This window comes from Phalacrocorax carbo, chromosome 1 (assembly GCF_963921805.1).
Source record: "Phalacrocorax carbo chromosome 1, bPhaCar2.1, whole genome shotgun sequence".
In the NCBI taxonomy this organism is placed as follows: Eukaryota; Metazoa; Chordata; class Aves; order Suliformes; family Phalacrocoracidae; genus Phalacrocorax; species Phalacrocorax carbo.
Genome location: NC_087513.1, coordinates 171,726,506 through 171,797,179, shown reverse-complemented (window position 1 = coordinate 171,797,179; position 70,674 = coordinate 171,726,506). Strand labels below are relative to the sequence as shown.

At 44.1% G+C, this 70,674-nt stretch overlaps 4 protein-coding genes across 4 annotated transcripts; 2 read left to right on the top strand and 2 right to left on the bottom strand.

The window, feature by feature from the left end:
- Positions 1-1,670: 1,670 nt before the first annotated feature.
- On the bottom strand, positions 1,671-6,427 carry KCTD12 (potassium channel tetramerization domain containing 12). The gene has a single exon (XM_064440720.1). It carries the CDS (start codon positions 6,105-6,107, stop codon positions 5,103-5,105), a length of 1,005 nt encoding a protein of 334 aa, XP_064296790.1. The 5' UTR covers positions 6,108-6,427; the 3' UTR covers positions 1,671-5,102.
- A 32,717-nt stretch (positions 6,428-39,144) lies between these two features.
- ACOD1 (aconitate decarboxylase 1) lies at positions 39,145-47,335 on the top strand. Its single transcript, XM_009508353.2, has 5 exons — positions 39,145-39,222; positions 40,622-40,783; positions 41,900-41,989; positions 43,977-44,182; positions 45,028-47,335. Exons 1-5 carry the CDS (start codon positions 39,211-39,213, stop codon positions 45,980-45,982), a joined length of 1,425 nt encoding a protein of 474 aa, XP_009506648.1. The 5' UTR covers positions 39,145-39,210; the 3' UTR covers positions 45,983-47,335.
- Positions 47,336-47,633: 298 nt separating this feature from the next.
- LOC104040143 (glutamine amidotransferase-like class 1 domain-containing protein 3, mitochondrial) lies at positions 47,634-53,056 on the bottom strand. Its single transcript, XM_064440718.1, has 4 exons — positions 52,881-53,056; positions 51,373-51,544; positions 49,251-49,455; positions 47,634-47,926 (listed from the first exon to the last, which is right to left on the bottom strand). The coding sequence occupies exons 1-4, from the start codon at positions 52,986-52,988 to the stop codon at positions 47,734-47,736; spliced, it is 678 nt and encodes a 225-aa protein (XP_064296788.1). The 5' UTR covers positions 52,989-53,056; the 3' UTR covers positions 47,634-47,733.
- A 4,157-nt stretch (positions 53,057-57,213) lies between these two features.
- CLN5 (CLN5 intracellular trafficking protein) lies at positions 57,214-65,054 on the top strand. The gene is made up of 4 exons (XM_064440717.1): positions 57,214-57,456; positions 59,092-59,257; positions 60,392-60,617; positions 63,867-65,054. The coding sequence occupies exons 1-4, from the start codon at positions 57,221-57,223 to the stop codon at positions 64,376-64,378; spliced, it is 1,140 nt and encodes a 379-aa protein (XP_064296787.1). The 5' UTR covers positions 57,214-57,220; the 3' UTR covers positions 64,379-65,054.
- The last annotated feature ends 5,620 nt before the right edge of the window (positions 65,055-70,674 follow it).

Here is a 70,674-nt window from a genome sequence, read left to right as displayed (position 1 = left end):
ACACATGCAGCTCTTGTTAATGAAAAACAAAATTAGCATTCCGTTTCATAAAACAAAATGCTAGTACTTTCTAAATAATGCATTTCCACTAATTTTTAATTAACAGCTATGCTGAAGATTTCCTATAATAATAAAAAAAGAGTCAAATCTAGCCTTCAGAAAATATTTTCCTACACAATTTGATCCATTTATTGAGCCAAAAGGACAGGAGTCCTAAAAGCTCCATATTCATAACAAAAAGTTTCTCCTGCAAAAGTACCAACAGATGGGTTTAAGACAGGCAGCCAAGAAGGGCTGTTGTAACAAGGCTCAAAGCTGTTCAGAAACACTGCAGAAATTTGGAGGCTGGAAATATTTTTAAGCCATTCCAGTCCACCCATTCGTTTGGCTGATTGGCCAGTGCCGCAAAAGTAAGCGTGTCCGCTTGCCTCCTCCCTCTATAGAGATTTATTACACTCAGACTACTCTGTCCTCCTTTGACAAAAGGTTTTATATAGACGGTGCCAGACATTAATTACAGTAATTTGTTGTTAGCCTTGTTTCCTAAGGAAATAAGGCTCACACACTTGCATTGCCCATTTGGGTGGACATCTGTCCCCCTTAACAACTCCTGAGTTGGTGGGTAATTTCAAACACAATCGAAAGAAAGAAAAAACTCGCAGATGTTACGTTCTTACAATTCCATGATTACTGCTGGTTGGGTAAAAGAAAGGGGAAAAAATCTGTAGTTTACTGAGGGAGAAAGGTAAAATTCAGTCATTACCGTCAGCATATCAGAAGCTGTCTCTGCCAAAGAACGTGCTGTCTTTTGCCTAGTAGAAGTGAAATAAAAGGGATGGGAGTGAGCAGAGTCATTGAAGCGGTAGCATAAAGGAAACGAGACCTAAGCCTGCAGAAAGACAGACTCAAAGTTTTGTTGCTCATGGAACAACCTCCTTCCTTATATTATTGCATGATAACAAAGCTCTCAAATACTATCAAGCTGTCAAATAAAATGGTTGATTAAACTTCCTTCAGCTGGTTCCTTTGTGTTATAACCATGCTATGCAAGAAAGATCTATTAAATAGGTGGGTGCCTCATCCAAGTGGATTATACTAGCAATTCATTACTAATTTTCAATGAAACTGACCACAGGTTTATTACAAACCATTAGATTTATAATAGTTCACTAGAGATCACAAGGTAGCTAACGAGATCACCCTGCTGTTCCTTAGCAGAATTTCTAAATGCATTTCTCTCAGATCATCTATTTCCTTAGGTATCAATGTTTCTTTCATTAACTGAGCACTATATCCAATGTTATTATTTTTTGGCTTCATAAAAAACATCGACTTTTTTTTTTCAACAATTATTATTCTGTGCTATTCAAATTAAGCTGTTTAATCACTACGGTTTCCTGAGGACTGATTTATATTGACCAGTATTACAAAAATTCTCCATGACACTTAAAAGGAAAGCATGCAGTCTGAGCATTATACATTTCTGTTTATCTTGCCACAGGTGTTACTAGAGATCCCTATACACATAATATTCTTTGCTTTATGTTTCTGCTTTACATACTAGTTTGGAGTCTTTGTGGAAGTTATGAATATGATACTGTGGAACACAGATCAAAGCTAATGACATCTTTACCAAGAGCAAAAAGGACAGCATAAATGACACAACTGAGTTAATATTTAAAGAAAAAGAATTTAATCTGGTATGCAATGTTTTCCTAGGAGGATCTTTATTTTCAATGCTATACATGTGAAAATAAGAATGAATAAATGGCTCATTATCTACATGTATAAAAATATAAACATCCTATCAAACATCTGCAAAGCCACCCCTCACGATACGCATCGCTGAAAAGACCTATGCCTTAACTTCTAATTAAAAAAGACTGTCCTTGTTGTTTTAATAGCACTTGTAAATGCTACTGCCTTCATCCGTAAGTACCTGAACTGTGAACAACAGCTACAAAATGTATACAGAACTCCAGTATCGTGCCTTTAGATTTTTGTCCTTCTGCACATCAACAGGTTAGCAGAGTCATCGTGTTGATCCATTCTTTGAGCTCTCAATAGAAGAGCCCAGCAAAACACAGTGACTTTGCCTCGGGCATTTTACCTTTTAAAATTTTTACTAAAATTACTGAGTAATGTTTAAAAAAAAATCTTCTGTGGCAAACAATCAAATGACTATTACATTTATAGCATCATCATTTTAAGCCTAAATGTAATGAGTTATCAGTAAATGAAGGGCCCCATTTCCTAATATTAATAACGCTCAGAGTTTTTAGCACAAACACAAAGATTAAAAAAATCATCAGTTTATGTTTTTATTACACCATTTTTACTTAAAATATTAGAATTTCTGGGTCATCTGCCAGCAAACGGATAGGCAATCATTGATCAAAATACAGACAATCTTTGTTTTAGGGATGCATTCAGCCACCTGGAAGTTTAGTTATGATTCACATTCAAGCAAATATGTAATCGATTTCAGTTCTACAAGCTGATATTCATATTCATTTTTTCCATAGAAACAGGTATAGGAAACCAGTAAAACATTACCATATTATGTACATAGCGTAATATGTAAATGCTCAGCTAGATATATTATGAAATTCCGTACCACTAAAATGATTAAAAAACTAAATGATTTGTGTAAAATGTTTATATACTCTCTATATATGTACACTAAATCACAAGTTCAATTTAAAACTGCCTCTATTCATGGCTCCTATGATGGATTTAGTAAGCTACCAGATTCTTAAAAAAAGAAAGCTATCTAGAGCAAATTTGAACACTTTACTGAAAACTGATTTGATACAAAATCTTAAAAAACATACTTCAGAATTACTTAACAGAAAGTAGAAAAAGACGGTCATTATTCTCGAGAACGGCACTGTGAAGACCTAGTAGCTGTGACCAATGTCCTTTCACTTGTGGTATAAATAAGCACAAAGAAATCATCTCAGAGTAAGGCATAGGACAAACAGGTTTCATTCTGTCTTCAGGTGTATTGGCCTCTCATTCTATCTTATTGCTCATCTAATTTGGCAGATATACATTTCTCTCCTTTTAAAAATAATCCAGTATACAATTATCTACAGCTGGACAATACCCAGCGCTTTCATATGCACATCTTCAATTTAATCACATCGATAAACAATCTTGCTAACATAAGAAAAAAGAACCATGGTGAAGCAAATTCTTTTCAGTTTTATGTGGTTGTGCATGCATTTAATGGAAGACTAAGTGGTGAACACAGAGACTAAGCACTGAAACTCAATACATATGTAGCTATAGCTCTTTTCAAAGGAACTAAGGTTTTAAAATAAAACCCTACTGTGAAATTCTTTGGTTAGAACACAAGTGCTAGCAGTATTTCTAAATTTGGAGTTAGAACAATTTATTATTTAACAGTTTTAAAAATGTCACTTCAAGCCTTTAATATGTACCACTAAATTCTTCAACGCTTCAGATACATTTAGGATATTTTTCTGTGAAGTTCTGAATGGACAATACAGGTTTTTTAATCAAGTTCAGGTGTTAAAGGAAAGTGCTTTTGTACCCCAATCTTCACAAATTTATTAGAAAGTGCTGCTCAATCTTTCCTATTGTACAACCTGCTGTTCAGACCGTCTGTTCCAAAGCAAGCTATGGCTGCCTTCTCCGAGAAAGAAACTGTTAGATAGCACGAACCAAATACAGCTTAGAAGGGGCAATTTCCCCTTGCAAAAGTTGGCATCATCCTTGTTTGTGTTAGGACTGGGCTTAATCCTTTCTAAGAAGTGCTAAGTTTGTCTAGGAAAAAGATACTTAACTCTCAGGAGTGTCATTGCCCTGGTAGTACTGCCATGGAAAGCAAGAAACTGGTTCTTTAAAAAGTGGTTTTGGCATCACTTCCGTTGGCTTCAAAGTTTTACGGCACTAACATGACAAAACTTAAAATAACAAGCAGGGTGCTCTTGATTTTACATTCATAATGTACATCTGCTTTAATTCAACGTGCATGATTTCAGCTTCCCAGAAAGCAGGCCCTACCTTCACTCTGGCAAGCCTGGCTTCATCTCAACCCCATCATTTCAAGGGTGTTTAAGTAAATATGCATTGAGATCTCTATGCATATTATAGACAGTAACTTCAAGAGAATTTTAAGGACTTCACCCATGAAAGTTACAATTCACAAGCACTTCAATTTTTCAAAGCGTCATTGTTTTACCTCTTGATGGAATAAACATGTCTCTGAGGACACTTTATAGTTCAAATGGTTGGTTATCCAGTGAACCTGTCCTTTAACATCAGCCTTGCACACCAGCTGTGCAGGCCCTGATCCAGTTTAACAGCTTGGAAAGGGGAGTTCAGAGAGAGAGGGTGCAGAAAGGGGAGGTGGATGCAACCGGTCATGAAGGGCCACACACATGCCTCCTGCAAAATTACTCATCTCTACAGATGAAGTATGAGCCAGAGTGCCAGCCCCTCACAGTCAGGCATCACTTCTGTGTCCTTCACAAGCAGGCATCACTTTGATGGGGTGGGGGGATAAAACAGACCATTATAGGTCCGCCCAACAAGATCAAATCCCGCTTAAGGGTATGGGGATGAGAAAAGACAGCCATTTGTGATGGCATCTTCAACAGAAGTTGCTCAAAAGCAACTGAAAAGTTCCTCAGCCCCAAAACAGGTGGTTTTTAAAACACTCCACCCTGACAGAGCTATCCCTCAGAGGGGCACACGCACACGCTTTCCTGGGACTGGGTATTTGTCTACCCCCACTACCTCTCTCCTTCCTCACTACCGACACAGCTACTGGGAGGCATGGGAGGGAGGATGATGGTGCAAGCCGGGATACAGTGGCTAAGTAGGGACATGGTGACCGAGGCACGACACGGTGACCTCCTGTCCCCAAGGCTATCAGGAGGTGAGTGCAGAAGGGGTGGGGGCTGCGCTGGGGGCTGACGTTGTGCGTGGAGGCAGGCACCAGGATGAGGAGAGCACAGGGGGATACAGCCCCCCTCCATGTCCTCCTTCCTCCGGGCCAGGAGGAGACCATGGGTGCAAGGGGGTTTGCAGGGGCCGCTGTCTTATCCCCACGCCATGGGCTGGGCAGACACTCAGTCCCGGCAGAAGACATACTCAGTGTAGCTGGTCCAGATCTTGTCATCGGCAGGGCCGCCCTGCTCGGGAGCAAAGGCGCAGGTGCCGGTGGAGGAGCAGGCAGCCATGCGGAAGCCAGCCTCGGAGAGCCGGTCAAAGGCTTGCTCAAGGAAGTTGAACTTGAGGTAGTAACGGGCGGTGTAGCGCTCAGGAGGGCGGTCGGGGTCACGGCTCTCGTTCAGCGTCTCCCCGAAGACCTCCTTGGCCAGCGCCGTCTTGCCGCAGACAGTGATACGGGCCACCCGTCGGAACTTGGCATCGGCCTGCGCCTCCCGCCCGATGGTGTAGGAGCCCCTGTAGCCGATGGTGATGTAGCCCGAGCGTCTCCCGCCCGCCCCGTCCAGCGATTGAGAGGGCGTGAGGAGCGGCCCGCCCGAGGGGCTGCGGCTGGCGGTGGGCGACGGGGCGGAGGCCGCCGCACCGCCGCCGCCGCCTCCTTCCAGCGGCTCGGCCTCCAGGTAGCCGAGGAGCGGCGGCGGCGGCGGCTCGTCGGCGCAGACCGAGCCGTCGCGGTGCAGGGCGGCGGGGCGGGGGGCGGCCCGAGTCTGCGCCAGGCGGCGAGCCAGGTCGGGCAGCTGGAAGTACTCGGCCTCCCGCTGGAGGCGGCTGCGCTCGGGGAAGTGCTCGGGCAGCACCAGCTGCAGGTCCCGCAGATAGTCCAGGATGTAGCGGAAGAGGAAGCCGTCGCGGTCGAGGAAGAAGCGGCCCTTGCTGTCCCGGGGCAGCTCGCTGGGCTGCTGCTGCGAGAACATGCGCCAGAGCAGCGAGTCCCGCACCGAGACCACAGTGCAGCGCCGCGTCACGTACACCTGCCCGCCCACGTTCAGCTCCACGATCTCCGGGAAGGACGACCAGCCTCCTCCCGCCGCCGCCGCCGCCCCGCTCCCCGCTGCCCCGCTCCCCGCCGCCGGCGAGACGCCGCCGCCGTTGGGCAGCCCGCGGGCGCTGTCCGCCAGGGCCATACCGGAGGGAGCCCGCCGCCGGCGGGGAGCCGCTGCCCTTCCTCCTCCTCCTCCTCCCCCGGCCGCCTGGGCTCCGGCGGGGCCGCCGCCGCCGCCCGCGGGGGAGCGCGTAGCCCTCCGCCGCTGCCCGCCGGAGCCTCCCGCCCCGTCTGTCCGCGGAGCCGCTCCCCGCTGCCGCGTCTCTCCCCGCCGCCCGCTGCCGGCCAGGCGCCTCCCGTCGGGCTGCGAGCGGAGAGCCCCGGCAGCGGCGGCGGGACCGTGTTTATGTAGCGCGGCCGCCCCTCGGGGGAGGCGGGGGAAGCTGGCGGGAGGCAGAGCCGAGCGCACGGGGAGGGGAAGGGGACGGCCCCGCTGCACTGACGCAGGGGCCCCCGGCGTCCTTCCCCCACCCCGGCCCTCCTTCCCCGGCTGCGGCGGGGACCTTCTCCCCGCCCGCCCCCCTCCCCTCGCCCGGGACGGCCAGGCACCGCCGGGTGCGGCCGGCGGGGGTAAAACCTCGGGGGGAGGGGGGGGCGGCTGTGGGGGAGCTCCGGCCGCCCCCACCCCAGCACCCCTCAGGGCTTCGGCTCGCTCCCCGGCGGCTTCTCGGAGAACCCCACTCCGCTCGCCCCCAGGTGCGGGGGCGGGGAAGCTAGTGCCCCGCCGAAGAAGCCGTGCTGTGCCCCTGCTAATCTTCCTGAGGCTTGTCCAAACCCTCGCCTAGTGAGACACTCCCCCGCGACGAGACAACCGCGTCCCCCCTCTCCGGTCGCCTTCACAAGGTGAAAACGCGAGCGTGCGGTGCTGCCCGCACTCTCCTCACCCGCGTCCCCTGCCGCCTCCTGGCCTCGCAAGACACTGTCACGACGCAGGTTTTTAACGCCCTTGCGGATCCCGTGAAAACCTCGCGCCCATCTGCACCCCTGCGGGGGTGTGGGGGGGGGACACGGGACACACAGCTCGCGCCTCCTTGTGTCTGCGTGGGTATGCGTGTAATTCGGTGCTCTTACAGCTCAGATTTCAGTCGGATTAATTAGGTACATCGGGATCCGCGTGAAACATAAACACCTATTTAACCTGTGTTGGCAGAGAGCATTAAATTACGTTTCAGGCCTTTGCTTGAATTGCCTCTACCTTTCTGTGTCTCTTCGCAAGCAACAGCAAAGTGGTGCTACCTCGACGTACTCAGTTGCTCTCCTCTGGGAGTTCAAGTGTGCTTTCTTCCTCGAGAGAACAGCTGAAAGGTCTGAGGAGTATAAAGGCAACCGTCACTGCCTTCCTTTCATAGGCGTGAAAGAAGCCCTCTCTGGGCTACCCTGCAGCAAATGCCCTAATGCAGTGAAGCAGAAATTAAAAGACGCAGAGGCAGGGGGTATGAAGTCCTTCAAAAACTGGGAAATGAGAGAGGAAGGAAAGGCAAGCTAGTTCTCAGGAAGCAAGCCAGGTTTGCCCAGGAGAAGAAGAGGAAGAAAAGGAAGAAAAGAGGGAGTTGAGAAATAGAAGGTTTGAAAAGGGAATAGATGACAAAGCAGAATGATGTGTCGAGGGAGAGCTGACAGGGAGATATTGTGGGCTAAGGAAGGAGATGGGGTGGGATTGGGGCACCAGACACTCAGACATTACAGGAGTTTAATGTGAACAAGAATAAGAGTAGGGTAGCAAAGATGCAGAACTTTATTTTTTCCATGTGGGAAAGCCAGCTGCCAGGACTTTGACCACCAAGTATTTTCATTTATAGGAGCAAAATGGCAAGTTAGGTTAACTGGTATTTTGCTGATATTTTGTAACAAGCAGCTTGTTTCTCTCTTTCTTTTTTTTTTTTTGAGGGGAGTAGGAAAGAGGTGAAAACAGTTCTGGAAGACCAGGGGAAAATAAAACAAGCCCGAATGAAGTTGATTTGCTACCCATTTAAACATCTGAGTTTGTTGCTATAGAAAAAGGGGAAAATAACGTGACTTATCTGCTAGCACACAGAGAATCTTTGTTTTCTTCCCTTATGCTATTTTAGGGTCAATTCACCAGACTAAAAGCACATGAAATTTTCACATTGTGGTTTGCTGGTGACAGCTTCATGGAGTTACTTTTACCTTTCAGTCTCTTCATGTGGCATCTCCCCCCACGATACCCTGCTCCTGGCCATACTTAGCAAGAAACCACCTCGAGATCCTCCCACAGATTTGTATTTTAAACTCTGCTTCCCTAGTGTGGGCTCTTGATTGAGAGCACTGTGATTAAACTGTGCACCCAGAAGATGAGATCATATAATGCTTGTGTGGGCACTTGCTCATAGCAGAATTTGCAGTGGAAGATTTTGTACCTACTGGCAGGTGAGCCTTACAAATGCTCCTATATAAAGTTTAATTTATCTGTTAATTAAAGTTAATTTCTCCCGCATTAGGGGAGTATTAATGTAGGTTAATAAAAATAGCACTAACATATTTATTAGACTTGAGCTTTTTTATTTTCCCTTGAGCTTTCTTAGATTTGAGACCAGACTTTGTAAGACCTTGGCTTAATAGATCTTACAGCCCATCCTTTCAGAAGCTTCACAGATGAGTAAGTTATGCTGCTCCTTCAGATATCAGCTCTCCAGCAGAGCTTTACCTCCACCTACCTATGATCTACTGGGAGGCCAAATGAGAAGGATTCACCACGTTCCTTGTGTTGCACCATATGATGACCAAAGCCACGCACTTTATAGGGCGTCGGGGGACACAGCTGTAACAAGCACCTTACCTGGGCCACTGACTGAGGTTTTTCTTTAGGGCCATAAAATGATCTCTCCCGCTGCAGTGTCCGATGCCCCAAAGTGCAAGCTGACCCCTGACTCCCCTTCAGAAAGGAAGTGGGGAGCCTTCTGATGGGAAGATACTGTTCATACAGCCCATTCAACAGTCCTGGGCAAAGACCCAGCTTGCAATGTTTGTCTCTGAGATGGCTGTCGTTTTCTGGGCTTAAAAACATGCCCCACACTGAAATATCTGGTTTGAAGCAACCTCTCTTCAGGATAATTGTCGTCTTTGGTCATCTCACTGCTGCTTTATGTAAGTGAGGATGCTTTGCCTGGCTGCAAGATTATGGTTCTTTTGTTAACAGATTTTTTTTCCTCTTTTCACAAAATATTCAACTAGTTTCTTCTCCATTTCCTATCTCTTTTCATTTGGCTATGTTTGTCCCCAGTGAGGAGAATCGGACTTCATTTTTTACTTATGTGTCAGTCACTGGGTTGCATAACACAGTCATAATCTCAGTGTCTTATTCTTATTTTGTGTGGGAGATAGTGAAATATTAGTACATGTAACATTTAAGGCTGCCACAGAATGCCTCGTAAGGCATGCAACCCCTGTAAAGGGCATTAAATATTAAATATGGTCCAATGGACAGGCTAGACTTTATGACAATAAATGTGTAGTTGAATTTCTTTGACTATGCAGTACCATGACATTTCTGAGCAATACCTACCTCAGATAAACAGTCTCATTTCAGTGTTTGCTACTAGCTGCCTACCAGAACTAGCTACGTGCCGGGTGCATACTGTCTTAATCTGACAGGATCCAATAGCTTTTCTTCTTTTAATATTTTGAGAAGTTTATACTGGGTTTTGGGTGCTTGTTTTTTTTGTTTTGGTTTGGGGTTTTTTTTTGGGGGGGCGCGGATTTTGTGGTGTCAGTGGTTAGAAATGTTTCCATCACAATCTGGTGAAGAATAAGCCCCTATTTTGCATTTTGGGTAGCGCACCCACGGGTGGTCCAGGTTTATTCAAGGAGGACGATTTTCTTCACAAACCATAGAGGAAGGGTAACACCTAGTGGAAGCGAACCCACATTACAATTAAGAAATGCCACATTGCAATTAAGAAATACTCCAAGTATTGCCAGCACGACCCAAGATACATAATAAAGAGAAAACTATACCTTTCAGTCACAAAAAAGTAGATATAAAATATTATAGTCGTATATTCAACTTCTTTGTGAGAAACTTCACAAAGCAAGACCGCATTTTATCCCTGTTCTGAACTAAAAGTGGTGGTAAGCGTTTATTATTTCTTCTTTCAGCCTGTATTGTGTGAAATGGTATAATATTGCTTAGGAAATGCCTAACTGTTTGAATTTTTAATACTGAATTCAGTTAAATATTTAATATTTAGCCTCCTGCATAAAAACAACAAAAGAAGTTAATGTTCTAAACTGAATCAGGGATTCAAATATTCTCATTTAAGCTTCACGACCTTGCTTAGCAGATGCAGGAAAAAGAGTATGGTTAGTCCCACAGCAGAGTTCATTGCCTGAGAGTTGGGAACTCTTCACATTTTTGGGGCTTATATGCTCTCTAAAATGTGTGCAGCTCCATAGATTTGACTTTAACAGACAAAGGATGGCTATTATATGAAACCTTTCCCATTTCTGAATCATTGCTCAGAGTGAAATTATCAGGCTCAGCGTTATATTCAAGTGATATCAAGTAATGCTGCCAAAAACTTGAACTGTGTGTTATTCCACCCAAAGCCAGAAGAATGCAACTCCTTCTAAAGAGAGTGCTCTCTCTCTGCGAACTCGGTCTCACATACATGTATAGCTGGACAACACAAATTCATAGATTTCCATATTTCATGTGAATTGTAATGAATGTTACCTGTGAAGTTATACCTGACGATATCTGTTCACAGAGGTTGTTTCGCCTATGTGTTTGCATATACAGTTGAATATGTCTAGCTGGAACTGCATGTTCTAGGAATTCCAGCTGCTATAATACATGCGTTCAGGCATGAAAGATATTGAAGAATCATAGAATAATTCAGATTGGAAGGGACCTAAAGAGGTCATCAAGTGCTCAGGCACGTTCCTCCTGCCAGTGTGATACAGACATTGCTCTGAATAATTTTGTGAGGGCAGAGCCTGGGGGAGAGGGAGGGAGGGAGGGGGAAAGGGAGGGACAGCCATTAGCTGTGTATTCCATGTCCTTGGCCAATACAGACCTACAGAGTGTGGCTGAGAAACATAATCAAGCGAGCAATTAGTGAAGTTCAAAGCTGTGTTAATTTCCTTCAAGCACCTTTGCAAAAATTGGAAGACAAAAGGTACCCTCTCAATGTCATGGTGATATGCAGGTTGTTTCTGCCTCAGTAAAGAAAAGCATTGAAGGGGACACCTGCCACACACATCTTGAGCGTCACTGAATTTGGAGGACACAAGAAAAGAGGCTATGGGTCTTATGCCAAATGTGAAAGTACTCCCAGCTGCTTCTTTTCAGGTGATATCTAGGAAAATGTGATGCTTGATTTCCTGTTTTCCTGCTTTGGTTAATTATCAGGAAGTACAGCTCTGCCTGATACCAAAAAAGCAGAGGACAGCTATGTCATTTTATAATGTGTAGTGGTGTGGTATTTTACATGCACAACATGTGAGTTTTTCTTCTGCACTAAATTACTCATATACCCTGTGGAGCAGCTTTAAATCATGGTTCTTCTTGTGAGCCTTGGCCCTCTGAAATTAATCTTCCCTATCTCTGTGAAATGTTTTATTCACATCTTCAAACCTTCCCTTGGCGATTTTCCTATCTGTGAATTAATAGCATTCTGTCCCAGCTTCTACCACAGCAACAACAGAAAGACAACCAGACACTTGCAAACGTGAGTGGAAACTACATCGATCTTCTAGATTAACCGTCAACGTGGATCACCAGCCTTATGCCATCTCCTAGAATTTGACAGTATGAAGATTCAGCAAAAGAGCTTCTCCTAATAGGGAGAATGCAACTCATTATCTAGCTAATTAGGATATCAGAAACAACCTCTACTCCCACTTCTTATCAGCCTGTCTTCCTGTAGTGTTGGTCAGGCTTCGGAATAGGTTGTAGTGGGGGAAAAGCACATTTTCTGGAGGGGGCTGCAATCAAAAGATAAGACCATTGGTTTGCAGAGGAGCAAGGTAAGAATTGTCCCTAAGTCTGTTCCTCTGAGATGCTAATCACAGGGGTGGCAGCATTCCTGGGCAGGAACTCGATCCAAGAGAAAATGCTTTTTAATGAAATTTTCAAAATTTACAGGTCTTGCTTATATCCTTTTCTTATAAAAATGTGGTTTAACAAAGGAATTAATAATGTATTGGTACAGCTATTCTTTTCAACAGAGTGATTCCTCAAAGGTAAAATAGCTAATAATAATTACATTGGTGACTGTGTGTTTCAAATTTATGTATTTGCTTTAGCTGTGATTATTGGAGATATACTATTCACTAGTCTAGCACTTTTCAAAATCATACCTGTGGTCTGTGAACATTAATGAAAGCATTTGCTTTTGCTTTCTGCCACTATGTACTAATGCAAGCTGTGCTTTAATTCAGATTAAAATAAACAAATGAAATGCAGTCATTTATTTTGACAGACTCAGAAACTGAATGTTCTACTTTGTTCTCTTTGCATCTTTTTCTGTTGAAATCAATTTAAAATTCCTGTTACATTTAATAGTAGAAATATCCTCGATGGCAGAACTGACCATATTGGTGTCAAACCCTGCTTGTTTCACAGCCCATGTAAACTAACAAGCAATATTAAACTGTCAAGGAATGAATGGCTTCATAACGCTTGTGGAGTATTTCACAGTCCCCTGCTTGCTCATGTCCCCCCAGGGTATCAGTCTTGAAGGATGCTTTGAATACTGTAGAGGTGGTTCCAGCTTTCTACTGGGCTCCACAGTTAAGTATCTGTCCACCAGACTTCATCATCCCTTGACACAGACTGAAATGAAATTAATGAAGTTTCATTAGAGGCTCAGTGTTCACCTTTCCACCTGGAAGATGAAAAACAATTTATATACATGTAAAGAGAGAGACCCTTTATTGTTAGGATACTCAAACTTGTTTCTCCTCCTTTGGTCTCAGAGTGCAGACCCTCCTACGCGGAGGGTGCAGTTCCACAAGTTCTTAGCTGCTCCAGGCATCCTGGAAAATATCCATTCTGACAGGACCTTGCCAAAATACATGTCACTGATGGCTATAATGAGGGTTCATGCCAGTGGGGACATCTGTGAGTGAAGGCTGTAATTAGATACTCTTAGCTCCTGCAGGCAGCGTGTCTCAGCTGTGCAACCCATGCCAGAATGAAATGCTGGGCCTTCTATTCACTGATACCCTCCCTGACCTGCCACATAAACCAGCGTGTCATGGAGAATACATTTCTTTTCACTTACTTGGCAGGGGCAATGATTTGCTGCCTTACTGCCAAAAATCTCTGCCCAGGGGGTGAAATAGCAGAAGGCAGCCTCTGCTAGGGCCAAAGTTGAGCTTGCCAGAACATTTCCTTCAGGCCTCATCCTCAGCAGCGTTTCCAGAACTTCTCCTACCCATTATCTACTGCATAACCCAACTTGATTTTCTGCTTGGACTGAGCCAAGCTTGAAGAAACTTGAAATCAACTTTATCAGGTATAGCTGATGGTTCCCCAGGTTCCTGACCTGCCATGCTAATGAGATGTTACTGCCCAAAGTAATGAAAAGCAGCTGTTTCTTACCTGTAAAGAAAAACCTGAGAGTTGCTGCAGTTCATTTGGGGGTGAGTTTGATAAGACTGTCTTCCTTCTTAGAAAAGTTCACTGCATGTATTTTTCTCTTTAGTTGGAGAGGCCCAAATAGGATTAAATAAATGTGTCTAGAAAATTCTGAATGTGCTTTCCTGTTTCAAGTGTTTACATAGAGGGATTACTGCTTGGCTCTGTAGGGATTTCCTGTAAGATATCATCTGTCTGCAATATCTGTGGGTTTCGGTCATGTATGTGAGTGTAAATAATACATTATTGTTAAAAATTAACATATCAACAGAATAAATGTTTGAGAGACACTTGTGACTTTTAAGAAATACATGGAATGAAGAGAGTGTTTAGATTTAATGAAGTTTTAATGAAGCAAATGTCTGAATTCACAGATAAATCACAGCCACTTAATTCCAGCAGCATACAGACTCTCTAACGCTCAAGACTATAGGAATTAGATAGCTAAGAGGTTCTTCTCTCTTTGTATATCTGCAAGCTGTTGACAAAATAAAGTTTATTTATTACTTACTTAGGAACTAAGCAGAGAAATTATCTTTCCTGTATTTGCAACGAGACAGTGGCAGAAGTATATGCCATAAAGTTTTACTAGCCTGGAAAGAGTTACGCCCATGCAAAAAAAAAATTGGTTTTTTGTTTTCACCATTTAATTTTTCATGTGTGTTGTGTATGTACAGTTTTTGCCAAACTACCTTTCTCAGAAAATGGAAAACTTTCTTCATTATTTTTTGTATTTTTTAACTGCATGCCATGAGTCTAGATTATATCAGAACTGAGCTCCCCTAAATAAAATCCTTTCAAATAAAACAAGCAAAAAAATCTATTCATCTCAAGGAGGCTAAATCACATAGAAATGGGTTGAGATTATAGGATGGATCTTAGTGAAGGGGAGCTTATCTGAGAGGCAGGAGATAAGTGTAAAGCCTGCAGTCATACTGACAAGAAAGGCTTCTGGAACAAGAAACGAGCTCTTTGTAAGTCAAGACGCAGCCTGTGACTGACAGTCCGAAAAAGGAAAAAATTGAAATTGCCAAGCATAAGGCTTGCTAAGAGGGAAGAGGAGAAGAGAAGAAATGAAATATATAGCTAAGAGAAAGCACAATAAGTACAGAACAATTATTTCTGTATTTTATGAACCCTGAAGCCCATATTTTCAGTATTTTAGAGGAGTACAATAGCTACGTAGCCAGGTCTTTAATACTGTATATAGATAATAAAGGTGGTTATTCAGGCATGTTTGACAGTGGAGTGACCTTAAACAGTAAAATACTCATCAGTAACCTACCTAGGTGGCCTCTGTTCTTAACGTGTCAGGCCCTGTCCTCAGGGCAAGGCTGATGTGGCTGTCACCTTGATTTCTAGTGGAAAAAGATGATGTTTGGGTCACTGCCATTTGGTAACAGGAGATGTATTAGTAAGGCATGTTCTGATTACTTTCTCCAAGAAAACTCTACCTTCTTCCTCCTACTGTGCGGGTGCTTTTTTCCATCATCCAGAGTGAATATATTCAATGCACCTGTTTAGGTGTTTTTCTCTTTGTGTTAGAAAAAAAAAAAGTTGGGAAACCAGAGGAGGTGCTTACCTACAACCCTAAGAGCTGGAATGTCTGCAGGTACAAGAGGCCAGATTATTAACAGTGCCAAATTAACTACACATCACACATCCAGAGCAGGGATTGAGAGTAAGACGGACTGGAGGAGCAGATGAATGGAACGGGGAAGGTGTTCTTGTAGCTATACAAACAAAAAATGTTTATGGCTGTGTTTAGTATTAGTAACTGTATTACCCACAGGAGTTCTTCAGAAGTGAGCTGGGTACATTCCAGCAATATATATTTGATATACAGGTTGGGAAACATCAAGATAATCTCATCTGTACGTATTACATTGACAGACACTCTGTTAAACTGATTGTGCAGCCACTGCCCAGCTAGGTTTTCTCTGCTTCATGTAATTTATTCTTCTGCATAAAACCGTTTTTTCCCATCCACTGAACAAAAATTGTTTTGCTGAATCTGTGCTTTCTCTGTGAAGAATAAAATTTGGTTTACTAACCTCAGCTGGGTATTGTCAGTAAGTTTACTGAGCATTTAAACTTCACAGATCACACTAGCTGGAGCTAACACACGGTTTGTTCTATTTACTGGCCCTGCATCTTATTTGGACTGTTCCTGTAGGATGTAAACAAGTCCTCTTCTATCTAATATTCAGCTTACCTGGAGCACAGATACTAGGGTCTATAAGAAAATTTATGGCACTGTAAAGATACTTGGTTGAAGACACAAAGCTAATCAGCGGTCTTAGCCACACAATTTCCACTTACATTGATTGGAACTGTTTGACTAAATCTTGTACTAGATGATCATTATAGGTCCCTTCCAGCTGAAATATTCTATTTTCCTCAGCTTTGAGTATCTCAACCCTTGTTATTATGCAAATCAAATCCACCCATACTTCTGGCAAATTGCAGCACAGAAAAGCATGGCTAATTTAATTCATTAATCCCCACCCTTAAAGCACAAAAACCTGTCACCTGAGCTAGTTAGTAGCTAGTTTTGTGTTCTTTCAAGCTGCTGTATCAGAGTGAGAGACAATATACTAATAAATGCACACGAAGTCTGGATATGTTTTGTCTGCTAACACTGCATGAAGAAGTAAATATGACCTAATTTACCCCATATAATTTTTTCTTAACTTCTACTTTTCATCCTTGTTAAGTTTGAACTTTACAGTAGCTTACTACCTCAAGTAATTTTCAGATTATTTATTGATTTTTATTTTTTCAAAATTTCATGTTTTAACTAGTGTGTGAGAATTGCATTCAATGTCATAACTTGTGTTATGATACATAGTAATTTTCTTTAGAAAGGACTCTGAGTATGTCCACAGTGCTTTGGCTGGGCAAACATCCCAGCCTAATGCACGGGAGATGGGAAATGTCAGGCTAATGCTATTAGTCCCTTTCTTACAGCTGAGAATCCTGTCTGGCTGTGGAAGTATTCCTTTGCTCCACTCTGGTTCAAGCCACAAGTGCTAGAAGCTAACCCGTTTGAATTTGCACTGAAGGAGAAAAGAAATACATTGCCATGCATTTGTCTCGGCTTTTCTCTGGCATCCTGAAGAGTTTCCAGCCATAAATAAAAATTACTAAAGGCAGTAGCAGAGCAGGGCTCAGGTTCAGGAGTTTGAATGATTTATGAGCGAGGACTCTAATAGGGACAAAAAAATGGGCTTACAAAGCAGCTTTAATATACCTCAGGTAGGGAAACAGTAGGCAGCTTGACAAGCAAGGATGATCCTGATTCAAAGCATCGGAAGATAAAGTATGAGCAAGTTGTAATGCCACATTTTGTGCCAAGTGCTTGTTTTAATGTGAAAAGTAATTTTCTTTACAATCTAGCATGAAGAAGCGATGTTCCAAAACCCAGAAAGTAAATCTTTCTTGGTGGAGTCCACATGCAAATATAAACATAGAAGTTGAAATTCTGACTTCTCTCAACTGGTGGCAGAGTTCTTTGTGGTTTGAGCCAGGATTTCACCCAGCGTGTGTGTCTGAATGCATTGTATGCATGCCTTCCTATATACACTTCTTTATTTCATCTAAACATTTCCTAGGAGGACATCTGAAATCTAATTTCCCAAACAGGGCAGTGACTTTTCTTCAGAATTTACATATGTGCTGCTGTAAGACATAACCACCACCCCTTTGACAATTTCTGGCAACCTTTGGAACTCGGTAGTTAAATCACAAATTCTAATCAAATTCTTTAATAAAGCGTCACTAAAAGCTCCAGGGTGACAGGCCTAGCTCTTAAAACCCCAGTGTAGTTTCTTTAGCACTGACTTTATAGTGACCTTAGAACTACCCCTCACTAGTCAGGTCTCTTGTGACTGAATTAATATGGATGGACTGTGTCTCTTGCTAGCCATAAACATCAGTGCTCCATTTCCACAGTGCTTTAGAGTATAAGTAGTAGCTATTAGCTTCTGCCAATAATATACCATTTTAGCACTACAAATGTTGTGATAGTTTCTATTATGACCTTAAAATAACAACCCTTTAGGTGCATTTCTGGTAGTGTTTATCAAGGACAAGACTTCTAACACTCAGGCTAATCATTTCAGCCGTATAGGACAGGTGATGGATCTAAAAATGTAAATACATGCACTAGCACTTTTAGGTCATGCATTTTAATATGCTTTTGATCCTGTATTTCTATTACTATCTGTGATTGTTTTTATCTGTATTTCTATTATTACTCTTTCTGGCTATTGTCCATCATACCATTCTTTAAGAACAGCATTGTTAATATAAAGCCTTAGCCTGATGGGAGGATGATTGCCTACACTTTCAGTAAATTCCTAACAAAACTCTTTACACTGAACTAGCCAAAGATAACAGCATCAAAGCCTGTGACTAAGCTGCAAAACAGGTGGCAAGATGGCTTGTTTTCTTCTTGAAACTGTGACAGGAGACTGATGAAGGCTAATTTTATTTCCTGATGCCTTGTGAAGGATAAAGTTGGTATTTAATATTTAATGCTAAATATTAACTATTAGTTTTTAAAATTTTTAAAATTTACTTTTACAGTAAATGTACTTTTACAGTAAATACCGACTTTTACCACCCAAGCTGTGGTTCCTGTGGTGAAAGCAAGAGCCATGGCCCTGGGAGCAGTAGGTGGCAGTGCTGTCTCTGCTCTCTGTTTTTAAGGCACTGCAGAAACACATCTTGAAAAAGCCATTTCATGAAGAATGTTTGATAGCTTAAGTTCCGTCAAACAGAGGCACTTCTGGTTAGGGGCTGTGTCAACTAGCCTCATTAGCGTGGTGTGAACTTACCCTCCAGACTCTGAACAGTATCATTCTCTATGTGAAATTCCTCCAAGTCACGCATATAACATTTGCTTCAATGTACTTAGCCAGGAGTATAGGTATATAGCAAGGAGTACAAATGACTCTTCATTAATTTTATTTTTAATCCAAGATTTATTTGACTAAAAGTGAACGATCTGTATATCTTTACTGATGCCATTGGCAGCCTTCACTGGCAGGCACAGTTGCCATCTATTCCTAGAGGGTAAAAGAAGTGGTACCACTGTTGTGCAAGTAAAAAAATTGTTCCAGAATCATGTTATTAATTAGTGATCACTTTTATTTCAGCTCTTTTCTCAGCAGGAAATATAATAGCAGTGTCATTGAAAGGAGCAAGCACTGATAATGCAATAAGGCTAGTGCTTCAGCACATAATTAGAAGTCTGTCAGGAAAGCAGTAGACAGGATGGCTCACCATGCCTTCATCTTCTCCAGGCCTGAAAACTACTTTTGCAGTCCATGGCTCTGAGGTCAAGTGAGCCTGGTTGGCTCCTGTCCACTTGGTTAATGGCTTGGGAACAAGTTGTCTTGCAGACAGAACTAGCTGAAGTGGTCCGAGTAAGAGCCAAGACAAAAGATGAAATATTAAGCAAAGTAGGTAGTTACAGAATCATAGAATCATAAAGGTTGGAAAAGACCTCTAGGATCATCAAGTCCAACCGTCAACCCCACAGTACCATGCCTCCCAAACCATGTCCCAAAGTGTCACATCTGCACTTCTTTTAAATACCTACAGGGGTGGCGACTCTACCACCTCTCTGGCCAGCCTATTCCAAAGCCTGACCACCCTTCTAGTGAAGACATTTTTCCTAATATCCAATCTAAACCTCTCCTGACGCAGCTTGAAGCTGTTTCCTCTTGTTCTATCACTAGTAACTTAGGAGAAGAGACCAACACCCACCTCACTGCAACCTCCTTTCAGGTAGTTGTAGAGAGCAATAAGGTCTCCCCTAGCTTTGTCTCCTCCAGGCTAAACAACCTCAGTTCCCTCAACCTTTCCTCAGAAGACCTGCTCTCCAGACCCTTCACCAGCTTCATTGCCTTTCTCTGATCAGGAAGAACTGGAGTTCTGCTCCAGTAACTTGATGTCCCTCTTATCATGAGTTCCCCAAAATGGAAAGCAATATTCGAGGTGTGGGCTCACCAGTGCCAAGTACAGGGGTACGATCACTTCCCTGCTCCTGCTGGCCACGCTATTCCTGATACAGGCCAGGATGGTGTTGGCCTTCCTGGTCACCTGGGCACACCGCTGGCTCTCGTTCAGCTGGCTGTCGATCAACACCTCCAGGTCCTTCTCCACCGGGCAGCTCTCCAGCCACTCTGCCCCAAGCCTGTAGCATTGCATGGGGTTGTTGTGAGCCAAGTGCAGGACCCAGCACTTGGCCTTGTAAAACCTCATACAATTGACCTTGGCTCATCGATCCAGCCTGTCCAGGACCCTCTGCAGAGCCTTCCTCAAGCAGATCAACACTCCCACCCAACTTGGTGTCATCTGCAAACTTACTCAGGACACGTTCAACCTTCTCATCCAGATCATTGATGAAGACATTAAACAAGACTGGCCCCAGCACTGAGCCCTGGAGTACCCCACTCGTGACCGGTCACCAACTGGATTTAGCTCCATTCACCACAACGCTCCGGGCTTGGCCGTCCAGCCATTTTTTTACTCAGTAAAGAGTATACCAATCCAAGCCATGCACAGCCAGTTTCTCCAGGAGAATGCAGTGGGAGGCAGTGTGAAAGGTTTTGCTAAAGTCCAGGTAGCCAACATCCACAGCCTTTCCCTCATCCACTAAGTGGGTCACCTCGTCATAGAGGAGATCAGGTTGGTCAGGCAGGACCTGCCTTTCATGAAGCCATGCTGTCTGGCCCTGATCCCCTGGCTGTGCTGCACATGCCTGCTGAGGTCACTCAAGATTTATCACTCCACAACCTTCTCCAGTACTGAGGTCAGGCTGACAGGCCTGTAGTTCCCCAGATCCTCCTTCCAGCCCTTCTTGTCAATAGATGTCACACTGGCAAGCCTCCAGTCATCTGAGACCTCCCCTGTTAACCAGAACTGCTGATAAATGATGGAGAGTGTGGCTTGGCAAGCTCCTCCACCAGCCCCACCATCAGGGGTCCAAAACCAGAGCTCACCCCCTCGTGCTCTTCTTTTTTATGCCAAATAGGACGTCTGCTGCCTGCAGGGAGTGGGGGCAGGACTGGAGGAGGAGGGGAGCAGAGACAGGGTGATATCATCTGCCTTAGCTTGTTGGAGAGCGGTGGGGAAAGGAATGGCTTGTTGCAAACACATGGTGAGAGTAAGCCACAAGACCAGGCCTCCCTGATGAGTGTGATGAGGTACATCAAGTGGTGTCATCCTTTCTTTTTTTTCTTCCCCTTTTTCGTCTGTATTTTAAATGACCAAAACAAAAGCAGAACAAGTAGAAACAAGAAATGTTGTCTGTGTGGCCTCTGTTATCCCGAGAGCACTCACATAAAGGATGAATTAGGCATCTGGCATTCAATGGAAGTAAGTAAGATAAAAAGCACAACTATAAACTGAGAGAATAAGTGAAGTAAAATATTTTTATTTGAAAGGATGAGATGTTAATCACTAAAGTTAACAGTTTCAAGACATGGTAAAACTAGATGCCTGCATAACCATCAAAGCATTTCTGTCAGTTTATTTATTATACAAATATGGATCTGGTTTTATCTTTAATTTGGACTCCTCAAATGGGTCATGTGAGCTACCTGGTGGGCAATGCGTTTGATGCAGTGTCACTGAAATAAAGAAAATCCCTGGCCTTTTAATGTTACACCCTGAAAAGACATACCCATCAAACTGGAGACACTTGGACGTTCCCCCACAGATTAGTTTTAAAATTTATTCCAGTAAGTAAGTCTTATGAAATGCATTTTTCAGAAGGGGTTTCGATGAGAAGTGGTATTTTGGTGAATCAGCTGAGGAAGTAATTCCTTCCACAAGGACAGACAGAGGTGGGAGAAGAAAATGAGCAGAGGATGTTGACTCAAGAGTCACTGCCAGGACTGAGAAGAGGGGATATTACTTTATCATCCTGCTTTCAACTTTCACAGTAGATGGGCTGCATCTAGCAACAGAGGAACAGACCGCATCAGCACAGATCAGCATTAAGTGCGTGAAATTAAATTAAATTAATATACACACAGAGGCCTGGAGGAATCGCAGACCCCTCTTCAGGATTTTCTGTTAGCATTTTGTTCCCTCCTATTCCATGTATCAGTAATTACTGCCCTTCCCATTGAATTATACCTCTGATAAAAATACGCCTCTTGTCAGTCAGGCAGTCACAACAATGTATCATACTGCTAAATCAGGAACAATGGCTTTAAAAATGTGTGACTGACAACAAAACTTCAGAAGCAAAAATACATGAAGCCCAGTGGGGAGAAATACAGAAAAATCCCGTCTGAGGTAGAGGAACTAATTATGCAGCAGAGGAATGCTGCAAACTTCAGCATTCTCACACACAAACAGAAAGAAGATGCTAATGTTAAAGGGCAGAATGAGGAACAAGTTAAAAATAAACTATGGTACATGTCACAAGAGGTTGTCAGTGCAGCCTTCTAACTACTTAGTTCACAGAGGCAGTGAAGTCTTTTGAAGTTTCCTCTCCGTCTTTAATCAGCCCCATTAGAACAAGTGGATCCCAGCTTCAAAAGTAGCAGGGCTTGTCAAAGAAGAAAGCTGCCCGCTCCTCAAACTGTGGGTGGCAGCTTTATGTCCCACAGTGGTGGTTCCCATGTGAGACTGCAAAGCATCGGTAGGGTGGGCATGATTACACAGCAACTTCTGAGCTCAGGTTTCTTTGAAGGTCTTACACGCTCGCCCTAAATTATTATTGATCCTCTCCATTTGGCAGGACTTCCAAAGACTTGAAAAGATAATCTGTAAAGCATAATTCTTAGCTTGATCCCTCACCTGTCAACTCTAGATGAATCCACAGGCTTGCTGCATTTGAACTGTTTTGGCTAGTTCTTTAGATAACAAAGTTTTATTAATTAAAGTATTTGGCATATTTTCTTAATAAATGCCTGTAAAATATTTTTTGTTCTATTCTTCCTACAAGGCTTTCCCCAGAACTTCCCTACAGTAAAGAGAGTAGAGAGTTCTGTATAGGAAAGCTGTGGTGTTTAACTTGTTCACAAAACACTTCACTAGAGAACATCATTAATAATGGCATTTATTGACTATGGGGAGACAGAAGGTTAAGTGCATTTCAGTATTTTCCAAATCTCATTCATTGATTCTGCAGCCTGTCATTTCTGGAAAAGTTTGTCAAAAAGAAAAAAAAAAAGTCCTGAATACAGCACGTGTGTCTGCTTCATTTTAACTCTAATTTCATATATCTGCAGTTTTAACATGAGCATCATTTATATTTCAACAAAAATTTGCTGTTTCTTATACTTTTGTTCTGATATATTAATGAAATTGTGTGTCTCAGTGCACACGTTTCCCAGCTGGTGACCCTATTTCCAGTATTTGCAAATGGACTTCCATCATGCTTGAGCAACTGCTTGCCAGTGTTGCAATCCCCTTTGCAGTCTGAACCATAAGCCTGGGAATCACCTCTGAAGTATGACTTATTCTTGTGGGCTTATTTTCGTGGTGTATTTAGAGACCAGCTGTACCAAACTAGTAAGTTTTCCAGGACACAAAGCAGATCATGAGCAATTATCTATCTGTGGACAGTGTGTTCACAGATGCTTCTCTGGTCCTCGACAAAATGGAAGTCAAATAGCAGTATTAGAATCTGACCCTGTTCTTGTGAAAGCCGTTTTTGCAAGTAGTATTGAGTTCAGTTAGAGCTAATTCAGGCAGGATGGGTGAACTCAGTAAATCGTAAAGTCAGAAAAAGGGAGGGATGGAATATATCTCAAGAGATCATCGTCCAATCCACCTCTGCACCGAGGCAGGATAAGAAACCTTGGATATATCCTGGCTGATATCAGTGTAATACATCGGTAATGATTCCAGTGAAGGAAATTCCACAATATTCTTATGCAGGGTATTTTAATGTTTCAGTACCCAGTAACCTTCCTGTTACAAAGAGGGTTTTTTTTACATAAAACAAGAATCTTTGATAAATATTTAGCAGATTTCTTTTTGTTTTCTTTCTCAGCAGATACAGCAAAGTTGCCCAAGATCCTCTTCTTCCTAAAATATGCAGATTGTATTTCTGTATCATGAACCCATATATGGTGCACTTTCACATTAAAGCTAAGCCAGTCTGAAGGTTAGCTGCTGCAAAAATGAACCACCCTACCTTTTTCCCTATTCAGCTAGCCCTTGTGTGATTGCGATGAACCAGTTCGGAGGATAAAGTGTAGAAGCCTCCAGTTCTTTTGTAAAATGAGTTTTCTGCTGACTTAGTTAATTGAATTAAGCCCTGGGGAAGGCATCAGATACGTGCCAGTGATTGGACTGGGTTAGCTGTGATGTGAAATGGCACAATTTCTCTTTTCTAGGCTAAATAAACCTCACACCTCTTTCACAGGCCGTACTTTCTATGCCTGTTATCGTTCTTTAGCTCCTCTGAATCCTCTCCAGTTCTTCTGTATCTTTTTCATACATGGTATGTTTAACCTATCTCAATATCCAAATAATATTTAAAATTTATAGTTCGGTTATGAGTGAAGAAGCCATCAGAAAGCTTAAGAAGATTTGTTGTTGCTCATATGCTTTTCTGCCCATTTTTCCATGACTAATTTGTGTGTGCCATTACCATGACTTTGCCTGCCTGTGTAATAATTGTGCTCATGAGTTGGGTGGATAAACACAGATGAGCCATCTTGTGCCATGCTTTTTCAGTTTAAGGAAGGTCATTCTGATCTGCACCCTTCCCCATGGGGCTACTGCTCATGTGGCCATCTCATAATGTTTAATTTTAACCGAAAGCGTCATCCAAATTCCAGCAAAACCTCAGGCAAGAGTTTCTCTAGGTGCAGAAGACAATTTCCCTCAAGTTTCCTTCAGTTTTGTCATGTGTATACACTGACCTACATTGAGCATAGGCACATGACAGATTCTCAGTCAGTCTTTCATGAAATCTGAACTCTTTTGGGGTTAATGGCTTCATACAAGTACTACTTTGTGGCAATCTATAGGAATAAGATGTTAAGATTTGCTGTATTCTGTCTTTTAGATATATATAAATAATTTATATTTCCCAGTATGGGTTCACTCCTGATTCATATTCATATAGTTCTCTCAACACATGATCTAGAGCCTTGAAGTATTTGGGTTTTTCCTTTAAAGTCATCACCACCTTATGTCATGTAGTCAACAGAGAATTTAAGTTTTTACTATAATAGTTTTACTGTAAAAATGCAGCAAATATGAAGCCTGAGGATACAGAAACAGCAAAGTTAAAGCAATAAGGGTCCCAAATATATGTGGTCTTTTAAATGCCATCACTTATTAACAGTTGCAAGGTTGGAGTCTGTGTTAGGGTCTCTGCTGTGGATGAAATCCTCACTGTAGAGAAGGATGCACCAATAATGACTCCTTCATTGCCTGTCTAGCTGAACTCGTATCCCACCGCAGACTGCGGTAACATGTGAGTTACTCTATCCTGTGTAACCAGATCCTGTCTGGGATGAGCTATCTTGTTCAGAAACATTCAGAAATGCCTGATCTGAAGGTAAGGATTGCCAGGCTTTTCTGTCCTTCCCATGAAGGTTCTTATGTGGCTCTTAGAGTATGGAAACAGCAGAAGCCTATGGGCAGGCTCTGGATACACTGACAGATGATGTGGCTAATGGGGGCCTTCGGGCCAGGTCTCTCCACTACAGGCTTCCTTCCAGTGTGATGACACAGAGGAAGGAGCCCCACTCACCTTTATATGCTGCTCACCCTCTTGTGAGAACCTAGAGAGGTTTTGAAGCCTATCTTTCCATATCCTTACAGGATTTCTTGGGGACTGACCATACTTCTGTCACAGCCCAGAAGCAGATTCTCCAATTCAGCTTCCTCCCTCAACCTTGCACTTTTTTTCTTGAATGTCGCTGAAGCTCCAGGTCCTCTTTCAGAAGCATCTACCCAATGGAGATTATTTGGGCTGATGACTTATGGGACAGAAGAGAGAAGAGGGCTCACCACTTTCCAAGTGCCACCTCCAGCACTGAGTGCCAGCCCCATTCCAGCATGTGTCACACACAGCCTGACTAAAAATCACCATTTTCCAGCATCAGTGTGGCATCCACTCCCAGGGCATAAACTGGAGTGGGCTTTTTTTATAAAGTTATGGGAAGCTGGCATCCTGCACTGTTTTCAGTTGAGACATGCTCCCAGCTGACATATAAGAGGAGGGAGGGAGGGAGGGAGGGAGGGAGGGAGGGAGGGAGGGAGGGAGGGAGGACAAACAATTTCTCCAGGTAAAGAAGCGATATTATACCAGGCAATAAATAGCACAGCATGCTGAGGTGGCCATACATCTATGAATATTTTTCTCTTGGAGTCATGAGTGAGCTCACCATACCTCTGCCTCTATCTGTAAGCAGCATCACATTAAATAATATTGCATTTAATACAATAGATACAAATAGATACTCTCCTCCCTCACTTAGCCCTGGTTTCTTTCCCACCTTTTTCATGAACACATGGAGAGTATGCAGAGGTCTGACCACATGCCCTTTCTCCCTCTCCCAGACTTTTGAACGCTTCCCCCTTGCTGACTTAAAGCCTCACGGACAGCTTCACAGCACCATGGCCTCCTGGGATACAGGAATAAAAGCTGAGTTTGGATGCACGATGTAAAATTGCAAACTTTGATGCAGCTGCCTTAACAGGTACTGGATAACAAAGATGTCCGTACCTACAAGAAAAGTCTGTGGGTATGGTCAACATGTGAGAGTAGTCTGATCCTAGGAAGGAATGATGTGCTTGGGATTTTTGTTCTGGTTTGGGGTTTTTCTTCTCAGCCACATCTCAAATGTAGTCATCAACATGGTCAACTCCAATGTTGCATCAAACCCCTGAGTCAAGAAGTCCTTGGCACAAAGTCAACTCACAGACAACCTTCTTACTGCATCTGAAAGAGGCAGGCAGCATTTCTGACCAGAAATTATGGCACTGACAGAATGAAGTCAGGAGCAGAGGACAGATAGGACAAAGCTTGTCTGCCCTAGGTCCTTCCATGCACAGCCAAGAAAACAGACGGAAGGAGCTGCTGCCACCCTTGCTGAGCAGCTCCTGCTCCAGATGTGCCAGACAGCTAGACACAGCCCCCATGGGTATTTTGAGTTGCTCTCTACTGTCCAGAGGACCAGGAAGAGGCAAGTCCAATGCTGCCAGCAAGGAAAACATGGGCAGACAAAAAGCCATATAACCCTGACTCAGAGGGGCATGCAGGACAGCCAGTTTGACTTGTGTTAGTGCCTACCAAGAGCCAGCAACAACAGTGTGACTGCAGGCTACACGTGAGCTTCGGTGGAGGGTGTGGACCTTACTGTGGAGCTAAACGTGGTACTGACTTCAGCTCAGGTGCAGGGGCTCTCTGGGACGACTGGTTGCTCCTCCATCAAACACCTCTGCATACATTGCCCTGTGCCCCAGTGTACCAGAAAAATGCTGAAAAATTGGAGCAGTTTCCCTTTATTTCATGGAGGTTAGTTCAAGCAGAGGGGCCTCTCCTGTCTCAGCCTGCTGCTGCTGAGGGAGACACAAGAAGTTAGCACTAGCTGTCCCTTTAGAGACAGCAGGGATTTATTCAGCTTCTCGGCAGAAGGAATATTCAGTGTTGCTAAAGCATGTTTTTGGGGGCTGGGAAGAGGATATCTGGGAGGAATCAAAGGAGCTTAGAAGGTGGGAATATATGAAGGCTTGGGACCTCTTTCTTCCCCTTCTTCTTTTCCTTTCTTCCCTATCCTTCCTTTCTCTGACCCACAAAAATTTTGCTCTTCCAGCACCCTTAAGAGACGGGGCATGTTTTATTCCCATACAGCCACATGTCTTCTCTTTCATCTCCTCCTTCACCCTCTCCAAGGAATCATCTGCTTTCCCTAATTGCTTTTGAGTGGATAGGCTTCCCAAATTTACAGGGAGTAGAAGAGTGTGGGAAACTATGCCTGGGCCTTGATAGGACAGGAGGTAAAGGGGCAGTTCAGGGTTGGGCTGTGCTTGGATGGTGGGGAGAGCCCTGTTGCCAAGGGTGGTAGGGTGAGACAGCAGGACGCTGTGGGGAAAAACAACTTCTCAGCATCAGCCACTCCATTACTCCTCAGGAGCCCTTTCTAAGGGCAGCTGCTGAGGAATGCAGAAGCACAAAGCAGCAATGGGTGGATCAACTTTATTTTTTTGTTCTTAGGCAGCAAACTGCGCTGTAAAAGATGCCACCCAAGGCAGCTGCCTGTTTTTCTTATGCAAGGAAACAGCCTTGCATTGCACTTACCCTGTGTATTACTGGTTGAAAAGTATGATTCATGTCCCTCTGCAGTTGTGCTGGCATTTTAGGAAGTACAGCAACCTTTTAGTACTCCTTTATTTGGGACTCAGTTGATCAGTTGGGGGAAAAAATAATGCACCTCCTCTCTCTTCTGGCTTGCCCACCCCAAAGTTTAATAAAATACCATATCAAATCAAGAAAACCAAAAAGGAAAAAATATCCCAAAAGAAAACACAGACTTCAAAACAGACTTCAAAACTGCCCAATTTGATAAAGAATGGAAATACCAAGATTGCAGGTGTGGGAAAACCTTCTAGTTGTGGAAAGGAGGAATAAGATTGGTTTATTTGCTTATTATATTAAAACCAAAGCCATAGTGCTGGCATTGTGCCATGCAGAACAGTTACCAAAGTCAGTAGGATAATCTCTGTGCGTTGGTGGTACCACTAACTTAGTACATTCTCACTGAATGTGACCTGGAGAAATGTTTTTGAAGCAAAAAATGCCATGACTCAGACAACATATTCTTTTCCTTACAGCTAACACTATTGATCTTTCAACTTCCAAGGCCACATGAGGGGGGACATCTTCAATGAGTGCAGGGATGGGAAAAGGTAAACAAAATACAGTATGAGTTCCACTACATCTGACAGTAGGTACCATTTTTATGTGAATAGTTTTAAACCCTGCTGGTGCTGAAGAGTCAACACGGATGATCAAAGGTTACAGAGTCATTCTTCTCATTTTGTGAAAGTAGTTATTTTCCTTGATTCTTAATGCTTCCTCCATCTGTCTTAATCTACTATGCTGAAGATGAGTAATGTTAGGGAAAAAATTGTGTCATTATAAATTCTGAAAACCAAAATTTTTCAAATGCTTCTTATGTAAAAAAGGTACAATTTAAATCAAATCATTAGCTCCAGCTTAAATGTTCAATTAGAAAAGTGTAATGATATAAATGTTTTATATATTCACAGCTCTCGCCTTCAAATTTAACCTTTCTTCCATTTTTGTCATTATTTCTCCCTTTTCTAAATATTGGTGTAATTACACCCATTTTCTCTTTAGAGGTGAATACACGATCACAGCTAGAAGTCCCTCAGTATGTTTTAGAGTCTGAAATATGTAATACTCAATCTCACAACTAATAAGTACCATGGCATGTTTTATAATTACACCATAAATGAGAGACTGCCACATTTAAAGCATAATTTTATGCTGTTTTTCAATATTTCCTGGCACTCTTTAAATATATCAGGGGTGAAAAATGCATGACCTAGTTATGTACAACCACAGAGTAGGAAAAAGAGTCTTTCTCCAGTTGCTGGAGAGTGCCCCAAAAGAAAGCACTGGATGCTAAAGGGCAGGTGGATACCCAAGCTGCCTCTGGGATCAAAATGAAAGCACTCTGTCTGAGGAGATGTTGCAGTCCAGTGATTAAGATGGGGAAAAATAATCAACACATGGCGCAAGCTTGTGGAGGGAGCATGCCATTAGCAACACGTACTCTGTGGCTTTTGCAACAGGGTTTGCTGTTTAAATCCTTCCTGGGGGGTTCATGTTTGGGAGGGACTAAGCTGAAAGGAGAAGGGTGAGGTCCTGCAGTGAAAGCTGGAGAAACAATTCTGCCAACTCACACAGTGTCTCAAGTGCTTCTGCAGCTGCTGACTGGTAAATGATGGACTCCCACACAATTAGGTGAATTTTCCTCCTAAAACCTGTTTCTGTTTGAAGGAGAATGTTTTCTTTTTCCTTCTGGTTTTGTTGTTTATGCTTTAGGTGTTATTTTAGCCCTTCCACTGCAGACAAAGTTGGCATCTGGGATAATTTCCTAGGAGTTCAATATCCCTGAGTAATAGTTTAGATGCAGAGAGGCTCCTTCATCCCATAATTAATGCTGAAGCTCTTAATATACTAGATCTTGATAGCCACATCTCTCCACTGGACTGCCACCACAGGCTTTCTCGGACCTGTTATGGCCTGACATCTGGGCTTGCTCTGAAATGATCAGGAGGGTCTCTTTGCTGGGTACCTTTCCGTGTATGATGTAGCAGCCCAGCACAGTGACTAATGCCTCATTTGCACCACCAGAGTTCTGCTGGTAATTTAATTAAAATTGCCACATCCCTCACATGTGCTCATGCTAATTTGGTTTCCGCTAATCAAACTCTGAATTTATGCTAGTCAAGTTTTATCATCTCCCCAAATGGCATAAGTCCTGTAATGACATCTGGGTGTATTTTGGCCACTTAATAGAGACATCATGACTGCTCTTTGATTGAGAGACCAATGTGTGACACAGGCTGCCCCAGGCTGACAAAACCATCGGCAAGGAGAAGTTATGGAAAAGTCTATACATGTACAAAAGACCTATGTGACCCCTACACCTGCTGTTATTATTCAGACTGGAGGTCATGCCATATAGAAATCCTGCAGCCACTTGCTACTAGCCCAGGAAACCTTATTTCTTTAGAACATAGGGAGGGAAGCTACAGTGGGATGAAGAAAAGCTTTGGGAACATGACCGTGAGGCATCCCACGGAGAAGTGGCAGTACCCCAGCGTGCAAACGTAATTCACAGGGGACTGGGGCTGGCTCTGTCACCCTCCCCTGCACCTCCTTCTCCTGAGCTGCCTTGCTATGTACCCAAGGCAGCCAAGTATGGTGTAGCCCCTTGCACTGTCAGCATCTGAGTTCTGGCACAAGTATTACAGGTAAAGGCTATAGTATGGGAGAGATCTAAAATTTACACTGGGTCAACGGGAATTTCATTGACTTGTGGTGTTTTCCCATGTTGTTATAGTTCAGATCCCTTGAACTCCATAAATGATATCAAAGGGGCTTGCCTAAACACTCAGTGACACCCTCTTTGGCTTCAAACATGATTTTACTACTGGTGGAGCAGCTTAAGTTCATGGTATGTCCATACTGAAATGATCAATCTGTCTTGAACAAGATCCTACGTGATTATCCCAGTTATGTCTGACACCTCTATCTTACAGCTCATGTAAGCAAATCAGCATCTACATTACAGGTTTAAAATGAACTGTGAGGACTTGCATTTAGGAATAGCACCGCTAATTTATGAATGCAAGAAGAACAGTGTAATGTAGACCTGGTGTGTTGACTCGTAGCAACCTTTACCAGATATGGCCTGGCACTTCCAAGATTTGCTGTGAGGAGTTAGAAAAAAGGAAGCAAAAGTGTTGTAACTTCTCAGAGGTTGCACTGCTGTTGTCACTAGTTGTGCAAGTAAGCAAATAAGAGAACTACTATAGGCTAGAAAATTCCAGAATTATATGCTTCATGGTGCAATATTGCCTATTGTTTTTGCTGCATATTATTGCTGGTTGGCCCAGTAATTGCTGTGGGGTGAAGATGGAAAGGTAGGCTTGGGGAAAAAGAGGCACAGGAGACTATAATGGTAGTGGTGCAGAATTATGGGATCCCAGGATTTATGGCTGTAGGACTGTTAACAGGATTTAGATCAAGCCACCTATTCCAGGACATTTGCTAAGATTTGCACCTCTTCACTGTACTTAAAATATCCCAGTAGAGGGAAAAGGAGCTGGTCTTACACTTGTAAGGTGATTTCAGACCCTCAGCAATAGCAGAGGCTCTTTAAACTGACCGCATTGGCACCTGCCTCCCATTTTTCTCATCATAGCACAGCCCATGAACACAATTATGTCTTAAAAGCTGGCTTAGAGAAAAGGAAGCCTGGCCTCTGTATTTTGTCATAATTTTAAATATTGCTTTAGAACAAAACAAGCATAAGGCTAAGGCCAAAACTGCTTTCAGTTGCTGATATACAGCTTGCAGGTGTGGCCAGAGTTTAGCTTAAAATAACTGGAGGCAAAAGAAAGAAAAAAGCAGCTTAAATGTGATGACAGCAGGAGAAAATAGACTCTATGGGGCACTGGTTTTCTAAAGTGTGTTCTGCAATCAACACAGCTCATTACTGTAGCTGTGCACAATGTTGCAGATGGCATTTGGATGAACGTATTTTGTATTTCCATCGTGCTCAATAGTTAACAAATTGTCTGCCCAAATTGCTGAACCATGTGTATTGTGTCAAAGAAGAGAAAAGCAGCAGATTCTTTTTGTCAGGGTGGCCAGCCTGTAACAAACTCTCCTTCAGTGATTTTCAACCTTCTTCTGTTTAGATCCCTATGAATTCTCCTATGGAGGTACAGGACTTTGGACGGATGACTCTTCCCCCTGCAGTGATAATCAGATAATCATAGAATGGGTTGGGTTGGAAGGGACCTTTAGAGGCCATCTAGTCCAACCCCCCTGCAATGAGCAGGGACATCTTCAACTAGGTCAGGTTGCTCAGAGCCCCGTCCAACCCGGCCTTGAATGTTTCCAGGGATGGAGCATCTACCACCTCTCTGGGCAACCTGTTCCAGTGTTTCACTACCTTCACTGTAAAAAATCTTTTCCTTATATCCAGTCTAAATCTACCCTCCTTTAGTTTAAAATCATGGCCCCTTGTCCTGCACAACAGGCCTTGCTAAAGAGGTTGCCCCCATCCTTCCTATAGTCCCCCTTTAAGTACTGAAAGGCCACAATAAGGTCTCCTGCAGCCTTCTCTTCTCCAGACTGAAAAATACTGAAAAATTCCAACTCTCTCAGCCTGTCCTGATAGGAGAGGTGCTCCAGCCCTTGCATTATTTTTGTGGCGCTCCTCTGGACCTGCTCCAACAGGTCCATGTCCTTGTGCTGAGGGCTCCAGAGCTGGATGCAGCGCTGCAGGTGGGGTCTCACCACAGCGGAGCAGAGGGACAGAATCACCTCCCTCGACCTGCTGGCCACGCTGCTTTTGATGCAGCCCAGGATACCGTTGGCCTTCTGGGCTGCAAGCGCACATTGCTGGCTCATGTCCAGCTTTTTGTCCACAAATACCCCCAAGTCCTCAGCAGGGCTGCTCTCAATCCCTTCATCCTCCAACCTGTATTGATATCGGGTGGTTGCCCTGATCAAGATACAGGACCTTGCACTTGGCCTTGTTGAACCTCATGAAGTTCACACAGGCCCATTTCTCAAGCTTATGCAGGTCTCTCTGGATGCCATCCCCTCCTTCTGGCATGTCAACCACACCACTCAGCTTGGTGTAATCTGCAAATTTGCTGAGGGTAGAGACAATCCCGCTGTTTAAGTAATTGATGAAAATGTTAAATAGCACTGGTTCCAGTATGGACCCCTGAGGGACACCACTCGTCACCGGTCTCCATCTGGACAACAAGCCATTGGCCACTACCCTCTGGATATGACCATCCATCCAGTTCCTTATCCACCGAACAGTCCACCCATCAAATCTGTATCTCCCCAATTTAGAGAGATGATGCTGTGGGGGACCATGTCAAAGGCCTTACAGAAGGCCAGGCAGTTGACGTCCGTTACTCCTCCCATGTCTACTGATGCAGTCACTCCATCATAGAAATCCACTAGGTGGGTCAGGCAGGACTTGCCCTTGATGAAGCCATGCTGGCTGTCTTGAATCACCTCCCTGTCCTCCATGTGCTTTAGCATAGTTTCTAAGGAGATCCATTCCATGATCTTCCCAGGCACAGTGGTGAGGCTGACAGTTCAATTGTTCCCCAGGTCTTCCTTTCTACTCTTTCTAAAGATGGGCGCAATATTTCCCTTCTTCCAGTCCCCAGGGACTTCACCTGACTGCTGTGACTTTTCAAATGTCACGGAGAGTGGCTTGGCAACTACATCAGCCAATTCCCTCAGGAATCTCGGATGCATCTCATCAGGTCCCATAGACTTACCTATTTTCAGGTTCCTCAGGTGGTCACAAACCTGATCGTCCCTTACAGTGGGAGGGGCTTTACCGCTCTGGTCCCCATCTTGGCTTGGATGGGCATACTCTTCACTGGATAAAAAACTGGCTGGACGGCCAAGCCCGGAGCGTTGTGGTGAATGGAGCTAAATCCAGTTGGTGACCGGTCACGAGTGGGGTACTCCAGGGCTCAGTGCTGGGGCCAGTCTTGTTTAATGTCTTCATCAATGATCTGGATGAGAAGGTTGAACGTGTCCTGAGTAACTTGGTGTCCTGAGTAAGTTTGCAGATGACACCAAGTTGGGTGGGAGTGTTGATCTGCTTGACGGTAGTAAGGCTCTGCAGAGGGTCCTGGACAGGCTGGATCAATGAGCCAAGGTCAATTGTATGAGGCTTAACAAGGCCAAGTGCTGGGTCCTGCACTTGGCTCACAACAACCCCATGCAATGCTACAGGCTTGGGGCAGAGTGGCTGGAGAGCTGCCCGGTGGAGAAGGACCTGGAGGTGTTGATCGACAGCCAGCTGAACGAGAGCCAGCGGTGTGCCCAGGTGACCAGGAAGGCCAACACCATCCTGGCCTGTATCAGGAATAGCGTGGCCAGCAGGAGCAGGGAAGTGATCGTACCCCTGTACTTGGCACTGGTGAGCCCACACCTCGAATATTGCTTTCCATTTTGGGGAACTCATGATAAGAGGGACATCAAGTTACTGGAGCAGAACTCCAGTTCTTCCTGATCAGAGAAAGGCAACGAAGCTGGTGAAGGGTCTGGAGAGCAGGTCTTCTGAGGAAAGGTTGAGGGAACTGAGGTTGTTTAGCCTGGAGGAGACAAAGCTAAGGGGAGACCTTATTGCTCTCTACAACTACCTGAAAGGAGGTTGCAGTGAGGTGGGTGTTGGTCTCTTCTCCTAAGTTACTAGTGATAGAACAAGAGGAAACAGCTTCAAGCTGCGTCAGGAGAGGTTTAGATTGGATATTAGGAAAAATGTCTTCACTAGAAGAGTGGTCAGGCTTTGGAACAGGCTGGCCAGAGAGGTGGTAGAGTCGCCACCCCTGTAGGTATTTAAAAGAAGTGCAGATGTGACACTTTGGGACATGGTTTGGGAGGCATGGTACTGTGGGGTTGACGGTTGGACTTGATGATCCTAGAGGTCTTTTCCAACCTTTATGATTCTATTATTCTATGATTTTGTGCTCCCTCAACTCAGGAGGGATGGGGAGAGAGGTCACCAGTGAAGACTGAGGCAAAGAAGTTGTTGAGCACCTCAGCCTTCTCCTCATCTCTTGATATTAGGCCACCATTTTTGTTCCTCAGGCAGGATACACTTTCTTTAACCTCCCTTTTCTGGTTGACATATCTGTAGAAGCCCTTCCTGTTATTTTTTGCATCCTTTCCTAAATTCAGCTCCAGCTACTCCTTGGCCTTCCTGACCCCATCCCTACACAACTGGGCAGCGTCGCTATACTCTTCCCAGGATACCTGTCCCTACTTCCACTGCCTGTGCAGTTCCTTCTTGCCTTTTAGTTTGACCAACAGGTCTTGACTTGTCCATGCTGGTCTCTTGCCTTCTTTTCCTTATTTCTTACACTGGGATATCAAAAGCTCTTGCACTCTATGGAAGGCATCCTTAAAGACCTGCCAGCTCTGTTCTGCTCCCTTGTCCCTGAGGGCAGTTTCCCAGGGGATCCTACTGACTAACTCCTTGAAGAGCTGGAATTTTGCTTTCCTAAAATTCAGGGTCCTGACTTTACTCTTTGCCTGACCCATATTCCTTAGGAGTCTGAACTACACCAGTGCATGATGAGTGCAGCCCAGGCTGCCTCCAATCTTGACGTCACCGATGGTAGGGCTGCCTATTACCTGGCTCAAGAATTTATCCTCAACACATTCTAGGAATCTCCTGGACTGCCTACAGCTCGCCATGCTGCTTTTCCAGCAGATGTCAGGGTGGTTGAAGTCCCACAGTAGGATGAGAGCCTGCAAGTGCGAAGCCTCCTGGAGTTGAAGGAAGAAGGCTTCATCAGTAGGCTCCCCTTGATCAGGCGGCCTGTAGTAGAAACTTTTAGTAGACATATTGTTTTCCTTACCCTTCCAGTCTACAGCAGACACCTGACTCTGAATTCTGCAGACCACATTTTGGAAATCAGTCTCCCAAGCAATTTAACTTTGGGTATTTACAGTTTCACTTCATTCTTTTTTTAAAAAAATCACTTTCTCATAATATCTCAGTTCAGACCTTAAATAGTACTGATATTACTATTGCGATGCATGGGACAATCCGTCCTGCAATTGAGGTTACAGAAGGAAGTGACCGCATATCTGAGATCAGCTAGCAGTGTGTGACTGCACATCACATTGCAAGGCACATCACAAGTTCTGGCTACCATCTGAATTCACTTTGGAGTCTCAATATGGGATTAAAGGCAGCTGGACCTCTGTACTTCTTTGCTGTAATAGGTGTTTCAAAGTGTCGAGGCATAGTAAGACATTGTAAGCTGTAAGCTTTTGTATAGGGCTGGTTTTGAAGCATGATGCAAGCTGAGGATGCAGTCCTACAGGCTGACACTACGATGTGCCTTCTAGAGATAGAAAGAGTTATGAGCCATTTTTTCCCCATTCTGACTGTGGTCTTTCCAGTATAAAGCCACCTGTATTAGAGCAATCATTAGAGCAATAAATCAGATTAATCAGTAACTACATTATTGCATAATTTTCAGCTGTTCAGCTGTATTCAGTGTTCCCTCCATTGGAGCTGTCAGGGGAAATGAAAAGGGTCCTACATTGCTTCTCATGTTAGGAAAATTCCCCTTAACTGACTGTGGGGCTGTTGCGTCTCCTTTATGCCATCCAGTAACATAGAAGGGTCAAGGAGATGTTTAAATCTCACTTCAGTCTCACTTGAGGAAGAGGAGGAAATCAGAAGCAGAATAGGATTATAAATGATAGCTCAAAGGCAAAGGAAAAAGACAACTGAAAGGGGACTGACTTTAGGGTTTGAATATCTTTTATTTAATATGTAATTTTTTGGTGATGAAACACTGTGAAACATTGCCCAGAGAGGCTGTGGAGTCTCCATCCTTGGAGATATTCAAAACTCAGGTGGACACTGTGCTGGGCAACCTGCTTTAGTGACAATGCTTGAGCAGGTGGGTCAAACCAGATGATCTCTGGAGGTCCCTTCTAGCCTCAGCCACTCTGTGATTCTGTGGTTCTGTATTTTAGACATTTTCTTCCATTTTTCTGGAGGGAAGAGTGAGCTGAAAAACAAAAGAGGGAATTTAAAAAATCTTTCACTTTTTCAGTCTAATAGCATTAACTTCTGTTAACCTTCCTAACTATTGCCACCCTTGTCAGTGTGAGCAATCCTGTTAGCTGGGCTGGGTTAGTAAGCTCTGATATCAGTGCCAAAGGTAATTCTTCAGCACATCCAGACTACCTCTGAGGTCTTCCTTAGTGTGGAAGTAAGAGGGCAAGGAAGAAGCACTGATGCACATTCTGGTTCTGTCTCCCTGTGGGGTCTGGATTTGGCCAAAGTGCACATCTCACCCAGAAACTAGGAAATGCTGCTGGGACGTTTTATGTAGATGCAGATTATGCACACATGAATGAGGAAGCTATGGTATACTCATAGAGAAATATGTGTGGGAAGAGGTCTAGTAGCCATGCTGAACGGCTGCTCATATTTAAGAGAAAGACAAGTTTTAAATGGATCCTGCACATAACGCAGGTTAGCCTGTACAGAAGTACGTATGTGTTTGTAGGGCAGGAGTCTAGGAGTCCTGGGCCTCAGGTACTTTGGCTACATCTGTGAACAGACACACTGCTGCTTCTGTCATTTAAGGCACTCTGTTACCCAGTGCAATTTTCAGAATCAAGTTAATGCACCTGAAGATGATGGCCATAAGCAAAGCTGGCTCAAGGCACTTGAAAAATAGGCATATGTCTGGGTTAGAGCTTGCTGGGATACAGCTGATCCCCCTCCCATCACTTTTTGCCTGCCCATGCCCTCCCAGAATTTCACAGAATACTGCTAGCCATACTTCTCTCTCCCTCTACTTGTGCTGCTAGATTTAATTTTGCATTTCTGAGGCAATGAAACTCAGTTTTGCCTGACAGCTGAGAATCCCTAAGCTGTCTCTGGAGTCAGGCTGGACCAGCTCAGAAAGGGGTCTGCTCAGCATCAGCTGGCACGAGGAGGAGGAGGAATAAGTGTCCAGGGACAGGAGCAGGCAGAGGACACAGCCTGAAACAGGACCTTTCAGTAGTAGTTAGAGCCACTCAAATCAATGTTTAACTTCACCTATAGACCCATGCTGGTCTCTGCCTGGAGGCACTCAGGAGTTACAAAAGGCTTTACAAAATTATTTGAGGCTAGGCTGAATAAGGGCTGAGGTTACTAAACTTTTAGGCAGCGCTTAAGCATGGGAGTGCAAGACTGCAGTTCTGAAAAGGCTTGCTCCTGTACTCCCCAATCTAGGAGGTTCTGAAACTTCAGACATAGATTACTTTTTCACTTTAGAATTATGCAGTGGCCACTGCCCATACTCCTCTGGGGTCTCCTCCCTTCCTGATGGGATGTGCAGGGATTTCTCACTCGCTATCTTGTAGCAGTCTGGGATTCCCACAGAAGTGAAATCCCTACACTGGTGGTGAGAGAAGTACCTCTTTCCTAGAAGAAGACATCCTTGCCTGAGATGCAGTAAACCTGCTAGAGGTAATGATGGCATCACATGGCAATTCATGCTGTTAGAACACTATTAAATGCCAAAAGCTACCTTAATCTAACTTATGGTCTGAAATTCTTATGGCACACATTTCCCATGTCTGAATTGTATGTACTCCATCCCTGGAGGTATTTAAAAAAAGGGTAGACGTGGTGCTTGAGGATATGGTTTAGTGGTGGACTTGGCAGTGATAGGTTAGTGGTTGGACTCGATGATCTTAAGGGTCTTTTCCAACCTTAATGATTCTATGATTCTACGATTATAGAGACCAATAGAGTGAAAGAAGAAGAAAACAAAACAGACCAACAACAGGTTGTTTAAGTTAAAACAGCATTTTCCATCCTCTAGTCTAGTACCGGGCTGATTGCTGTCCTATCCACGGCCTACTGTGGTTCCCCAAGGTCAGCCTGACACATCTGATGGCCTCATCTCTTCATGCTACCAAATGTTAGACACTCGAATAAATGTATCTGTTTCTATCTGGTATTAAAATATCACGTATATCAGTTTACACATGACATATATGTGGCAGACAAAGTCCTATCACACATGTACCAGCAGTTTATAATACAGTTAGTCAGAGGAAATTTGTAAGTGAAGAAAAAGGAACATTACCAGGCAGAGGAGGAAATGGGCAGGAGAAGATGAGCGAGCAAAAAGACCTCATATTTCTTCCTCCACCCCAGACATATGTCTATAAATAGTGGGAGAGTGATTTGCCCTGCTCGCTGGCTGCACTCATTTGCTGCATCTCTCTGGGACAACGCACCAGCCCTCCAAGATGTGGGCAAAGGTACTGTCTTGCTTTTTTGCACTGTAAGACGCACTTTTCTGCTTAAGCTTTTGTACCCTCACTCTATATGTTTTGGTAGGTGTGCATCACACCATGGGATATGTTTCACCTCTTTAAATTACTTGTGTACCTCAAGATAGTCTTAATGCTTTAGTACAAATCTGAGTGAGAATTTACCTGAAATAATGGGTACAGTTCTGGTCACTGTTGCCAGAAAAGGGAAATCCAGTTGGAACAACACAACAAAAAGCTACTAGCATAGTAGGGGTGAGCCTGTATTATAAAGGAGAGGGCAGCACAGTTTGGTTTGTTTAACTTAGCAAAATGAAGGGCAAGAGGAAATATCATCACTCTGTGCGGATACATGGAGGGGAGTAGAGGAAGAGGAAAGCGGAGGGGAAATGGAAGGGGACAATTTCCAAAGAGAGAGAAGAGCTATATTCAGTAATGCCAATATATATAAAAAAAAGTGTGTGTATAGATTGGTTGTAAATAATATATGCCTCTACAGGGAGAAGTTTCTAAGGTTGGAGAAAGGAAGTTCTAGATTAGTTTCTTATAGACATATTAACAGCAGCTAACAGCTCCAGCCAAGAAGCAGCAGGCTGAGTTTGTATAATGGGTCAATGCTCAATGGGAAAGGAAAAAAAAAATTAGACATATAATTCCCAGATCAGCAGGAGCCAGGAAGCAGGAGCCACTGCTTTTCAAAGAGGTGAGATCTTGTCTTGGAGAAAAGCTGGGAGTCCAGCTGGGCCTGAATTCAATGGGAGCTGGGAGCCAGGAGTGGCGGATGCACGGTAGGGCTGCCAAGTCCTGTCTCACACTGAGCTCCAAGCTCAGCAAGGCTTGGGACGGTAATTCTGCTACTCAGGGAGACTAAATCTTGCCTTCTTGTGTGGTAGTGGCTGCATTGGATTGAAATGCCACTTTCCCACTGATTTCAATAGCAATAAAAAGGTGCTATGGAAAGCCAGATGGTTTTTGCTTCTATTTGTTTTATATATGTGTCTGTGTATAGATATAGGTATAGGTACAGATATAGATATAGATAGATAGAGATGACAGAGATATAGGTAGAGATATCTTGCAAAGTTACATCACTTGCAGTGCTTATTTTCAAGGACTCAAGTCAGGGAGGAAGCACCAGAAATACAAAACAGACAAGGACAATGATGAAAGTATAAATAAAATATAAATAACACTGTGGCATTTCTGGGAATAAAAATAAGAAAAATTTAAACCTTAGTTTTGTTGATGCATGCATGCAGGGGCAGGGCAACAGAAATGGCCAGCATGCTAAGCAGTAGTCTAAAACTAAAAGCAAAAAAAAGAAGAAAAAAAAAATTCTTTAAATGAAGGAAATATCTACTTCTCTTTTTATTTTTCCCCCTCCCAGACAATTACAGGAAATTTTGCCAATGTCATTCATGGTTTGAATGCAAACCACTTGACAGACCAAGTCATTCAGAGAAGCAAGCGAATGATTCTGGATACTCTTGGAGTGGGCCTCCTGGGTACCAGCACTGAGGTCTGCCACAAAGTGATACAGTACAGCAAGGTAAGGTGTCTGGCATTCATAGCACACCGTAAGGTTTAGCTTTAAGAAAAGCAAGGGAAAATTTGGGCTATAAGGGAAGACTTTGTCATGGTGAAATTCTTTTGGGGATGGAAAGAGAAACACGGTGTTCTTCCCACTGGAGACAAGGAAACTGCATTGCTCGAGTTACCCTTACCTCTGAATGGGCAAAAGTCCATGTAACAGACTGTATGCTAAGACCCCCCACTGCAAACACAGTTAATTAAGAAACGCTTCCTTTCTTTCACCTATGAGATTTTAATAAAACATCAGCAAAGCAAACATCACTTATCACCAGACTTTCAAAAATAAGGGACTGTTAAAGGGACGGAGAGTTAGTAGTGGGCTACTTTGAAACCATGAAACACAATTGTTGTCTGAGGGATAGTGATCATGTTTCTCCTCCAGTCACTTTCTCAAACTAGAGGAGTACTTGACCTTGAGAAGGTGCCTTCCCCACACAGGAGCGCATCAACGAGGAGTTTAGCCCACCATTTAATCGGTCAGACCTGTCTAGTTCAACTCAGGCTTCAGAGCTCCGTATGCCCATAAGCCTCTTTGCACAAAGATCCCCCCTTCCCAAACTATGATCATTTATGCCCTTTTACTTAATTCCATAAAGATCTCTTCATTGGCTAAAAGATCTGCACAGCAAAAGAAAAAGAGCAGAGCCCTTTACAGCATGGGAATACCAGTATCAGGAGGCCATATATCATTTACCCAGGGCCTACTAAAAGGTAGAAAATGAGAACCTTTAACAGGGGATCTTCCCCAACAAGATGATGACAGTCCTGAGGGAACTGCCAATGGGCGGTGAGAAGGGACGGCAATGGCCAGAGGTTGTGTGAAGGTACTGAATGGCCAGGTGGATGGTGTTGGTCTGTCCCCTGAGGTCTGTTTGGATAGAAAGACCCCTTGACATCAGCCAACAGGAAACCGAGTTTCTTTTCATACTTTCTGTCAGAGCGGTATTTGTCGTATGAAAGGGAACAGTTGGGTCCCAAGAGGGTATGGTCTGATCTCGGTTACATCAGAGATAGGGTGAACATTTATCCTTGTGTTCAGGACTTGGAATTAATTGCTGTCAATTTGTTTCAGATCTACAGCTCAGATATATCTAGTACCATCTGGGGCCACCTGGATTTCCGACTGCCTCCTCTGTATGCAGCTTTTGTGAATGGAGTGGCTGTAAGAGATGCTCTTTTATTTACTCTTAAATCACACTAATTGACACCATTCGCACTCTAGAAAGAACAGAATGCTCCTAAAATCTTAGTTTACTTTATTCTGCCTGAAGCCTGCTACAAAACTTTCCTAGACTGTTCTCCTAATGTGCTTCAACTTTCTTCCAATGAGACCAGGCTCAAGGTATAATATATGTCTGATCCAACTCAACAGCAACCCTTACCTTTAATGTGGGTCTTGGGGCTGTTTTCAAAGGTCAGAACCCTATACCTTGTTACAACCTTGCTACAGCCGCATTACAGAGACATACTCGAGCTCTCACTGATTTCATCAGGATCCAAATATCACCCCAACTGGCAAAGTATAGTTACATAAAACCACAAATACAGACAGATGCACATGTACATACAGACATATCAGAAAGCAATTTATCTTCAGTCATGCAGTTTTCAAAAGGCAGTTATATGTTTTGGACACATACTTTGTCAGTAAGCCAATAACTGACTCCTCAGGCTTTTGTTTAAATTCAGATTTAAGCTGAAACCATTTGAAATTGAAAGATGTGCCACAGGTGGAGTAGACAAATTTGGCAATTATGCAGAACTAGGGAAGGTGACCAACCAAGGAAATGGTAGCATTAAGCCTATCTGAATTAGTGTGACAACAAAATCAGAGGCCCAATTTGACGCCTCATTTCCGACATAAAGAAAATTACCTTGGAAATGAGATCTAGTGCCTCTCAGCTCCTAGTAGCCTGTGTGATATTCAAACCTGGCCATTAGCATGTACATGGTAATTTCAGTTTACAACTCGGTCACAGGTCAATCTAAGCGCTTATTGAAGACACCAGGAATGCAACTTATTGGGTATTGGGCACAACTCTCCTTATCCCGCACTGCAGGGCGTCTTCCCAGCTGGCATCAAAGTTCTTCAAGGCAGGGATTGGGTTTTCTTCTGTCTGTTCAGGAACACAGTCCTCAGAAGTGTGTATTCCCAGTATTACGGGTCAAGACCTGAGCACTGGGGAGCCTGACCACCTTCCCAGTTTGCTCTCAAGTAAGCCACAAGTGAATAGGCATGAGAGTTCAGCTTTTGAAGCATCATTATGTTATTAAAAATGCTGGTCACATGCTCTCAATTCCTTGGAGGTTCTCAAAACTTCAGGGTGGGGGGGCTGTTCCAACAACCACTCAGTGCAAACACTGAGTGCACTGCTGGGAGCAGTCTGCTACCAGAACAGCAGCGATATGCCAGGCTGGGAATGCCCAAAATCTTCCTTCCTGAGCAGCTGGGTTCTGGGCATGGGAAAGGGGAGGCGCCTCTCTGAATACTCTCAAGGGCTAAGCAGCTCGTCCCAGTTTTAAGACTGTAGCCTTCTCCTACTCCCAGCAGCCCCAGGGAGTCTGGTTCCTCGTGTGACAGGTCTTGTTTCCACGTGCTTAAAAATCAGGCTAAAGACTTGTGTACATTTGCAGGCTTGTGCCTGTTCCCTGTGGATGGTTGCATTAGAGAAGTTGTTCTGATACTACTTCCAGTTAGCAGTATGGATTCAACTGTGACAGCTTTAATGGTGTGAGCCCTAATGGCAGCATCAGTTGCGGCACACGGGAAGTAATTTCATTATGTTTATATGCTGTTTTGGGGGAAGTGAAAATTCACCATTCGCATGGTGGATCTGGAATTGCTGTTCCTGCCTAATTAAAGCAGCAAAAGCCTATTGTAGGAAAGAAGATTCATTGTCACACTGTTTCTAGACTGGTGCAACTTGAATTAGAATTACACTCCTTTGAGGCACGATTTGTATTGGATTGCCGCTTCTCACTGAGCTGTGTGGGGAGTAAAGGTCTCCTTTTAAAGTTTTGCATTCTAAGGAAAATCTAGTTCTTTCCATCCCTTCTTATACCAGTTACAGTAGTTCAATATCACTGAGCCAATCTTGCCAAGTCAGAGTTTATTTCTGATGACAAGCCAAGGCTTCTCTTCCCATTAGGTGCACTCAATGGATTTTGATGACACGTGGCACCCAGCCACACACCCATCCGGGGCTGTGCTCCCTGCTGTGATGGCACTCTCGGAGGCCTTTCCTCAGAAGAAAAAAATCTCAGGTCTCGATCTGCTCTTAGCTTTCAATGTGGGAATCGAAGTGCAAGGCAGGCTACTGCGCTTCTCCAGTGAAGCCAGGAATATCCCGAAGAGGTATGTAGAAATGCTTCAAGTAGAAAGCTGAGTGGAACTTCTTTTTCACTTGGTGTTAATATACTTAATTAAATGCCAGTTAAAACACAAATGGCACAGTTAATCATACTTGCTATGTTGTTTGGCTGGAAAGTTAGGAAAGGTTCATCTTAAACATAGATACCCTTATGACTCCTTACAGCTTAGCTAATAGATGTCTTTTTGAGAGCATTGATCAGTTTACAGGAAGGAGGTGATGATCACTGTATTTATTAAAACAGCAGGTCTCAGGCTTTCACAAATACGTACGATCACACCCCATTTGCAAACAGTGGCTTGCACTCAGCAGAAAAAAGTCACTGGTGCTGGGTTCAGAGCAGAGCCCAAGAAGATGGGGCGTGCTTAGGGGGAAGCCTTGCAGTGCAGGATGGACTACATGTCTTCTTGCTATTTTTCTGTGTGTTCCTTCTACCAATTTTGCAAAACTAGTTCAGGATAACAAAACTTGCCTCCCGCAATATAAATACTTAATAGATTACTGTAAATTATTTACAGATAAATTATAGATGACTATAAACTGTGATGCTTTTGCCATTTTTCTGTTCAAGATGCCTTGAACTAGGAGCAGTTCTAATGATTCAATTGTTTTCTGGGGCGGACCTATTGTAAGTGGTACTAATCCAGTTTAACTTGTTCCTGAGGAAAAGCATCAACTTTTTCTGATAGGACCGCTCATATGCTCTGAATGTATGTTTCTTCGTGGTCCAATCCATCTTCCACAGCAGTGGAAGGAAATTGGAGATGTGTATACAGTGAATTCAGGTGACTTATTGAAATATGGTAATGAAGAGATTTTGTCTTCTCAGGTTTCACCCACCAACTGTGGTTGGTACAATGGGGAGTGCAGCAGCTTGTGCTAAACTGCTAGCTCTTGACCAGCTGGAATGTAAAAACGCCTTGGCAATTGCTGCCTCCTACGCAGGTGCCCCACTGGCTAATGCAGCCACCCAGACGAAGCCTCTCCATGTTGGCAATGCTGCCAAGCATGGACTGGAAGCAGCTTGCTTAGCATCACTTGGTCTTCAAGGAAACAAACAGATCTTGGATATGGAGTCGGGGATAGGTGCTTTTTATACAGATTACAACCCACAGACTCTGCCAACCTTGCAGTCCTACCCCTGGCTGTTGGACCAGCAAGATGTGGCCATCAAACGCTTTCCTGCTCACCTTGGAACGCACTGGGTGGCTGATGCAGCATCTTCTGTTAGGAGGAAGCTTGTGGAGAGCAGTGACAACTTGCTCCCCCTTGATAAAATTGAGAAAGTAATTCTCAAAGTCCCAGAGGTCAAATATGTTAACAGACCCAGCCCCACCTCAGAGCACGAAGCTCGACACTCCTTCCAGTTTGTTGCATGCTCTGCTTTGCTGGATGGGAGCTTGTCAGTCCAGTCCTTTGCCAGCGAGAGCATTGACCGGCCAGCCTTGCGGGAGCTCCTCTGCAAAACACAGCTGGAGCACCCTCCTGATAACACACCCAGCTTTGAGAGTCTTTACTGCGAAGTGAGCGTCACGCTTCGGGATGGCAACACCATCAGCGCCCGCTGCAATACGTTCTACGGACACTGGAGGAAACCTCTGAGAAAGGAGGACTTGGAGAAAAAGTTTCAATCCAATGCCTCCGGCATCCTGCCTGCAGAAGCCACAGAAGGCATTATAGAGACTGTGTACAATCTAGAAAAAGTAGAGGACTGTTCTGTATTAAGTACCTTTTTATCAGGACAGTCAGCTAGAGTGCTTTCGGAGAAGCTGCGCTTCCTTTGAATGTTCCAGCCGAGAGCTAGGTGCTGCTCACAAAGCAAACAAAATTCAGGACAAACTCCTATTTAGTGACTCAAGCACTTTTAACTAGGACTCCTGTAACAGAAGAGCCACGCTTGGTCCAACATTGTGGGTTTTGACTAAGTAAATAATTTAGCAATTACCTGCGCAGCTCAGTCAGGCTGAACAGAAGATGCTCTGCTGGCTCTGTCAGCTTCAATTATCTTTATACCTCTAGAGGCAAAGCACTGCTTGTGTGCGACACAAAAATTTCCCTCCCTTTCTGCCAGAAGTGTCTGTATGTTCTGCTTCTGCTAAATAACTCCACAACAGAAATCCAGAGTCTGGAGGAGTATGGAAATGCTCATCACTGTGAGAAGAACAGGGAATAAAAAGCCTTTGTATATTTATTTCTGTAGTTTTAGCTCTAAAGCCTCCTTGAAGAGGCCACCTGTTACGTCCATGCTTTGACGCTCATGCTAAAATAAACACGGCGCACGTAGAGCAGAGCACTTGATACTCTGCAGCACATCCGGCTTGGCTTAACGGTTGGTCTTCCGTTGACGAAGTAAAGGTTAGTGCCCTTCCTGATCACTCCAGCTACTGAGCAAGAGGGACAACTCAACACTCCTCATGATAAAAGCGTTATTTCCTAGTTCCATCTTGTGGCTGCTCTGTGGTACAGGTTTGTTCCTGCTGTATTCCCGCTCCAGCTACAAGGCGCTCACTCATCAAGACATGATTAGTGCTAATTAACGATGACATGTTTAGATTACTTCAGGCACTGCAAAGCACAGACTACAGTATGCTCGTTATGACTGGGGGAGACCTGTGAGCATCAGAACACTTCTTATGCTGAGACAACTGAGTGTCCACAGTGACAATCAACTTATCTTGATAACAAATTCTAGGAATTTTTAATTCCTTCAGGAGTACAAAGCCTTGCCAGGTTGTGCTTCTACAAGAGGCTGATGCCCTTCGTTCACATTTTTAAGACCAAAGCATATATTCTAACAGATAAAAAATGTACCTAAACTATGTATGCCAAAAGAAAAAAAAAAAACAACAAAAAACACAAAATAAAGCTAATTCATTTTACTAACTAAACCTCGAATTATTTCATTTATTAGAGCAAAACTTGTGTTTTTTCTACGTACAACGTATTCATTTTTACTTAAGCCTCTGACTCTTAGTTCACAAAGTCAGTTTATCTAGGGGGCTCTGCAAATTTTAAGAAGTCCATTAGTTATACTTGCTTAAAGACTTGCAAGGGAAGAAAAAAAAAAACCCAAATAACCACATTCTTTTCTCTTTCCCTTCCAATTAGAAAGTAGAATTGAAATACTCAACTATTCTGAAGGTATACAGACTCATTTACAACTATTTCACCTGTACTTATAGCTGGGTAACACCAAATGTGAATTATTCACAACCGTTAGTGATGCAGTAAAACCCCATTGGACAAGAAGGGTTTCTACATTATCTGATCAAGACTGAATACATTCAGATTTATAAGGAAAAAAAGGGGACACCCACCGCCACCGCCACCTTCAACATGTGCTTTCTCAAAGGAGAAATAAATAGGATAAACTTAGCAATAACCATTCAACGTATTACAGGTTTAAAAAACAAAACCCCAAAAACCAAACAACTCTGAAGTTCAGTAGTTGCATTATTTTATTAATACAATCAAAGGACACTAAGTGCTTATGCTTAGCTGAATTGATTTCCTTGCAGAGTCTGTATGCTTCTAGTCAGGCAAGTTTCAGGACTTCTTGTACCATTGTTCCAATTCCATCAAAGATTTCATGCAGAGGAGCCTTGCACATGAAAGCACAGGTAGTAACTATTTTATTGGCTTTATCCACATGGGATTCATTTACGTTTTTGCAGATGTGCTTACATCCAAGCTCTGCTATAGCAGATGCCGTTTCAGCATCAGGAAATCTGTAAATAAAAAGATTGTAATTAATGTAGAGACGATACAACCATAAAGTTCTGCCAACGTAACTTGAATGAGAGAACTACAAGAATATGTAAGTGATTCTTTAGCTGATGAGGACAAGGGAGTCAGACTGCCACTGCCAGGTGCTCCCATCCCCTCCTAGGGACACAAGTGTTCCCACATCTTTGAAAACAAGGTCTGAAATGCAAAGCCACAGTATGTCAGAAGGTACGGTTCTGTTTTTAACAATCTCAGTAAATTTAAAAGATGATAACAAGTGCAGCCATAACTGATCCTTAAAAGTTTGAGAGATGCCACCTGAACTTGCAGACACGTTAGACCTTTTCCGATGCTTCCATATAAGGTCTTCCACTTGGATTCTGCAGGTTTTTTCCCCCCCTGAAGACAAGGCAGAATCAAGGGGCGGAGGCAATCCCTCACTACCGCTGCTGATATGAAATTCCATTCAGAAGTTTTATCAGAGCAGTTGACGCTCCTTGAAGCAGCACTGACTTCTGCCAGGCCCTGTTCTCACCTGTCTCCCCTAAAGTGGCCCAAACCACTACCACCAGAAAAATTTAATTAAAAGTCTCTGAACAAACAAAAACCCACAGATGCAATTTAAACAACCACTCAAATTACCACAGGGTACCACATTTTTGAATGCCAGCTGGCCAGATGCCTTTTCTTCATTTGCACATTTGCAACACGGATCATGGCCTTCAAAGGCATTGGTTAAGCAAATTCTGTATCTCACTTAATAAGAGCTAAAAATCTATCACTCAATTACCATGAATGTAATGTGAAAAAAATAACTTGATATCCCTGGTCACCTGCGAACTTGCAGAGGTAGGTTTCTGTAACAGTCTCTTTGTTCTGTCACTTTTAGGGCTGACGGATGCTACAGCCAGTGAGTCATTAGCACCCACGCAGCACAACAAAGCCAGCCAGAGTGTTACCTTGGGTGGCTCACAGAGTAACACCTTAGGCAAGGGATAAGGTTACCTAGAGTTTTAGTGCTATTAATTGTAGCGCGTCTGCGGGTGTTGATATCGCAGAACATATTGTGGGTCAATGCATTTCTGAATTTAGGGATAAATTGTTCCAATGTTGTAGCGTACAGATTGCCCAACCTCACAAATTCAGTCCGCCCGCCCTGAGAGTTCTGCACCTGCTATTACTGTGCCAGTGAAAATTTGAAATAAGTGAAAATGTCACTAGTAAGGTACTCAAAGGTTACTGGCACCAGTGACTTCAGACCTTTGCCTAGAAGGTCATCCATGTCCTAATTCCTATGTAAGTTATCTCCATCCGTTTCCTTCTTACCTCCCATCTACATTTTTATCTTGGCCGACCGTGACCTCACAACCAGGAAAGACTTTAGCTGCCAGGACTGGCGATATACAGCACAAACCAATAGGCTTTTTAGCACTGTGGAAAGCTTGGAGCGTGGATCTCACATGCTCATTGACAGTACAGTTCTTGCCATCTACAGCCCAGGAACAGAGGTTCTTTGCTACACCAAAACCACCTAAAAAAAAAACCAAACAAACCAAAAGCTCAAATATAAGACACTGCTAAAAGCCATTAAATTCAATACCAGAAAGTTCTCCTTCTTTACAATATAATCATGGCATACATAGGACTGATAAGCTTTCAGTATAGTAACTTTCAGCACATGAAATGTGATGGGTTTAAAATGTTAAAAGTTTAACTGCAGCTTTTTTATACCACGTACATTACCACATGCCAGAAAGCTTAATCTTGCTTCAGTGAGTTACAAGTAGAGAAATAGGAAACCTCACATTCATTTGCTAGAGACTGGAAAAGCTGCACCATCTGATACACACCCCTTGATAAGCAAGAGAGGGATCAGAAGAAAGGCCAATGATAGTTAAAAGTAGAGAGCGCAGTTCACAAGAATAATGCAAATGGCGGTTTGACCCTCTACAGTAAATTCACTCTCAGGTTTTAGTTCAATACTTCAACAGTTACAGGAGAGCTTTTCCCCCTCTTTTTTGGGCTTTTAAAAAAAAAAGTTAACAAGGTCAAAACAAAATGGATGTTACATAAAAAGGAATTGATAACATATGACATTCTGAGACATACCACTTGTGAATGGTAACAATTTCCTATTAAAAATAACACTGAACTTGTCTTTCTATAAATTAGTTATAACAATCCTTTACTTGCATTTAATCTTCGTTTAATTGTACAAGCAGATTATATTTCACAGCACCTTCGTTCGCTGGATTTATAACCATCAGAAAAATCAAAGTAGGAAAATTATTAGTACGTGTAACCATCCATTCCTTATGGAATGTACACAACATCAACTTTTCTACAATAAACAAACAGAAATTTCCACAAGTATTTCAATGGACAACATCTAGAAGCTTTGCATTTTTAATATTTTTCCTTTCACTCTTTGCTCACTTTCAAGTGTTATCTGGAATCTCTGAGGTAAGATTTTAATTTCCAACCTTAATAGGGTTTATGTCGCTCTAATAGTTATCACAGCAAACCCTCTGAGCTTGGGTTATGACAGCATGAAATTAACGTGGAAAATATTTGCTAGCCTCTACTCCCTGATCAGCCCTGATGTCACCTGCTCATTTTAGTGCTGCAAGTATGTTTCTATGCGTTATATACACACTCCCTCTGCTGGCCTCACAACAGAATACAGTGTAGGAACTTCAAAATTAGCCTGTAGGCACAATAGTGAAGGCAATATTTAACGGTACTATGAATATTCTGGAAGGTGATCTTCAGAAAGTCATCATTTCCTTGTGATACTTTGGTTTCTTCATTTCTAAAGTGATTACAATTACCTCCGTCTGAAGGGCAACTTTGTGGTCTATAAATAAAAAATTATCTATAAACATATTCAGTGTATCTTGATCAGCAGCAAAGCAGATACATAATTAAAACAAAATGCACTCACATCTAACAGGGATTATAATCTACTTGGTGACCTACTGTTCTGCCAACAATTTCAGAGGCCCTAAAAATAAGGCATTGCCAGGTAACAAAGTTCTGGCCTTACTTTTCTATTCTGGTCAGTGCTCTTGTCCCCAGGTAGGTACTAAAGTTTTCATAATTTTTAAAAAGAAAGAACGATGTGACGTATGACCTAACACCAAAAGAACACTCTGGCATTTTAAATTAATGAACTATAAATTAATAAATAAACTGAGATGATCTGTCAGCCTATAAGAGCTTGCTAAAACATTTTCTCATCCTCAAAAGAAAATAAGTAAAAAAATCATACCTGTAAAATTCAAGTGTATAATTTATTCTCTAAACCGATTTAAAAATTAAATTTTTAATTTTTAATTAAATTTAATTTAAATTTAATTAAATTTAATTTAAATTAGAACATTAGCAGAGGCAAAGCAGTTATTTGCAAATGAAAAACCACAAATTATTTTATTTTAAAAGCATTTACCAGGGAAAATGACCGCATCAAATTCGCTAGCTTTCAGTTCAGCCAAATCCTGAATGCTTCCTCTTGCCAACCTGGCACTTTCAACTAACACATTTCTCCTCTCTTCTGTTGGACTTCCTTTTAAGTGATTGACCACATCCCTTTGCTCAATATTGGGGGCAAACATCTTCACCTGGAATACAGAGATGAAGCAATTTTGTGAATGTAAACACAAATCAGACATATTGGTCACAGTAAAGATAATTTTATGAAAACAGCGTTCTGTTCCTGAAGTCTCTTATCCAAGAGAAGTTGATTCCACAGGATAGATATATTGTAATAAATATCTAAAGTGACAAGTGACATATCAGGATGTGTAAACCCGTCCTATCCTCCCCATCCTATTCCTCCAGCTTTCTCACAGGAGTGCATTCTTACGCCAACATCAGGCTTACCGATTTTGGCAGGGCCTGCCTTCCCTCTGCGGATAATCCCAAGGACAAAGAGAGCACTGCAGTTTATACCAGCAGCCTGATTTGGGACACAGCTGAGTCTGCAGAAAGGCTGCTCTTAACTGTTACGGGATGAGAGCGCTAAGTGTGTTTTACGAAAAAGTTTAAACAATAAAGATGCAAAATTTACAGGCATTTCCAGTGCAGACTTTAGAGTTACTCGCCTTCCTAAAAGACTGGTGGCAGGAAGGAAAAACAAAACATGGAAGAACATATTTCGGTTAGGCGCAAAAGGGGAAAGCTGCATTAAAAGGATAAAGTTCTGAAAAAGGTGTCCCACAAGGGGCTGTTTTGATGCTTGCTCTGCACACTTCTCAGCACTCGCCGCTTCAGTTAATTTTAGAGAAGACAATTTTGAGCTAAACATGGTGGTTTAGCTTACCACCAGGCCCCTGAGGGTGGCTAAAGGCAGACAGAAAGTGACCCTTCCGCCACCTGAGGCCACAGGCGCGACCAAAACACGCCACCGCATCCTGGTCCGGGCTTCTCCGACGACTCGAGTTACCGAAAAAGCCCAGAAACAGCTAGCAGAAAACCAGCAGGGAACCCCAGCGCGGGCGAGCGCCTGACTTCTGCAAAAAGCGATCGGAAAGCAGATCAAGAATTTTAACCAGGCTCCATTTTCACTGGCGGGGGCAGAGGAGCCGCGCAGGGGCTCCCGCCGCCTCTCGCTCCCGGGGGCGGCCGCCTGCGCGGGGCTGTTGCTCTTCTCAGGGGGACGTTCGTGTCTTTGGGGAGGGGGCAAGATAAGGAAAGATATCATGGGTCAATAGGTTTTGTAGTGTGCTGTGGCGAGCAAAAGACCACCGTGAAGCGGGAGGGCCTCCGACCCCACACACAGCAAGAGCCACAGGATGGCCCGCCCCGGGTCCCTCCGCTGCTGACGGGCGCAGAGAGATGGGGGGAGACATACCTCCGCCCACCCGGGAAGCCCCTCAGAGGCAGCTCCACACAAGCCCCACCGGGGTGCCGGGGAACGGGGTGCCGGGATGCGGGGCGCCGCCTCCCCCCCCCTACCTCCGCGCCGCCGCGGCTGAGGTGCACCAGCGCCGCCGAGGCCTCATGAATCTCGCTGCCGTCGAAGACGCCGCAGCCGGCAAGAACCAAGGCCACCCGCTTGCCCATGGTGCCCTCACGCCCGGGCAGAGGCTGCTTAAGCCAACAAACCCGGCCCTCACAGACCCCTCCCTCCTTCCTCTTCCTCCTGGTGCGCCTGCGCCGCTGGGTTCCGGCTCGGCCTCCATCTTGCAGCCGCCCGCAGGGCGGCGGTCTCACCGGCGGGATCCGAGCTTCCCCACAGCCGGTCCACCTGCCTGGCTCCTTGCAGGCAGTTTTTTGCTAGGTGCTCTCCCTCCTGCCGACAAAATGCAGGTGGGGATGAGTTTTAAACGTCGGGGAAATCTGGAGGGGAAATAAAAAAATTCGATGCCCCTTTCCCTGTAAAGGAAAGGGGCTTGGCCATATTTTAGGTCTCATTTCTCTTCTGGCTCGCTTCCTGCAGTGGAGCAGTAACGCAGAGACGGTGTCGCTCGGTGCCCCTTGCAATGCTGTCACACGCCTGCAATCCTGCAGCTTGCCTGGAAGTTGCTCTGCTTCCAGTAGGACCTTGCAAAGGCCCAGCGGTATACGTGTGAGGTGGGGTTTTTGTTTTACATAGAGGACTATAATGGTGTAATGCTTTGAAAGCCAAGAAGAGTGGAATTTGGGTAGAGGCCAGCAGTATTGCTGGGTCCCGATGGTGTTTGTTTCAGTGATACTCTTACTCGTCAGACCCACGTACCCCTTTTGGCATCCTTAACCTTTTATTGTGCTCTAGGGAGCTGGCTCATCCTGTGGAAAGCAGTCCTGCTGTTCTCTGACACCCCCGTAGAGCTAGCATAGATGACAGAAGTTACCTGACTTCAGATAAACATGTATTTGAGTCAGAGAAGAGGATTTGCTGCTCTGCTGTGTGGCAGCATCAGAGTTTGGGTGCCGGGAGCCTCAGCTTAAAAGCAGCTCTCCAGGACAGGAGCGGGGAGCCTCCGCTGAGGTGTCTCAGCAGAGCTGTTTGAGAGAGCCTAGGCAGAAGCAGTTGCTAGCTTTCTTCACAACAGTTCTTAGCAGACCTTGAATAACCAGCTATACAACCTGAAGGGGACAGTGTGCCCTGGACCTTGACACCCTTTGGTACATCAGTACTCATTGAATTTTATCTCTGTCCTGTCCCCAACCCTTTTCCTACTGCTCAGAATTTGAGAAAGATGTTTTCACTAGCGGAAATCCTGCTCTGAAGAGCCTTAGATGCCTAACAGATTCTCAGATTAGCTTAAATTTGACTTGGAGAGCTCTTGGAATTTCACAGACTGCATCCAGTTGACTCATCAATTCACTTATCCCTACCCTGCAGCAGATCCCAGAGAGTCCCTCTCAGCTCAAAACTCTTGATGAACTTCATCTGCATCCTTTTCCCAGCCCTCATCCTATCTCTCAGGCTTTAGCAGAGCCCCTCTGGAATTCCAGCTTGGAAATAAATCTTTTCTGTCTCCTGACCCCTAAGCTGCCAGACAAGGCAGGGGCTGCCCTGCAGTCCCAAGTGCTCACTGAACGCTGTCTGTCCTCAGCGCAGCCCTCCTTCAAATTCTCAGTGTTGAGGAGTACCTCAGGGGAACCTTAGGTTCCTACCTTGCACAGTCACAAAGCCCAGCCATTCTCCTTTCCCACAGAAAAAGGCATGGCTTTCTCCCACCCCAGCTCACAGTACAGGTTGCATCTCAGGCTGTGTAGCAGAGGAGTCCTGTATCTGCCTCCTTTCCCAAGATTTCTTTCACACCCCTCAAAGGCAGGGAAGGTGGACCTCAGATTGATGAACTTCTGTCTTTCAGACTGGCTTCTATATGACTTCAGGTAATGTTTGTGTTTCTCAGTGCACATCCAGCTGACTCAATAGCTAACATATGCCAGTGTGAGTATTAAAAAGACCCTTTGAGCAGTAAAACTGCCAGCTGTGTAGTTTTGTCTACTGCGATCCATATATATAACCCTAACTTTCTCACTGAATGGCATATTGCCAGTACATAGGCTGGCAGATGCGCAGCCAAGGGTGTAAGCACCATCCGCAGAAGCCCATTTTCATGAGGTGGGAGCTGTTACTTCAGATTCAACAGCTTCTCTGCTGTGACTCATGTAGGTATTCAAAACCAAGCTGGCTGTTCAAAACCACAACTTTTAGCTGCAGCAGCAGGGTTTGTTTTTCCCCTTTCTCCTCTGCTCCTTCCATCCTGTTGCTTTCAAGGGCAGAGATGGAGAGGGTACTGTTTTATAATGGGAAATCACCAAGAGTCGTCTTTGTTGTTTCAGGAAAATGTTTGGTTTTCACTAATCAAAAGAAAACACTCTGGGAAATAAGAAAAAATCAGGAATCCTGTCAATTCCAGAAGTTGATCTTTGTAGCCAGTTTCAATCTTTGCTCTAAGCCTGCTAGTGGATCAAGGAGCAGATGAGCTCTGTGGATTTATAAAGGGCATGTTGACATGTTTCTGCATAATAAACGAGACAGCTGCTTACTCAGAAATTGCTGACACGAGCTTTTTAGCTCAAGCATATTTAGTCACAAATTCATTAGTCATTTATTGCCTACGTTAAAATATTGTTCACAACATAACTTAGGTTGTATGAGAAGAAAAAACAATACTGTGCTGCAAAAGTTTCCTATGGGATGCAACAAAGTGAGACAAAAATATGCTACTAGAATGAAAAAAAAAAAAGCTTTGCCATCTGAGTCATTTGACCCAACACCTTCAGCAACCACAGCAGTGCCTGAATGGAGAGTTAATAGTCCAAACTGCAAACATATGCTGAGCCAAGACTAAGAACCAGTTCATACTGTGTTTCTAGTTTGGCTAACGAGCAGTTATGGCACCTTCATTATGTCATTTCACTTCCCTGCATCCCGGTTTCATAGAAGCAATAAAATATGCTTCCCTTATTTCATAAGGCATTTCCAGAGTTACCCATAAAAATCTCTAAGAGTAGGAATTACGACTATATTCCACACAAACACATTCCTTTTTAAGCAGATGAAAGAGCTGGCATCTTTTACAACACTCAAGATAGGAAACACGTACGAGTAATAGCATACTTTATTTTATAAAGAACAAAAACAAAGCTTTACTTTAAAGCAGATGCAAATAACATGCATGAGATTAAAACAAAATATGGAAATATAGGCATGTATAGGTTATGTATACATGCATGAAATTAATGTGTAGTGCTGAATGGCCTGGATTTTAAAGGTAAGCAGTGTAGAATCAGGCAGCAATGAAGTGAGATACAGAAATGTTGCTGAAATTAAAGATTTTAATGGCTGTGCCGTCTTACGGTTTTCTGAACACCTTTAGTACCTCCAGCGTTACTGAAACTGATATTCAGCTGCCTATCCTGCATTTTTATGTAGGATGCACGGCTTTCCACCTCCACTTTTGTTGGAATATAGCCTAGCATAGTGCTGACTAGAGAACTGATTGTTATTTAGGGGCTCATATACAATGAGCAAGGGTATTTCTCTAACTCCTGATAGTCAAAAGTCCACAGCATGGTTATTATTTACCCAGTGAATAGCACACACCAGTGCTTTCACTGCTGATGCCAACTACCAAACAGCCTCCTGGACTCTGACGCCAGCGTAGCTGGTTTTGAATTCTACAGAGCTGGAAAAAACTGGTTCTACTGCAGAGATGCTGCTGGCAAACCTGTCCTCACTGTTTCTCTTAGCCAGAGTTCATCTTCAAGATAGTTCTCGCTGTTGACGTAAAAATGACAGAATTAACTGCTACATAATCCCTGTAGTGTAAGTTGTTACTGCCAGAATGAGTGTTCTGAAATGGGTGGTGAGTATACCAGCTTAGCTTGAAGCCCTGAAAGGCTTCAGATGAAACTTCTGAGCAGCCAGATGGGCTCAGGGCTCCGTGGTTAGTCACAGCGAAAGCCTTTCTGCCATGTGGTGAGCGAGGCCTCACCTTAGCATGCTGGGTCCAGACCCAGGGGCCATCCCTCCCAGTGGCGTTCTGGTTGTAAGGACGGGTGCTCGAGGGGTGTTTCAAATAGGCTGCAGAGCGATGCTTGAAACAACATACCAGGCTGTTTAAAAAAGACTTTAGCTAAATTACAAGAACGCATAGATGTCTGGGTCTCCAGAAAACTGAAATCGTAGTTGAGCCAAGGGACGTTTTTAAGGGATCGTTTAGTAGGTAGTTATTTTCCTTCCAGAGGGAAAAAAAACGCCTACAGGTGGCTAGGGCCCTGCAGCTAACGCCGTGTCGCCTGCCCTCCTTCCCGCCTCCCGCCCCCCAGGCCCTCCACGAACCCCGCCGGCCGCCATGGGCGGGCGTGAGGGCGGACTCCTTCCCGCCCAGCCTCCCTCCGCCCCGCCGCCGCTTCTCCCCGCCCGGCCCCAGCGCCGGGGCCCGGCTCGCAGCCCCGCAGGCCGCGCCGCCATGGGCGCCGCCCGCCGCTGCCGGCCGCTCACGCTGCTGCTGCTGTGCGCGGCGGCTTGGGGGCCGTGTGTCTCGGGGGCGCTCCGCTCCCCGCAGCGGCGGTGGCCGGTGCCGTACAGGTGAGTGTGGGGGGGGCCCGGCGGCCGGTGCCGGGGAGAGGCTGGACCCGCGGCCGCCGCCACTGCCGCCCGCCCCGGCTGACGGCGCCTAACTCCGCTTAACCTCCGCCTAGCCTCCTCCTGCTCCAAGGGCCCTCAGCGTTCCCTTTGTTTATTTCATTTTTAGACTAAAAGGCCATGAATAGCTTCCCCTTTTAATCACGTGGGTATTTGTAATTTATACGGTGTTTGGTGTATTGAGCTCCCAAGCCTGACGGAAAGGGTGTCCCGTTCCTGGCTCAGAGCTGTGCTGGCTCAATCAGAAGCAGGATTGCTGCCCCTGGGAGTGGTTTGCTTTAAAGACGCTCCTTTAATTCCTATTTTAGCAAAAAGTTGTGATGAGGAAGTCGGCCTACCATTTATTTTATTTTTTTAATCTAACTTTACTTCATATTTCTGCTGATGACAAATGAAACGGGATAAAATTCCATTCGCTCCTCCGGAGCTGTCTTAGCTCCAGAAGGAGGCCTGGTGCTGTTGAGGAAAGCAGAAGAGCGCATCTTATCGCCTTTTACTGAAACAAGTAGCTACGGCTTTGGTTCTGCTGAGGAAATGAGCCTCTTCAGAAGGGCTACACTTGCATGTATATTTTGTGGGGGCTTGCTATTTGCAAAGGGAGGCATTATAGTTTAACTGCTACCTAATGCACACCTAAAGTTTTAAAACCCTGTTGAGTAATTCCTAGCAGTTCAATTTGTATCAGGTGATGCCTGAAGGTGACGATCTTGCAGTCACGAGTCTCTTGCAGTCACGAGTCGTTCGGGTTTTCCAGCAAGTTCAGTATGTGCAAGGCTGGGTCTTGGGGTGCTCGAAATTGGAGTATAAGCCTGTGGGTGTGAGACACACAGAAATGTGGTATTTTAATGCTTCTTAATGCGCTTGTTACCATCTTGTCACATGCAAGGTGCAGTGGGAGGAGTAATTGAAAATTTAAGGTGTGCAATTTAAAAACAGGACTTAAAAGTGTGGCTGGCGTAAATCTTTGTTTTCCAACTGTGTGTTCTTTTTCCAGCCATGCTCGCTCTTTTTTCTTTCTCCCCCGCCCCACCCCCCCAAAAAAAAAAAAAAAAGGCAGATTTGCTGAAGTACTGAGCAAGCTTGGAGAAGAAGTTCACAGACCTCAAAATCAGGAAGTCTTAGCAGGGCTACTGACCTTACTACAGCTCAGGAAGTCCTGTGTCCTTGAGTCATCTCATGGCTGGGGTATTTGTGCCATTCAGTGGCCCTGGGCAACTGAGTGTGTCAGGCTCTCAGGCTGTGCTCTGGGCAAGCTGTGTACACCAATCTGTTTTAGTAACAGGAATATAGGAGTATAAGTCACTCTTTGTAATCTGCATCATGTCCACTCTTTAGCTGTCAGCATGGTGTACAACATGCTTTGCGCTCGCAAGTCTTAAGTCCTGTTTCTACAGTCGTACGCCTTGGCAGCCTTACGAACTTGTACTCTGAGTGTTGCAGCATCTGGATCACAGAGTCTGTCTCTGGGGGTGGCTGCACACTTGAGCTTCCCACTCGGGCCCTTAGGAAGCCATGAGACAGTTACTCGAGGCGTGAAGCTGTGCTTATCGTTCTGCGTGCTTCTCTTTCTCAACACAGGCGCTTTGATTACCGTCCAAAAACTGATCCTTACTGCCAAGCTCGTTACACCTTCTGTCCCACTGGCTCTGCCATTCCAGTTATGAAAGAGGAGGATGTCATTGAAGTGTATCGATTACAGGCTCCAGTATGGGAATTCAAATACGGGGACCTCCTAGGACATTTGGTAAGGTGATGTTTTTGTTTAACAAAGTTATTGTGGCAAATTCAGCAAATTCAACAGCTGGTGTCAAGAATGGGAGCTGTAAGGTTGGGATATGCTTGTGTGGAAGAGTATTGGAGCACACAAGCTAGGCTATCTATAGGGAAGGTACCCAAAGAGCAGTAAGTATCAAACAAAAGTTACAGAATTTAGCTCTGTTGAAGAAAAGAGCATGACCAGTGCTGCTGGCAGCTTTGAATGTGTTCCCCCAAAAAGCTGCATATTGAGAGTGTTTTTTACACACCATTACATTTTCTGCGCTAGCACTGCATCAAGAAAATAAGTTTCTTTGTCCCTTTATGTCAGATGAAATGCTTGCTTAGTGTATTCACTTTTCTGTTGTTAAGAGCTTATGTATTTGCATGAACATGGATATCTGTCAGGAGTGGACAGCTAGCTGGTCAGAGTGATTGGTTGCTTTTATGGTTCATTCTTAGGTGTTATGATCAGTATTGAATGAAAGTCTCGATTCATGGAGTCATGCAAATATGAAAGAATCTCAGCTTTAGTGATATTTATAGCTATAGCAATAGCACAATTAAGCTCCAAAGCACGATCTCTAATGAATAAAGAAATACTAGTGACCATGAAATAGCAACATCGAAACCAAGCACGCAGAGTCAAAAATGGAAATAGCTTCAAATATTGTTATCTTAGTTGTAAAGGTTGAATTTATGTATTAACTATACAGCTTTTAAAATAAATATCTCATTCCTTTTGTGGCTTTCAGTACTGACATCTGGTTTTGGTAACTCAGTTCTGCTCTTTATTTCTTTGATACCCCTGTGGGGTTAAGGATTCAAAAGTAAGCTTGAGTGTTGATGAGCTCCCACTGAGTATCTGCCTCCAAATAACAGAATTTACCCTGGATGGATAGGCAAGCACTGAGACAGCAAGACTCTGATAAAAGTGTGTGTGGTACGATCTAGTACGTTATGCATCATCGCTACTGAATCTAAGATGTTGTAGGAACCCCTTTCCTTCTTCTCACCCTGTTACACAAGAGCTCCCAAGCATCTTATCTTCTGTACAGGTCAAGCTGAAGTCACTTTTATGTCAATATTTTGGCTTTTGGGACTTTTTTTTTTTCTCTTCCAGAAAATTATGCATGATGCTGTGGGTTTCAAGAGCTCTCTAACAGGCAAAAACTACACAATGGAGTGGTATGAGCTCTTCCAGCTTGGGAACTGCACGTTTCCACATCTCCGGCCTGGCATGGATGCTCCATTCTGGTGTAACCAGGGAGCTGCCTGCTTTTATGAAGGAATAGATGATGCACACTGGAAGGAAAATGGAACTTTAGTTCTTGTGACCACAATATCAGGTAGACTTCAGATGCTTTGGGTGGTGCTAATATAAAATATAGTCAGCCTTGTCTTCATATAAAGAAGTATCTTTTAATTTATGTTTTGTAGGTTATTCACAATGTTAGTCACTGATGCTAATCTTAAACTGAAGTACTGTGGCTGCACTTTCTTTAATACAGAAAGCGGTATGAGGCTGCTGCCTTTTGAACAGCACACGCTGAAGAGGTGTTAAATGAGAGTCACTTGGTGGTGTTGTACAAAAACACTTGAGTCTCTGGAGTGTAAAAATAGCAAAACAGCTTATACAGAACCATTAAGGGCTCTTTTCACATGGCTTCACCAAAACAAGGCCTTCTATTGTGAGGCGGCAGATGACTGCTGAGATAGAAAAACTGGTGGAAATGTGTACATTACTGAGCGAACAAATAAGGCATATTTAGAAATAGTCTCAAAAATACAAGAAATATTAATTTCTATTTCCATCTCCCCCTTATGTGTCACAACAACTGTGCAGAAGTCCCCAGTAATAGGTCTCTGTCATATGTCATAGAACAAAACCAGGATTTACTTCTCTAAATATGTGGATGATCACCAGAATAGCTTCCTGGCATATATTGAATGTTGAAATTCTAAAATAAAAAGGTCATTTAAATAACGCTGGCTGATTACTGTAGCAATACAGTGAGTGACTTACAAACAAAGTCCCCTGAGGACTTGGAGAGTTGCATTTTGTGTGACCAAAAGCACTTACTCTCCAAAGTTAGCATAGTGTAGAAGGTGCAGTGGAGGGTTGGATTACAGCCAGTCTGATGGGGGCTTTAATGTTTACCCGCTTCCACCTTTAGCAGCTTTGCTGGGCTCAGTCTCTAGATAATCTGTCCAGTGCTGCTAAGAAATTCTAGGCTGTTCTTTATGCAATGAAATAAGTGGAGCTGCTTTCCTGTGAGTTTGTAGCTCACGACCGAAGTCTTTCATGCCTGATATGGTTCAATACTTTTGTGTGAATACCAAGTTAAGTACTTTCATATGGTTGTGGAACTCATAATGCTCCCTGCCTGTGTGGATTATTTGATGCCTAAGAAAGGTGGGGTTATGCTGGTGCCTTGTGGAGGCATTGTTATGGTCCTTCTTGTCTCTCTCGCTTCCTGTTCCAGTGAAACTTCTAGGAAGGTAGCATCTCTGAGAGTTTTGAATTGCTGAATTTGACTGGGAAGCTGAAAGTTACCACGGAAGAGGGGGGATGGCTGCAAGCACAGGTGGACAGCATCATGAGCTCAACTTGCTTCCTTCAGAGAGCAGGCGAAAAGCATAGTGTCTCATGGGAGATTTTTAACCTCTCTTTAATCTACGGGTGAGCTGGACCCTCACCCTCGTGATATCCTGTGGAGCTGTTTGTCAGCAGTGTCAGAGACCACGCTGAAGTGATCTTATTTTCTTTTAAAGCCCATCAGTCACGCTAATGGTACTTAGGGGTATGTTTCTTTTGTGGAAATAGGGCAGGAATATCCAAAGTCTGATATTGGTTTTTTGTTGTTAATTGTCTAGGCATCTTCCAGCAGATTACCACAAAGCCATGCATTAACCTGTAACATTTTTTGTTATTTAAGATGTTAAGGCCAGAACTTCATATTAAGTCCATCTTGGTCTTGTTAGGAGAGACAAATCCTTTTCAATAACATGCCTTGCAGAATGCACACTAACCTGGTAGGAATTAGAAATAAAAGGGAGCTTCAAGCCCATCTGCAGCATATAGTAAGTACAGATCTTGATACAGATTTAATGACTTGCCCTTTTATTAAACCAAGTCATGGGCAATTAGAAAAGGAAGTATCCAACACTTTTGCTGAACGGAATGATTGTTAATGTTTAGTGTGAAGGCCCAAAGCTCCTAAGTGTGGAGTGAAGAACAGTTATAGCAGGGTAGCCTAGTAGGAGAATGGGCAGAGCCGTAGTTACTCTGAGGTAGTAGCTCGCACACATGCCTCACCTTAGGGTGAGCATGAGATGTGTTTACTCTCTGACGAAGAGCAGACCCAGCAATCGGACCTTTGCAGCTTGTTCTGGAGGGAGACGCGTGGCACGTAGCGCTCCTTGTTGGTCTTGATGAACGCAACATTGCAGTGAATACAGAGCTAATGTGAGAGGCTGGTTGTTGCGTGCAGGGTGGCGTTAGTGGTGCGGCTCTGTCTGCTGTCTGCCACCCCTGAACTGCGAGGTAACTGCTGCCAGCCTCACGGCTTGCAACAGTCTTGCCTATTTTTCAGCAGCTACCAAGCATGGGTACTGTACCCGTGACACTTGCAGCTAAAGAGAGATCATGGCTTGGAACACTGTCACTATTGCAAGCTGTGTTTTCTGACTTATTGCACAAGAAGAATCTGCAGAATTTGGCCGTGCTGTGAATGTGAGGTGCTAGATGGATCTGAGTTATAGGTGGTTGTACCCTGTGCTGTGACTGAGGAAAGAGAGGGTGAGAGGGGGTAGGTGGAGATGCAGTGCTTGGACTATGGGGAAAAAAACAGAAGAAGTAAGATCAGCCATGTTCTTCAGCTCTATTTTGGGAGGACAGATGCATCACAGGTAAGGAGCTCCTGGAGAGATGAGCTGAGTTAGAGGGGGTCTTCCTCACTCCAGTTGTGAAATCACCAAAACTCTCCCAACATGTATTCTAACTAAAAAACAAAACAAAACAAAAGAAACCCCAAACCTCACAAGGTCTTCAAGTTTACTGATCTTAACATCCCACTCAGATCATTTGGCTTAGTTCAGCTTTGCTGGCTGAGGAGCTGGTCAGACATCAGGGTGTCTCAGTCTAAGGTTACACAGGCTTCTTTTATGGAGGGACATGAAAACTTCTGCCCTGAACGACTGAATTTAGTTAAAACTTGAAGAAGTGCAGAAACGCCTGTTGCACTGGTGAGCGCTTTGTCCGCATCTCTTGTAGAGCGTACTCCCTGCCCTGTTCGTCTGCGTGGATGAAACGAAATGAGAAGTGTTACAGTTCTCTGATGTTTGGTTGTTCTGGCGTAGTAGCAGGAAATGGGCTGAAAAAGGAATTACAGTTTAAATAACTGACATGTAAATATAATTTATTCAGTAGGGTATCACTTCTCCCTCCAGCCAAAGCCTTGTATCTTTGTATGGCTAGGTAATGTTGTAGGTAAGCTTTTGCAGGAAAGGGAGGCGAACCTTGAGACTGATGGAAGATATTTTGAATCATGTATCTGTCACCCTGTCTCTGTAACACTTATTTTAATCTTTTACAGGAACCATGTTTAATGAAATGGCAAAATGGGTAAAATACGACAACGAGACTGGCATTTACTACGAGACCTGGACAGTTCAAGCAAGTCCTGACAAACATTCAGTAGTGTGGTTTGACTCTTACGAATGCTCTAAATTTATACTGAGAACGTACCAGAAGCTAGCTGATTTAGGAGCCGTGTTTAAGAAGATACAAACGAACTATACCAGCATAATTTTATTCAGTGGAGAACCTATTTATTTGGGAAATGAAACATCTATTTTTGGACCTCTAGGAAACAAGACATTGGCAGCAGCTATAAGAGACTTCTACTCCCCATTCAAACCTCATCGGACGGTCAGAGAGTTTTTTGTGGATCTTCTAAAAATAATTGATCGTGTCATCTTGAATAGTCAGTTTTACCTCTTCTACAACTTGGAATACTGGTTTTTACCTATGAAGTTCCCTTATCTCAAAATAATTTATGAAGAGGTCCCTTTACCCATTGGAAGCAAAACATCCTTTGGTGTGTAACTGCTTGCTGAAGAACCAAACATGCCCTTATGCCAGCATATCCTTAAGGATTGTGGAGCGCTACCGTGATGGTATTAAAGTGTTGTATGCCTCACTGCGAACTGTAAAAGTTGCGCTGGGGAGGCTTTGCTAGACCACGTGAAAGACTACGCCTGTTTTTTTTCTTATTACCTGTGAAATATGTTCACGAACGCTTCAGCGTCTCTGGTGCGGCCAGCTTCTGCGTGCCTATGGATGCCTGCTGCCCGAAGGCAGGCCCACGGGGCTCCTCTTGCCTAAACTCTGCAGTGCTGGAGGGGCAGTGGGAGGCAGCCACCCTGCCCTGGGCTCAGGCGCTCCCCCCATACATGGCCACATGGTGACACCTGGCCACCGATGGAGGTGGGACACAAGCATTACAGGGACCTTCTGGTCTGAGCAGCTCAGCTAATCTGCATGTTGGAGCTAACAAAGCTGAGTGCCTAGGCACGTCCGCTTCCATCAATGCATGCCTTAAATGGGCTTTTCTGTATTTCTTTGGTTTGTACAACTGGGACCTATGAACTGTTCTCTGGTTTGTGAAATAGGTGTTCAGCGGGGCGGTGAATCTACTAGGAGATGGCACGGGTGGTATCTTGTCACCGCTTTGCTTCCTTCATCTGCACAGTAAGCACAATACAGATGGCTCTTCCTAAGACTTGCGTGTGAGTTTTCTAGCACAGATAGCAGGCAAACAGCCTGTTTTGATGTCAGCTTTGTTGCATAACTAACTGCAGTGTTCTAGCAGTCTCCAGTCTTAAAGTCTACTTGAAGCTTCAATTCGGGCAGTTTCCTAGAAGTTGTGTTTATATTACTTTTACATTTCTTTAGAAAGCATGGAATCCTTAAGATGAAAGAAGCAACGACAGTTTGTGGGGTGTCAGAGTCACAGTTAAAAACCAGCGCTTCTCACAGATTTGCCTGTAAAAAGCATTTGCAACCTCTTACTGGTAGCGATGCTTGCAGTAACGTTGCCGTGCCTGCTGCCGTGACCTGGAGTCCTGTTCCAGGGTGGGCCTAGAGCAGCCTGGCAACTAGTTCCCTTTAAACCCAACTGACCGACGCCAAGGGAACGCCGGCTTCCTGGAGAGCAGCGAGGTGCCTATACTCAAAAAATACACCTGCAGCAGCAGAATCGTTTCGTCTCCAAATGTGCGCTGCTCATTGCTTTAAACCATTTGCACTCCTGCAGAGGTTATTACTGCATCATGGCCAAGCACTTTTGTAGCGCAGGAACCCAATTTTGCAGTTTCGTTTGGCTTGAGCAAAGTTAATAGCCTGCTACAGCCAAAGAGGGGCATACACAGTGTGAGTACGTGGTGATTTGATTGAAATCAAAAGAATGGCAGAAAATTAGCCTTATATTAAAAGGTCACAAAGATTAATTACTTGAATTGTATTACCACGTAACAGGATGAGTGTGAGAGCTAGCGTGAGAGGAAAGCGGTGATGAAAGCACCCCCGTTCTGTGGTGGAAAACTGCTAATTAGTTCCACTGTTACGTAAAACTTCATCTTCTACCTCAACTTGAAAGACTCTACTCTCTGCAGCTAAAGACACAAGCCCTTGCTTTAACCAGCTGAGCTTCATATTCTTTAGATCACCCACCAAGGCGATAATCAAGGAGGCACTAGGGAAGATGAAGGGGTGCAGGAAGCCTGTTTGCAGAAGGTATGTTCTTGTTGGTTGCATGTTTTTATGAATGTGAAACCCTCAACATTGTTGAGCCTGCATTTAGCTTCTCAGGAAAAACCCTCAACCTCAAAACCTGCGTCCACAGCTCTGAAGGGGAAGTAGGGTCAGAGAACCAAGCTGGTAGAAGCCCCAGAAGCTGCTTCTCTAGCATTTGCTAAAAATCTTGTAGGATCGATGCAGCTAGAGAGACCTTTCAGAGCCTGAAGCTGATGCTATGGTGGGGTAGGTTGTGCTCCCTCAGTGTAGAGGTCGCTGTTGAGGTGGCCAGTGCTGTTCATTCACTATACAGTACTTCCCTGTCTTCCTACAGGGCCTAGGGAGCCCATGCACCAAGAAGTCGTTCTTTTCTCCTAATAGTTGGAGTAGTTTGCAATGCACAGAACCCCCTCACAGAGCTGGAAGTGCCAAATTCTGAAGCACAGGTAATGGTAGCTGAACTCACACATCCAAGGTGCCTTGTGCAGCCCCTAACACTCAAGAAGATGGGTGTTTGCGGACCAGTAATATCTAGAGAGATTATACAATAGCCTGATGTAGCTGAGTGGTTGCAGAGCTTAAAACCTTCATGATTATTGAAGAACTCAGTCAAAAATAGCAGATGTCTATATGAAAGAAAGAACCACTTCTCACATCTATGGACAAACGTACCTTCATGGTTCTGTCAGTATAAGTTTGTGATATCCTTGTCTTTTTGCACCTAAATAACAACCCTTTTTCCTTTTCCTATTTCATCTGTACAATCTGCTTAATTTAGCATGTGTTACTCTAACCCTAATACTCTGCATGGTACAGGGAGTTGCTTCAAGGAGAAACAGTTACATCCTAGCACCTATCAGTTGTAAGTTAGGGGACAGTAAATTTCTAGCAAGAAAAAAGGCAAAGCCAACCAGGCAGTTATTTGTCAGGGATGCTGCATCCCGTCTGGGCAGACACAGAAAGAACCAGCTGTTTGAGCCGGAATCAGCAGTAGGTCACACGGACGGTCGTTTGACGATTGCATTAGGCAGTCACGTGTGTATGCAAGTCCGTTCCATGCTTTGGAAGAAAGAGGACCTCTATCCTCTGTTTAAAGGTACTGATTATCAGTGTAGGAGTTGCCCTCTTTTTAAATGTACACGAGTGCCTTATGAGGCCAGTATTTATCCCTTCTGGGCACAAGTGTGGGAGAGCGTGCCCCTCGCTTGCTTTGCTTCTCTCACTTTGGGAGGTTTTGTTCAGAATCATAAAAGCCAACTGCTCAGACTGAATGCACAGCCAGGTGGAAATGAACTCCACCAGCGCAAACTGCAACTCTGGAAGAGGTGCAGTTGTTGAAGGTGACTGATTATTGCACTGAAAATAGTTTCACTAGCATTTAGACCGAGGTTAACGAGTGCAGTGCTGTCTTGTAGGCAGAATCCTTAAGGTAGGCCTACAGGGTTAGATCCAAAATAACACCGAGGTGATGGCGCAGACTACTTCTGTGAAGTTTAGACGAGCCCAGAATAGGTTGTAAAGACAACACTTCTGTCACTTAAAAGGCATTGCAATATCGAACAGCTTCCACACACCTGATGATCTGTTGTTCGCGCCTGAAACCCACCGCTTTAGCTCAAGCGCTTGACGTGGAGCCCTTCTGGCTGACAGTCACACGGGGGAGCAGGACTAACAGGATCACGCCTCACATTTCTCTCACAGCCAGCCGGTATCAGCACTTGCCTGATGGTGGGACCCGGGGGCTGTCCTAACTGCCGGGCTCAAGGATAAGCTCCTCCTTTCTCTTTCACCCATCTCCAGTGACCATACACTGAGTCATGACTCATGCTTTGAATACTTCACACTGTGCTTGGTTCTGCTCCCTGCTTTGATGCACACTGCAGGTAAGGGTCAAAAAATGCAATCGTTCTATAAGACAAAAATTTCCAAGTCTGCACAGTGGTCTTGTGCAAGGCTGCTTCGTTTTCGTACCCCCCTGAGCTGCTCGGGGCCGTAACCCACGCTGCCCTCCAGCAGGGTTCTCGCGGAAGGCAGTCGTACATCAACTTCAAATACAGCACGCGGCTCCTTTGCCGAAGCACCGTGCAGCGAGACCAGCCGGTGCGAACGCTTTCTGCCTTTCCCCTCCCAGACCCACGCACAGACGTTCTGGTGCCTTCAGCACCGCAACTGAGGGTGGTGTCAGCCATGCTGAGGTTCTTCTGGCTTCGAAGTTGCCACAATGAGAGGATAACTTGAAAAGCGGAGCAGGCTGCTGCTCTGCTACTTAAAATGGAGTCTGGATCTTAAGTCTAAAGCATAAACCACCCCCCCGCCATCAGCTGGTGGTTGCAAATTAGCAGTAGTAGATAGTGAAAATAGACCTCACCAGCCATCCAGAGAACATCATATTTTCAGTCTAGTTAAAACGGCTAGAATGAAAAGCATCACCTCCTGTGTCATCGTGCTTCATGCACCGGTGGAAGACAGGACAGAAAGAGCACAGCACAATCTCTGTTCCAAAGCACGGGAACTACAACAGCCAGCAGTGGGCGTGATCCTACAAGGGAAACCTACCCAAAAGGATGAAGAGATGGGCATACAGAACATCTGCGGTTCACTGTGGTTTCACTGTCCTAGTTTTGATACTACCAAACTTCCATCATATCTCCAAGGAGCTTGTTTCTACAGCACCCATATTTTAGGAAAGCTAACGTACTGTTTGTAGTCTGAACTGCAGACACTGAGGTTGGGAGTCCCTTTCAGGTTTCACAAACAACTTCCTCGTTAAGTCAATGCCCTAGTTTCACATACAGCCGCAGCACTTATCTTTACAATTTCACGTGCGACTGATTAGACCGGCCAGAGATAAAGACAGATCTCTGAAGCAGTAACAAAGTTTAGGTTTTAATCAGGTCTACTCTGAATATAAAGAGGGTTTTAGTCACGTCTACTCCGAATATAAAGAGGCCCAGCTGAACCCTGCTTTGAATTCACAGGGAATTAATTTGGTGCACATCAAACTTTTAAACAACTGGAATTCATAGAGCTAGTTTATGCCTAGGTAGTTAGATCAGTTTGTGTAATATTAGTGAAAGTTTGAGTACAAAGGCCTAAAACACCCACTTAAATGCGTAAGTTTGTAGTTTTAGGTAAATCATGGGAAACAACCAAGCCAACGCAGGATTATCTCCTGAAAACTACAAGAAAGAAAGGTGATCTCGGGGGAAAATGATACTCTACAGCTGTAAGACACCAGCGTTCGCATTTCTAGTGAACTTCACGGAAGTCTGTAGCACTCTTGGTACTACTCGTGTCATAGATTTTACTTTTTTTAAATATTTGTTTTGCCCAACATGTGTAGAAAGCAAAGGAAGGGTTGTACAAGATTTGCTAAAAAGGAGCACTGCAGCTTTTCCTGAAGCTGCTTGATTGTAGGCTTGCCTGGGAAGTTCGCTTTATAGCTGGATTGTTTGAGATAAGGATGCTGTAATTAGTTTGGTGTATAAAAACTGCCGACTGCTTTTAAGTGCTTTTCTTATCCTTGAGCATTCTGATAACGGTACTGTGTCGCATCCACAAAGGACTTTTTGAAGTCTATGCAACAAGACAGAGACCTTGGAAAAGGCCAGCCAGTCACCTTGCTGGGGAGAGCAGTTCCACTACAACTAAGCGTAGAGCCTCCAACCGCTAGCACGCTCCCCACCTCGGGACCCGACAGAGCTCCCTCAGCGAGAAGGGGAACGCTGCGTTTCAAAGACGCCAATTCCAGAAGCGAGAGAACTCGGGTGTTTGGGTTGCATCTTGCCTTTCCAGTGATTCCCGCCAGTGCAGCGGTGAGCAACACCCTGACTTACCTTGCCGGCGTCAGCACACCAGCAGTCAAGGTCCGGAGAGGTTTTTAGCGGCATTAGGAACGAGATTACTTCACACGTTAATTTAGTAAAAACACGTCCTCTTGCCCAGATCAGTAGCGTTACTCAACCTTTATCGCGCAGGCAACTCCGAGAGTCAGAAGATAAAAAACACTTGAGCTTTTTTTACTTTTACAGACTAAGTATATTGACACCTTTTATACAAATAAAAGCAAATTATAGTATTACATTAATTTAACAAATTCTAATACAAAACCTGCATATTTAATAAAATGCAACTTTAAAATCAAAGCTCTACAGAAACATACTGCTCCCCTGTAAGGATGTCCAGTCCGCCGAGCAACATTTACTCAAAATACAGCTATGAACTTACCTACGCTCATAAGTGTGTTACACTTCAACTATACATTTGGATAAGCATTACTGAAATCAGAAATTAAGAAAATCTGCTTATTACCAGACCCAGCCGTACAGCTCAAACGAGAAGCGGCCACCAGCTGAGCTCAGCTCGACGCGCCGCTGGAGCAGCTCTGCCTTGCTGGCGCCTGGCCACGCCTTCCAAAAACACATTCAGCAGTCGCGTGAACACTTCCGTGTTACCCACCAGTAATGTAAAAAGAGAAAATAACGTAGCTGTTGGCGGTAAGGAATGAAGTCACAAGCCACATCCAGGTCACAGGCAATACATTGCCTACGCCACTTACAGCCTAAAAACTTTCTTTAATAAAAACGATTTACCAAATATTCAAAACA

Coding starts and splice junctions, on each gene's coding strand:
- ACOD1 (XM_009508353.2), top strand. Junction 40,784..41,899: donor AAGTGATACAGTACAGCAAG/GTAAGGTGTCTG, acceptor AATTTGTTTCAG/ATCTACAGCTCAGATATATC. Junction 41,990..43,976: donor CTTTTGTGAATGGAGTGGCT/GTAAGAGATGCT, acceptor TCTTCCCATTAG/GTGCACTCAATGGATTTTGA.
- LOC104040143 (XM_064440718.1), bottom strand. CDS start 52,988: ATGGGCAAGCGGGTGGCCTTGGTTCTTGCCGGCTGCGGCGTCTTCGAC. Junction 51,545..52,880: donor TCAGCCGCGGCGGCGCGGAG/GTAGGGGGGGGG, acceptor TCTGTATTCCAG/GTGAAGATGTTTGCCCCCAA. Junction 47,927..49,250: donor GATAAAAATGTAGATGGGAG/GTAAGAAGGAAA, acceptor TTTTATTTACAG/ATTTCCTGATGCTGAAACGG.
- CLN5 (XM_064440717.1), top strand. CDS start 57,221: ATGGGCGGGCGTGAGGGCGGACTCCTTCCCGCCCAGCCTCCCTCCGCC. Junction 57,457..59,091: donor CGGTGGCCGGTGCCGTACAG/GTGAGTGTGGGG, acceptor TTCTCAACACAG/GCGCTTTGATTACCGTCCAA. Junction 60,618..63,866: donor TCTTGTGACCACAATATCAG/GTAGACTTCAGA, acceptor AATCTTTTACAG/GAACCATGTTTAATGAAATG.
- KCTD12 (XM_064440720.1), bottom strand. CDS start 6,107: ATGGCCCTGGCGGACAGCGCCCGCGGGCTGCCCAACGGCGGCGGCGTC.